The sequence below is a fragment of the Sus scrofa genome, chromosome 12 (genome assembly GCF_054392235.1).
Source record: "Sus scrofa isolate SSC_HxYL_T2T_F1_AM1 chromosome 12, Sscrofa_HxYL_maternal_Yorkshire_Landrace_v2.0, whole genome shotgun sequence".
NCBI lineage: Eukaryota > Metazoa > Chordata > Mammalia > Artiodactyla > Suidae > Sus > Sus scrofa.
Window position 1 is genome coordinate 24,001,325 of NC_139394.1, and position 70,577 is coordinate 24,071,901.

At 48.6% G+C, this 70,577-nt stretch overlaps 2 protein-coding genes across 2 annotated transcripts; one reads left to right on the forward strand and one right to left on the reverse strand.

Moving 5' to 3' along the window:
- The first annotated feature begins 6,038 nt into the window (after positions 1 to 6,038).
- On the forward strand, positions 6,039 to 24,684 carry GPR179 (G protein-coupled receptor 179). The gene is made up of 11 exons (XM_021067078.2): positions 6,039 to 6,937; positions 8,571 to 8,679; positions 10,793 to 10,880; positions 11,312 to 11,547; positions 12,636 to 12,704; positions 13,087 to 13,196; positions 13,498 to 13,736; positions 13,931 to 14,069; positions 15,238 to 15,343; positions 16,132 to 16,278; positions 17,253 to 24,684. The coding sequence occupies exons 1-11, from the start codon at positions 6,144 to 6,146 to the stop codon at positions 22,380 to 22,382; spliced, it is 7,167 nt and encodes a 2,388-aa protein (XP_020922737.2). The 5' UTR covers positions 6,039 to 6,143; the 3' UTR covers positions 22,383 to 24,684.
- Positions 24,685 to 26,998: 2,314 nt separating this feature from the next.
- Positions 26,999 to 41,248, reverse strand: MRPL45 (mitochondrial ribosomal protein L45). Its single transcript, XM_021067079.2, has 8 exons — positions 41,172 to 41,248; positions 40,160 to 40,337; positions 39,328 to 39,445; positions 37,241 to 37,339; positions 29,879 to 29,927; positions 28,501 to 28,650; positions 27,676 to 27,849; positions 26,999 to 27,491 (listed from the first exon to the last, which is right to left on the reverse strand). Exons 1-8 carry the CDS (start codon positions 41,235 to 41,237, stop codon positions 27,405 to 27,407), a joined length of 921 nt encoding a protein of 306 aa, XP_020922738.1. The 5' UTR covers positions 41,238 to 41,248; the 3' UTR covers positions 26,999 to 27,404.
- Positions 41,249 to 70,577: the final 29,329 nt, after the last annotated feature.

Sequence of the window (70,577 nt, forward strand, 5' to 3'; positions counted from 1 at the left end):
CCAAGCCTGTATGAGGCAGCTCCACAGTACCATTAGACCTCAGTTTTCTCATCTGCAAAATAGAGATAAGGATTACTCCTTTGCTTCCTTGTGGGCATGCTCTGCAGATCAAATAAGATTAAGATCGTGTAGAGGAAGTATGACTGGAAACAGGGAGACCAGTCTGGAAACCATTGCAATGGTCCCCAAGAGATGTTGAAGGATGCAATGGTTAAGGAGGAAGGATCACAGCAGTCCCACTCCTGGGCATATATCTGACAAAACTACAATTCAAAAAAATGCATGCACCCGTATGTTCATAGCAGCACTATTCACAATAGTGAATTCACAAGACATGGAAACCACCTAAATGTCCATCGACAGATGAATGGATTAAGAAGATGTGGTTTCAAAAGAAAAAGACATGGTTCATATATACAGTGGAATACTACTCAGCTGTAAAAAAGAACGAAATCATGTCATTTGCAGCAACGTGGATGCAACTAGAGATTCTCATACTAAGTGAAGTACTTCAGAAAGAGACAAATGCCATAGTATATCACTTATAGTGAATCTAAAATACGGCACAAATGAACCCATGTACAAAACAGAAACAGGATCACAGACATAGAGAAGAGATCTGTGGTTGCCAGGGGGGAAGGGGAAGGAGTGGGATGCACTGAGAGTTGGGGGTTAGTAGATGCAAACTATTATTTGGACTGGATAGGCAATGAGATACTACTGTATAGCTATTTCTCTTCTTTTCTCCAGAAACCTAAGTGACACCTAAGAGGTAGCTGAGGGAGAGAGGGTAGAAAATATAAACTTTGGAGTCTGAGCTGGTTTTGAATGCTACCGCACTTTTTAGAATTATGTGACCTTAGGTAAGTAACTCTGAGCTTCAGTTTCTTTATGAGCAGGGAAACTATATCCAGTCTCTTGGGACAGACCATGATGGAAGATAATATAAGAAAGGGAATGTATATATATGTATGACTGGGTCCCTTTGCTGTGCAGCAGGAACTGGCATAACATTGTAAATCAACTATACTTTAATAAAAAGAAAAAAAAAGGAGGGAGGATCAGCCAGCAAAATTTAGCAACTTTAGTATCTGAAGGTGCACTGAGGGGAAGATGATCAAGGATCTGCTATGAATTTTACAGCCAGAGAGACCTTTTTATTTTTATTTTATTTTGCTTTTTAGGGCCACACCTGTGGCATATGGAGGGTCCCAGGCAAGGGGTCGAATTGGAGCCGCAGCTGCAGGCCTACACCACAGCGGCTGGCAATGCCAGATCCTTAATCCACTAATGGAGGCCAGGGATGGACCCTGAATCCTCAGGGATACTAGTCAGGTTCATTACCACTGAGCCACAGTGAACTTTTTAAAACAAATATTCGCCAAGAGCCTGTGAATTGTAAGTCTTCATGGTTTCTCATTGTTCTTAGGCTAAAGACAAAATTCCTAAGGAGGCCTAGACCCCTAGCCTGGGAACTTCCATATGCCATGGGTATGCTAACCAGGCATAAAAATTCATCTCATTCTGTACAACAGAATTAATAACTGTCTTTGCTCATAAAGAAACTGAAGCTCAGAGTTACTTACCTAAGGTCACATAATTCTAAAAAGTGCGGTAGCATTCAAAACCAGCTCAGACTCCAAAGTTTATATTTTCTACCTTCTCTCCCTCAGCTACCTCTTAGGTGTCACTTAGGTTTCTGGAGAAAAGAAGAGAAATCGCTACAGGATCATTGAACACTGGAGCCCTAAGAAGACCACCAAGATCCCTGGCTGCCTCTGGAAAACTGGCTCCAGAGCAAAATTACCCCATGAACGCGAGGTCTGTAGCTCCATGGCGCCCTCTGCTGTCCAGATACTTTCTTGGCCCCAGAGGGAGGCTGACTAGCTCCACCACTTCGGGTACCTCCACCTGTGCAGAGCGCACAGAGACACAAACACGCTCTTTCTAAGGCTGGGCAAGGACTGCTGCCTGTCTCCATTTCCTTACACGTCTAGGCCTTTAGCCCAGTTCCTGGGAGAAAATATTGAAAATTAAGCTCTGAGCAAAGGAAGTATATTATGTGAGTTGGGTTTGCATGCACACGCGTGTGTATGTGTGTGTGTGTGTGTGTGTGTGTGTGTGTGTGTGTGTGTGTGTGTTGGGTGGGTTTTGTGTCTAAACCTACCTCTTGGGAGTTCCTGTCATGGTACAGCAGAAGCAAATCCAACTAGGAACCATGAGGTTGCGGGTTCAATCCCTGGCCTCACTCAGTGGGTCGTGGATCCTGCATTGCTGTGGCTGTGGCATAGGCCAGCAGCTGTAGCTCTGATTGGACCCCTAGCCTGGGAACTTCAATATGCCATGGGTGTGGCCCTAAAAAGCAAAAAAATAAAAATAAACCTACCTCTTTCCTGAGGGCTATATAAGTGGTCCCTGCAGTGGTAGGACCCTAGTTTAAAAGATTAGCAAAGACAGAGTTCCCGTTGTGGCTCAGGGGAAACAAATCTGACTAGTATCCATGAGGATGCAGGTTCAATTCCTGGCCTCACCCAGTGGGTTAAGGATCCAGCATTGCCGTGAGCTGTGGTATAGATCACAGACATGGCTTGGTTCTGGCATTGCTGTGGCTGTGGTATAGGCCGTCAGCAACAGCTCTGATTTGACCCCCAGCCTGGGAACCTCCATATGCCACAGGTGTGGCCCTAAAAAGACCAAAAAACAAAAAAGATTAGCAAAGAACAACTCAGAGAATCTAAACCAGTCCTGAGTTCACCTAGTCATTCAGCAATGGGCTGTGCTTCAGGGGTGCAGTGACAAGTGAGACAGGCACGGTCTCTGGCCTCTGGAGTTTGCCATCTAGTTTGTCCTCATCATGCCATTTCCTGGACGTGTTGCCAAGAGCAAATATTTAAACATCTTCGAACTGTGTTTCATTTGCAAAAATAGGTCAATAATAATCCCCCCCCTTGGTGGGACTCTTGTAGGGATTAAATGAAAACTACAGCACTACACAAACATTAGTTATTATTATGAAAATCTTCTTGGGGGAAAAAACAACTTACTATTACGTCTTCATCCAAGGTGTTCTGTTCGCCCTCAACTAGTGGTAACCAGTAATACGCAGAAAGTAGAATGGGGTGCATGCTCCCTCCCCATCTGTCTCTCTGTTAACCCAGGGAATCAGAGGCAGAGGAGGGAGCTATGGATGTGTGATACAGGTCTGACCCCAGTGACCATTCACTGGCTTGGTGGCCTTCAGGAGGTCACTTAGCTGACATTCAATTTTTATTTTCATTTCCTTCTCTATTAGAGTGAGGTCTAGGCTGTAGACCCTTTTATTATTATTTTTTTTTCCTTTTTAGGGCCACACCTGCGGCATATGGAAGTTCCCCGGCTAGAGGTCGAATGGGAGCTATATCTACGCCACACAGCAACGCCGGATCTGAGCTGCATCTTTGACCTATGCCACTGCTTGCGGCAATGCCAGATCCTTAGCCCACTGAGTGAGGCCAGGCATCGAACCCGCATCTTCATGGACACTGTGGTGGGTGTTTAACCCTCTGAGCCACAATGGAAACTCCACAGAGACGCTTTTAGTTCTGACATCCTAGGGATGCTGTGGGGGTTTGTCCTCTAGCCCCCTTCTCTTCCTCCACGCCTTACATTCCTCTTGCGGGTTTCAAGGCAGAATTGCTGTTTGTAGAGGCCACCTGTAAAGCAAGGGGATCACCACCCAGCCCTTCCTACATAGATACTGGGATCGGGGACATCAAAGGTTTAGAGGGGGTGGGGCCAGAGTGAGAAAGGGAAAAAAACAGCAGATTGCAGGTGCCCCTGGGTGAGCGGGGAGCACTTCAGTGATGGGAAGGCGGTGGAAGAGAGAAGCAGAGGAAGGCAGGGCTTTGCTCTGTGGCTGACTTCAAGAATCCACACCCCTGGAGTTACCATCATGGCTCAGTGTTTAACAAATCTGACTAACCATCAGGACGTGGGTTCCATCCCTGGCCTCACTCAGCAGGTTAAGGATCCAGCATTGCTGTGAGCTGTGGTGTAGGTTGCAGATGAGGCTCGGATCCTGCATTGCTGTTGCTGTGGCATAGACCAGAAGCTATAGCTCTGATTTGACCCCTAGACTAGAAACTTCCATATGCCGCAGGTACAGACCTAAAAAAAAAAAAAAAAAAAAAAAAAAAAAAAGACAAGAAAAAGAAAAAAAGAAAATAAAAGAATCCACACCCTTGGAGTTCCCATTGTGGCTCAGCAGTAACTAACTCAACTAGTACCATGATGACATGAGTTCAATCCCTGGCCTCACTCAGTGAGTTAAGGATCTGAGCTGTGGCGAAGACGTGGCATGGATCTGGCATTGCTGTGGTTGCGGCGTAGGCCAGCAGCTGCAGATCCGATTCATCCCCTAGGTCCCTCCAATTCAAATTCCATACTTCCATATGCCGCAGGTGCAGCCCTAAAAAGCAAAAAGAAATCCACACCCTTGTGGATCCAGGGGGCTGCCTCAGACAGTGCTAAGTCTGGGCTCCCCATTAACTGTGTCCAACAGAGGGAAGGATGGGAGGGGTAAGAAGACCAGGAAAAACCAGAGGGGTTACCATGGTTTCCATGAAGAAACGAAGAGGACAGGGCTTAGGATAACAAAATGAAGGTGGAAGAAGCAGAGGCAAAACTGTCTTCTTTTCTTTTTTTGGCTGCGCCTGCAGCATGCAGAAATTCCAGGGCCAAGGATCAAACCCAAGGCATAGCAGCAACCTGAGCCACAGCAGTGACAACGCCAAATGCTTAACCCACTGTTCCACAAGAGAACTCCAAAGAAATACTGTTTCTTCTCTTCTCCTCAGCCCCTCCCATTACCCTTACCTCTGGCTCTGGTTGTTAATTCTGTGGGGCAGGAAAAACAAGACTGCCCTTCGGGGGGTGGGGAAGGGGAGACCTGATGGAGGCTCCTGCTCTGTCACAAGCAACAGTGTGGTCCTAGGAAGTCCCTTGAGCTCTCTGGGACTGGCTTTACCCCTCTATAATGAGACTTTCTTGAGCTCTTTAAGGATGAATAATAGGGTGATTGATGGGGCAGTGTAGGGGAAGCAGAACTCTGGAATTTTTGTTGTTGTTGTTGTTTGTCTTTTTAGGGCCACACCCACGGCACATGGAGGTTCCCAGGCGAGGGGTCGAATCGGAGCTGTAGCTGCCGACCTACACCACAGACACAGCAACGCCGGATCCGAGCCTCGTCTGCGACCTACAGCACAGCTCACAGAAACGCTGGATCCTTAACCCACTGAGCGAGGGCAGGGATTGAACCCACGTCCTCATGGACACTAGTCAGGTTTGTTAACAGCTGAGCCACAATGGGCACTCAAGAGCTCTGGGTTTGAGTCTCAAAGGGAGCTGCCATGTGATCTTGGGTCCGAGTCTCAGAGCCTCACTGTCTGCATCTGTGAAATGGGGATGCGAATATTCAGCACAGGTCACTGTGGGGAAGATTTATTCAGATAACGCACATGAAAAACACTTTGAAAAACTGCCGCAGTCTGTACAGATATCAGTTATGGTTCTGCTGGGCCCTCTTGCCCACCCCTCGCCAGCCCCAATCTCAAGTTCCGGTTCCGCAGCATGGTGTCAGGGGGGTAGAGACAGCTCGAGCAGATTGCCAGGAGCTGCAGCTTGGCCCTTTATCATACCCGTCGAAATTGCTGCCAGGAGGCTGAGTGGAGCAGAGGGGTGGAGAGAGGGGCACAGGCTCATCTGCGGTTGCTATGGCGCCCCGTCCTGGATTTGCCCATCTCTCCTAATGGAGCAAAGGGCAGCGGGAGGGAGGGAGGAAGAGAGAGAGCGACGGGTCCCGTCCCCTCCCCTCCCCTCTATTCCTCTCTGGAGCAGATGTGGGGTAGGGAGTTGGGGGGAGGGAAGAGTGGTGTGCCAGGATTAAGAGGGTTTGCGATGGGGTGCCACACAGAGAGAGGAGGGAGCACAACCCTCATGCCTACGTCCAGAAGCCAGCTGATGACGTTAGAAGAAAAAAACAGGCAAGACAGCCTGAGCATGAGAGGGAGAGAGGAAGAGAGAAGAAGAGGGTAGGAGGCGTGGAAGCAGGCAGCCCCAGACTGCGGCCAGCCTCTGCTCGGGATCTCCTGAGAGCTGCCCTGAGGATGGGCACCTGGGCAGCAGTCATGCCTCTTCCTATGTGGGGGTTGCTGGGCTGCTCTTTCCTCTTTGGCTGGGCTCTGGGGGGTCCGAGGCCCCTCCGCTCCCTGCCTGCTCTGTCCTCCCAAGTCAAGCCAGGATCTGTACCCGTGCGGGTCCCCCCGGAGGGGGCTGAGGCAGCCCTGGCTTTCCTCTACTCTGGAGATGCCCAACAGCTGTCGGGGGCTAATTGCAGTGAGCGCTATGAAGCCCACGGGGCAGGAGCCAGACCACAGCTCCCCCCGATCCTTTGGAGGGCAGCGGGCACCGTTAGCCAGGCTGCCAATTTCCTCAACATGCTGCTACAAGCCAATGACATCCGGGAGTCCAGCGTGGAGGAGGACGTGGAGTGGTACCAGGCTCTGGTCCGCAGCGTGGCTGAGGGGGACCCAAGAGCATACCGGGCTTTGCTGACCTTTAACCCTCCACCAGGGGCCAGTCACCTGCAGCTGGCCCTACAGGCCACCCGGATGGGGGAGGAGACCATCCTTCAGGACCTGTCCGGAAACAGGGTGCAGGAGGAAAGCCCCACCGGGGCCCTGGACACCGCTGACCTGCGGAAGCGGCTGCTGACCAATGACCTAGGGAGCCTTGGCAGCCCCAAGTGGCCACAGGGGGATGGCTATGTGGGGGACACGCAGCACGTGAGGCTGTCTCCTCCCTTCCTGGAATGCCAGGAGGGTCGGCTCCGTCCTGGCTGGCTCATCACACTCTCAGCCACCTTCTATGGACTCAAGCCCGACCTCAGCCCAGAGGTCAGGTAAGTGGGTTTGTGCAAGATGTGACGCTATTGTGGATTTGTGGGGGCAGGGAGGGGGCCCAAGTCCAGTCAGCTCTGCATAGGCCCCTGGGCATGCCCCTGCGTGTCGGGGGGTGGGGTGCAAATGTGCATTCAGCCGTGTGTGTTTACAGTTGACTCTGGGAATCTCTAACTATGTGTTAACCTATACGGGTGTGTGTCTGCCCTGTATCAATCCATTTACACGTAGGTATATTCATGTGTGCACAGATGTGTGCACGTAGCTGGGCCTAGGTCTTGGCCCCCAGGTCTGAGTAGTGGGTACAAGGCAGGAGAGGGCTTGTGTGGATGACACGTTACATGTGACAAGTGACAGCCATGACAGTGATCATCCATGCACCGGCTGCTCGGAGGAGTCAGGGGGGCTCTCCAGGCGTGAAACCCACCGCTCTCTAGCCATCTAGAACTATAAAAGGAGGCTTCTGCGGGGGAAGGAAGACACTTGGTGCGGGGGAGCAGGGGGGAGCTTGGAACCATTGCCCTTTTTGTCCTGGCGTTGGCCGGACACCCAGGGTCACTCCTAATGGCTCTGTTCTCACTTCAAGTCCTGACCCAGAAGCTTATAATTCTCCTCAAATAACTGACCTCCTCCCTCAGCCAAGTGAAAAGGTGATGGGCAGCCCTGATGGGAAGGAGGGTGCAAATGGGTACTGTACTGCCAGGCATTCAACCAGCAACGTTGTTTTCCCAGCTCTGTGTTCCCCATTCATTGTCCCCAGCAGAGTTCCTCTCCCGGCCACAGGCAGCCTGGCTCCTTGCCAGCTGTCTCCCCACTCAGCCCAGAGCAGCTCTGACTCTGGGCTCCTCTGTTTTGTTTTATTTTATTTTATTTTATTTTATTTTTTTGCTTTTTAGAGCCGCACCTCTGGCATATGGAGGTTCCCAGGGCCCAGGGTAGGGGGCAAATCAGAGCTGCAGTTGCTGGCTTACACCACAGCCACAGCAACATGGGGTCCATGTCTCGTCTGTGACCTACACCACAGCTCACGGCAACACCGGATCCTTGACCCCCTGATCGAAGTCGGGGATTGAACCTACATCCTTATGGATACCAGTCAGGTTCATGACCACTGAACCATGATGGGAACTCCTGGGCTCCTCTATTTTATATCTGCTTTGCTGTGATCAATTCAGACCTGGCTTGGGCAAAGAGAGGGGGTGGTTAATAGCTGAGCTTTATGTGTGTGCGTGCGTGCATGCGTGCACATGTGTGTGTGCGTGTGTGTGTGTGTGTGTATGCCAGTGGGTAAGTGTGAAAATGCTTTTCAGAGAGATCATCAGAGCCACAGCACCCACATGTCTTGCCCCCTCCCTTCACCCATTGATAGAAATCGGGAAATGCTAGGATGTTGAAAAGTTGAGGGGGGGCTGGCGGGGCAGGGAGAACCTAGCGGGAGGATTGTTACAGAGGAGACGGTGTGGGTTAACAGCATGAGAAGATGGAACGCCTGTGTGCCCTCTCTCCTGGCATACTGCAGCCACTGTGCTAAATAAAGTTTGTACAGCTTGCATTGCCCCGTGATTTGCGGTCCAGGGACACAAGGCTGCCTTAGCATCCTTCACTATACCCCTAACTGCCAATTCACTGCCCTAGGGGGCAGGTGCAGATGGACGTAGATCTTCAGAGTGTGGACATCAACCAGTGTGCCAGCGGCCCAGGCTGGTACTCCAACACACACCTCTGTGATCTCAACAGCACTCAGGTAAGGATAAAGAGGGTGGAGGTGCTGGGGTCCTGCCTCCCCACCCCATCCCCCCACACACTTCCCCATCACTGCTGTCACTCAGCTCTCAGGAGAAACCGACAGAGGCACACCAGCCTCCCAGGGCTACAGGGGAGTCCCTGTTGATGAGATTAATAGAGATGGGCTTTTAAAAAGTAAGGACAGGGAGTTCCCGTCGTGGCACAGTGGTTAACAAATCCAACTAGGAACCATGAGGTTGCGGGTTCGGTCCCTGCCCTTGCTCAGTGGGTTAACGATCCGGTGTTGCCGTGAACTGTGGTGTAGGTTGCAGACTCGGCTCGGATCCCGAGTTGCTGTGGCTCTGGCATAGACCGGCGGCTACAGCTCCGATTCGACCCCTAGCCTGGGAACCTCCATATGCTGTGGGAGTGGCCCAAGAAATAGCAAAAAGACAAAAAAAAAAAAAAAAAAAAGTAAGGACAGGAGTTCCTGTTGTGGCTCAGCGGTACTGAACCTGACTAGTATCCATCAAGATGTGGGCTTGATCCCTGGCCTCACTTAGTGGGTTAAGGATCCAGCATTGCCTGGAGCTGCAGCTCAGATCCTGAGTTGCTCTGGCTGTGGCATAGGCTCAGCTCCGATTCGACCCCTAGTCTGGAAACTTCCATATGCCTTCGGTGTGGCCCTTAAAAGCAAAAAAAAAAAAAAAAAAAAAAAAAAAGTGAGGACACTTACAGCTTAGCCCCATCCCCCACCCAAGACAGCCACCTTCGTTCCTTTGAAATGACAGCGTGCCTCCCTGTCTGCTCTCCCACTGGTACTGGGGCCCCAGGATCACTTCCCAGGACCACCTTCTCATCCCCTTTCCTTCTCCTGGACCACATCCTCCATGTCAACAGAGCTCTGGGCTCCTTCTGGCCCGCAAAGGATGCTCTGTTGGGTGTTTGTTGAAATAAGTGGCATTACTGGTTGGGGTGTAGGAGACTAACCAAAGAAGGAGCTTGAAGAGCTCTGGGACTGGGAGGGATGATGGAATCCAGGCCAGATGCTGGCAAAAAGCAAAGCCATGGATGCAGGAGAATCTGGATAATGGAAAGCAATGGTTGGTAATCCTGCAAGCCCCACTGGGAAACTGGGAGGCCCATGAACTAATCCGCACTGACTAAATTCCTGAGCCGAAGCAAAGCCAAGGCGAGCCCTGCAGCTTGGTGGGAGGTGGGGTGGGTTTGGGCATCTGTTTCTCTTCAGGCCCAGGGGTTTGGAGCTACAAGTCCAGGAATGGAAAAGGACTCCCATTGTCCAGTGTACTTTTAAACCCATTCATATCTCTGGAGATGCATTTGTCTGATTATACAGACGGTGGCAGGAACAGGGAGCTTTCCAGTGTTCTGAGCAGGAGAGGAAGTGGGGCCATGATTGCAGAAGCACCTTATGGGTGAGGTCAGGGGCGGGCTATGGAAGTTCCCTTCCTTTGCCCCTCGGCTGTCTGTTCCCAAGGACTCCCTATAGTAGATCTGACCTCATCCATGTGCTCCTCCTCCCTGCCTGGCTCTGAGGTCGGCTCTGTCCCCTGCTGGGAGAACATCAATAGGCAGAGGTGGAATAAAGAGCTGGCCTTGGCATCCCACCAGCCTGGCATTAGGGCTGGGGAGAGCGGTCCTGCGCCAAAGCCAGACAGCCCTGGGGAAGGAAGCTGCTCATCCGTGGGGGCCTTTTCAACCCACCTGTCTGCCCAAGAGGGAGCCGATGGGGACCCTCTGAAGTAGGATGTAAACACACAGGTGCGGTTGAGTTCAGAGTTCTCCTTGCTTCCACCTCCCCAGCACCTCGCTCTAGCAACTGCTGGGCGCTGGGAAACGGGATCTGTGAGGCTCCTGTCATGGGCAGTCTGAATCAAAGGGCCATCCATCTCCCTACCCTTTGCTTAGAGGTCTCTTGGAGAAGAGAGGCACTGGTAAGGGGCCGAACAAGGTTTCCAGGGAGGGGAGGCATCCCCAGGACTGGGGAAACTTTCTGGTGGATTCTCTAGTGTAGCCCCCAGTGCTGCCGATAAGAAGGTAGAGGGATCCTCTATTTCTTCCCAGAAGGGAAAGCCTCATACGAATCCCTATGGCATTTGTCATCCCCACAGTGCATCCCCCTGGAGAGTCAGGGCTTTGTCCTTGGCCACTATCTCTGCCGCTGCCGACCTGGCTTCTACGGGGCAAGCAGCTCCGGGGGTATGTAACGATGGTGAGGGCCCAGGCAGGTGTGTTACAGGCTGAGCTGATGGGGGTAGGGGTGGGCACCTGGGGAAGAAAAGCAGGTTGGGTGAGATACCGGGAGAAAACTTGTAGGGTAAGGTCAGAAAGTCAAGAGAAGCAGGGGAGGCAGGCTGGGTTGAATTTCGGGGTGTCTGTGCCTTCTGAGAATGAGCCTATAATGTGCCAATGTGATGTAAGCTGACCTTGCAATGGGTCCTAGCCTGGCATCACCTCTGTAACAATGCCTTCCCCTGAAAATACCCACTTCCTATTCCTACCCCTCCTGACCCTATCCCAGGGGCCATGGACCATAGGAGAGGAGGGAGAGAGAGCTGCAGGGACCGCTGGGAGAAAAGGCTGGGGTCTCAGCCATGCCCCTCTCCCCACATCTGTCTTGTTCTTCATAGGCTCAGAGGAGAGTGCTGTCCGGTCTACAGGGCAATTCGGGTCCAATCAGGGCAGCTCCGGGAGGCTGCTGCGGTGCCAACCGTGTGCTGAGGGCTGCACCAGCTGCCTGGATGCCACGCCATGCCTGGCAGAGGAAGCCCCAGTGCTGCGGGCAGCGGTGCTGTCCTGTCAGACCTGCTGCATGCTGGCCGTCTTCCTAAGCATGCTGGCCTCCTACCGCTGCCGCCAGAGCAAGGCAAGGAAGGCCCCACATCTCTCTTCTGCACACGTGTCCTACCCGTCTTGGGTCTCTGGCATCACCAGAGACCAGAGACTACCTAGGACCAGAACTTGGGAGAAAATGGTCTGGTCCTGATTCTTTTTTTTTTTTTTTTTGTCTTTTTGTCCTTTTAGGGCCATGCTCATGGCATATGGAGGTTCCCAGGCTAGGGGTCTAATCAGAGCTGAAGCTGCCGGCCTACGCCAGAGCCACAGCAACGCCAGATCTGAGACACCACAGCTCATGGCAACGCCAGATCCTTAACCCACTGAGCGAAGCCAGGGATTGAACCCACAACCTCATGGTTCCTAGTCGGATTCATTAACCACTGAGCCACAACGGGAACTCCTGGTCCTGATTCTTCATCTAACTTGCTATGTGACATCAGGCAGGTGATGTCATCACCTTAGGTCTGTTTCCTTACCTGTAAAATGAAGGCATCGGACTTGATTCGGAACACCATGGGGGCCCCAGGGGAAATGATCTGAACCCTCACGGAGCTCCTGGTTGAATGGAAGGAGCAGACATGTAAATAAAATGACAGCACAGCAACACGAGGGCCAGGGTGGAGATGTCAGTTGCTATGGCAACTGGGAGGGGAGGACCAATCATCCTGTTTGAGATGGCAGGGGAAGGCTTTCTGGAGAATGGGACATGTGAGCCAAGGTCAACTGACAGAGGATGGAGTTTCTAGAGAAGGAAGCAGTCTGACCCAAAGTTGGAGGAAAGCCTGAGATCCCTTCTCGCTCCAGGAACCTCTGATTCTAGCCCAGGTCTGTAGCAAGGCCCAGGCTGGGACTGGGAGGGGCACGGGGCTGGGGTGGCAGGGGCTGTGTGAACCCTGGGCCTTAGGCTTAGTGCCAGTGGAGCTAAGAGCCTGTGGTAGGAGAGGCTGTGTGGATGGAGAGGGCAGGGCTAATGTTACAGGGCGAAGCTTTTAGCCCAGGGCCACTGAGTGACAACCCCCCCACCGCAAAGCAGGCCCGAGACCCTCCAGCACCACCATCCAGTCTCTGTCCTCTTGCCGCCCTGCTTACATGCCTCTCTCTTTCCTGGGTTTGCAGAGGATCCGGGCATCTGGAGTGGTACTGCTGGAAACCATTCTTTTTGGATCCCTGCTGCTCTACTTCCCTGTGAGTTTGTAGCTAGCGGCGGACCCCATCTCCCCTACAGGATCCCCCACAGTCCTAACCTGGCACCCACCAAACCCCAGAATCCTTCCTTTCTGCCCTGTTGGGGGGAATTCAGAGACCTCGAAATCCCCCTATTCATATCCACAAATGTTAGACTGGCCTAGTGAGCGCTGGAGCCAAAGAGTCCAGGTTTAAAAGAGCTCCATGACCTGCTCTGTGACCTAGGACAAGTTAGCTAACCTCTCTGATAACAAAACTGCTCCTTGGCAGAAAGGAGGCGATGGTGCCTCTATGACAAAGGCCCAGCAATGTGCTTAGCTTGGGCCTGACGCATTAGCGGACGCACAGTGGACAGCAGCTATTTTTGTCCCCTCCCCGCCAGGTCTTCATCCTCTACTTCAAGCCCAGTGTATTCCGCTGCATCGCCCTCCGCTGGGTCCGGCTGCTGGGTTTTGCCATTGTCTACGGCACCATTATACTCAAGCTTTACAGGTAGGGTCTCGGGCAGACCTTGCTCTCTCGCTGCTCATGCCAGGCCACCCCAGCTCATCTAGGGAATGAGCTCTTCACAGCCAGACCCCTAGCAGCTCTGCTCCTCTGTGCCCCCAAGGCCCGCTCCCATCATTATAGCCCTCCCACCCATGCAACCTTTTTGGGGGGGAGGGGGTGGTGGTAAGAGGAGGCAGTGAACCATGGAAGGGATGGGAGGACAGGTCTGAGTGAACAGGAGGGAAGCAATGCACAGAGGCCTCTCCCCTCCCTGCATCCACAACCCACACTCTAACCCTGGCAGAGTGCTCCAGCTCTTTCTGTCTCGATCGGCCCAGCGGGGCCCCCACCTGAGCAGCGGGCGGCTGCTGCGGCGTCTGGGGCTGCTCCTGCTGCTCGTGCTGGGCTTCCTGGCTGTATGGACGGCGGGGGTCCTAGAGCGAGGCATTCAGCACACATCCCTGGTGATTCGAGGCCACACTCCCACAGGCCGCCACTTCTACCTCTGCCACCACGACCGCTGGGACTACATCATGGTTGTGGGTGAGCTGCTTCCACTGAGCCCCGCCTCACTCTGATCCCTGGCTGTGTACCTGTGGGGGTCCCGCTTTGTACCCAGACCCCTGGTCCAGGCTCCACCCCACCCCACACCACCCCAGCACGGCCCTCAGAGAAAAGGGTGGTGTGGCTGCTGGGTGAGGTGGTACGTGGCTCTGTCCCTTCTGATTCCCCCACAGCTGAGATGCTGCTCCTGTGCTGGGGCAGCTTCCTCTGCTACGCCACCCGGGCTGTCCCCTCGGCTTTCCACGAGCCTCGGTACCTGGGCATCGCCCTGCATAATGAACTGCTGCTTTCTGCCGCCTTCCATGCAGCCAGGTGAGGACGGACCCTCCCACCTACCGCTCTTCCCACTCTCTCCCAGGTGAGGGTCCCACCATCCCAGCCCTCCTTGCATCACCTGCTATGCCTCAGCAAGGTGGGGAAGGCCCCCCACCTGCAGCTCTCTCCCTGCCCCACAGGTACCTTTCCTGTACCCCGTGTCACAACCAATACCCAAGAAGAGGAAGCATGCCACACTCCTTCTTTTTTTGGGGGGGGGTGGCCCGAACCTGCAGCATATGGAGGTTCCCAGGCTAGGGGTTGAATTGGAACTGCAGCTGCCGGCCTACACCACAGCCACAGCAACGCGGGATCCAAGACTCGCCTGCGACCTATATACACCACGGCTCATGGCAACGCTGGATCCTTAACCCACTGAGTGAGGTCAGGGATCGAACCTGCATCCTGGATGCTAGTCAGATTCGTTTCCACTGAGTCACAACGGGAACTCCGAGGAAGCATGCCACACTTCTAATTCCTCTCCCATTCCACCCCCACCACTTTCCTCCCAAGACAGACTCCATTCTCCCTGCCTTCCTCCCCTTCACGTCTCAGCCGTCCCAGTAGCAGGCCTGCCATGAGGGTCCACAGGGACCTGGCCCTGTGGTGAAGGCAGAAGCCACCCGCAGGGCTGTCCGTAACCTGTGGTCCTTAGACTGTCAGAGGAAGCCAGCTGGGGAGCTCCCGTCATGGCACAGCAGAAATGAATCCGACTAGTATCCATGAGGATGCGGGTTCATTCCCTGCCCTCGCTCAGTGGGTCAGGGATCCGACGTTGCCTTGAGTGTGGTGTGGGTCACAGCAGAGGCAGCTCGGATCTGGCATTGCCGCGGCAGTGCTGTAGGCCAGCAGCTTTAGCTCTGATCTGCCCCCTAGCCTGGGAACCTCCATGTGCCATGGATGTGGCCTTAAAAAGGAAAGAGAGAGGGAAGGTGAGCTGGAGTAGTCTAGGAGAGCTTCTCGGAAGTGGGGATTAATGTGAGACCTGATGTGGGCCCTATATCCTAGAGAGGGTAGGAAGAAGAGTGCCCTTCTCACTCCACTGAGCACCTCTAGGAGATCAGGGCTGGGACAGAGGGGCAGAGCCTGTGAGATGGGTGAGGGGGTAAGAGGCTGCTCCCACCGGCCTCTGCAACTAACCATCCCTCTCCCGCCTAACCCTCAGGTTTGTGCTGGTTCCCTCCCTGCACCCGGACTGGACGCTCCTCCTCTTCTTCTTTCACACCCACAGCACGGTTACTGCCACACTGGCTCTGATCTTCACCCCTAAGGTGAGGTCTTCCCCCTGTGAGGCCAACCCCAGCCCTTTTGCCAGGGGCACTGTGGCTCTGCTGTAGCGGCAGCGCCCTCTCCAGCTCAGAGTGAGAACGACACCCTGGGGGTGAGTGGGCCCTGCTGGACTTGGACCTAAGCAAGGAGTCCACCTTGGAGTCGGGGAAGAAAGCTCTGTCTCCAATTCCTGAGCAAGGGAAATAAGAGCTAGAGCTGGAGGGGCCCTTGAAACACAACTGGGAAGTTGGTGACCTCTGAAAATCAACTGGAAGCAGGTACACATTTCCTTACGGAGAGACAGGTGAGGAGGCTGAAGGACATGGCTAGGAATTGCAGGAGTGGGGAGTTGAGACCCCAATCTCTGAGCTGGGGAAAATCAACAAAACTCCTTGACTGGAGTTTCCATCATTGCTCAGCAGTAACAAACCCGACTAGTATCCATGGGGACGCAGGTTTGATCCCTGGCCTCCCTCAGTGGGTCAAGGATCCGGCGTTGCCGTGAGCTGTGGTGTAGGTCAAAGATGCGACTTGGATCTGGCGTTTCTGTGGCTGTGGTGTAGGCCAGTGGCTACAGCTCTGATTCGACCCCTAGCCTGGGAATTTCCATATGCCTCGGGTGTGGCCCTAAAAAGACAAAACAAAAACCAAAAACCAAAACCAACTCCTTGACTCCCCAGAATTCCAAATTAGAGAGGGGGGTAAAGATTTATGGAGGAAGTAATTCCACTTATTTATGAGGCAGGGAGCCAGGTGAGTCTTTTTTCTCAATCATGCCCGCCCCCGCCAGTTCCGGAAGCCTGGAGCTCCCCCCCGAGAGGAGATCTTGGACGAAGTGTACGAGGACGAACTGAACCTGCAGCGCTCGGGCTCCTACCTCAACAGCAGCATTGCCTCGGCCTGGAGCGATCGCAGCCTGGACCCTGGAGACATTCGGGTAGGTACCAGTCTCCCCGCCTCCTCTTGATGCTTAGCTTAGGAACGGGACAGCGGGCACTGCTGCCCTGCCCCTTGGGCTGTGTGCTCCTGCGGGTCCTCTCCGCTCCCCCAGCTCTTCCTCTCTCTTAAGATCTGCCTGTCTTCTCCACCCTTGCCCTAAGCTGCTTCCCCTGACTCTCCTCGAAGGAGGCCACACAAGTGGAAAGACCCCCAAACAGCAGAAGCCAGATTCCTGAGGCCCACCTGGCAAGGCAGAGGCAGAACCATGAGTGGAGCTGGAATCGCTCATGTCCTCCACTCCCACTCAGCAGGGCCATCGTGAGAGGCAGACTAAGGAGTCTCTCAGTCTCCAACAGACCAGGGCAGTTAGCGACCTTAGGGCCATTGGGGCTGGGGAGTTGAGGCAGCTAGTGGCCATCAGGGATTCCACACGAGGATCCCCTTTCCCTAGACTGTCAGTCTTCGAGAAAGAAAGTTCTTCCTGAGTCTTACATCAGGAGAGAATCCTTACCTTATTTTTCTGCTTAAGGCTATTTGTATAGTCATGGGAACCCTACGTAGAGGCTAAGACCTGGTGGGGAGTTCCTGCTGCGGCTCAGCGGGTTAAGAACCGTACTAGTCTCTGTGAGGATGCAGCCTCCATCCCTGGCCTGGCTCAGTGGGTTAAGGATACAGAGTTGCCCTGAGCCCTGGTGTGGGTGGGAAGATGAGGCTCCGATCTGGGCGTTGCTGTGGCTGTGGCGTTGGCCAGCAGCTGCAGCTCCGATTCCACCCCTAGCCTGGGAACCTCCATCTGACCTGGGGTCCCACAACGAAAAAGGAAAACCGGCAGGGAAAGGACACAGCTGGTGAGAAAGAGACCCCCCCAGAGAATGATGGTCTCAGCAAGGGCCGAGGGGCAGAGGAGCCAGCAGGTGGAGAGGCTTAGCCCTCAAGGTCAGCTCTGCTCTCCGGGTCCCTCCCTGCCCCCAGGACGAGCTGAAGAAGCTCTACGCGCAGCTCGAGGTCCACAAGACGAAGGAAATGGCCGCGAACAACCCGCACCTGCCCAAGAAGCGGGGCAGCTGGCGCCAGGGCCTGGGCCGCTCCTTCATGAGGTACCTGGCCGAGTTCCCCGAGGCCCTGGCCCGCCAGCACTCCCGGGACGCGGGCTCCCCGGGCCGCAGCAGCCTGCCCGGCTCCTCCCGCCGCCGGCTGCTCAGCGCCAGCCTCCGGGAGCCCGCCGCGCCGCCGGGCCTGCGCAAGTCCCGCAGCTCCTGCGAGCCGGCGCGCGAGCCGCGCGCCGAGCCGGCCCCGCCTCTGCTCGACTCGCTGCTGAGGCGGAAGCTGGCCAGGAAGGGCCCGCGGACCGAGAGCCACGAGTCGGTGGCGGCGGCGGCGGCGGCGGCGGCGGGGCCGCCCGCGCTGGGCTTCAGGTCGGCCAGCGCCCACAACCTGACCGTGGGCGAGCGGCTCCCGCGGGCCCGGGCCGCCTCGCTGCACAAGTCGCTCAGCGTGGTGGCGGGCTCCAGGGAGAAGGCCCTGCTCCTGGCCAGCCAGGCCTACCTGGAGGAGACCTACCGGCTGGCCAAGGAGCGCGAGGAGAGAAGGAAGGCGGAGGCGGCCGCGGCAAGCCCCGCGCGGCGGCCGTCAACCAGGCGGCTGGAGCGAGCCCGAGGCGCCCCGTTGTCCGCGCCCCCTTCCCCGGCCAAGAGCAGCAGCGTGGACAGCTCGCACGCCTCCGGAAAGCTGCACGAGGCTGCGAGGAGGCTGCCCCACCCGCCCATCCGGCACCAGGTCTCCACCCCCGTCATGGTCACGTCTGGGGCCGGACTGGGGGAGCCGGGGATGCTGTCTCCCACGGCCACCTTGGCCCCAGCGCTGATGCCAGCTCCCGCCCCCGCCCCTGTCCCGGCACCTGTCCCAGTTCCCCCCCAAAGCCCCAGCCTGCTCAGCTACATCTGCCCCTGGGAGAATGCAGAACTGCCAGCGAAGAAAGAAAAGGTGGCTCAAGAAGGCCCCTCTGGACCGGAGCGGGACACCCACTCGCCCGCCCCAGCTCGGGCCAGGCTCTGGAGGGCCCTCTCTGTGGCAGTAGAGAGAAGGGGGGCTGGGGAGAACGGGATGGATACAGATGCGGGGCGCCTGCCAGGGGAGGCTGCTGATGGGGGTGAGGACAAGCCCAAGACTGTCTCTAAATCCCACAGCCTCAAGGCCCCTGTTCAGCAGGGTTCCATGCGCAGCCTGGGACTGGCTATAAGAGTTCTGACTCGTTCTCGGAGCACGTACAGAGAGAAGGAGAGCAGGGAAGAGAGTCCTGAGGAGGAGAAGGGCCGAGCTTCGGGTGAGGGTGTGGGGGCGTGCCCCAGGTCTCCCCGGCCAGGCCGGCCTGAGGTGGTGGGTAGGCAGGCTGCGCTTGCCCCCTGTGATAATGAGGAGTCCCTGCAGAACCAGCAGAACGCTCACACCAGCAGGCTGCTCCAGGTCTGTCACCAGGAGGGCAGCAGGGAACAGGAAGACAGAGGCAGGAAGACCTCCCTAGGGCAGGGGAAAGTTGAGAGCGGGGGTAAAACAGGGACTGCTCCACTGAAGCAGGTCAGGCAGGGCACAGTTGGGGACCAAATGGCTAAGCAAGCAAAAGGGGCCCCAGTGGGGTGTGGAGAACCACCCAAAGTTGGCCTCCAGCCCCTGGGCAGGGCTGAGCACAGGGTGACAGAAGTATGTCCCTGGGAAGTCACCGAATCAGAAACGTGTCAGCCTGGCAGTAGCAGCAAGGCTGAAATTTGCCCCTGGGAGGTGAGTGAAGGAGCCCCTGAGGAGGGGGCTCTGAGGCAAGATCCAGATGCCTCCCAAGACGAGAGGGGAAAAGCCTCAGAAAAATCAAAGCCCAAAGAGATGTTTGCCGCTGCTCGGAAAAAGCCAGAGAGGCTGGTCAGGGGGCAGGAGGCAGTGTGTCCCTGGGAGGGTGCCGATCCCGGGAGTCTGTACCCTGGATCAGCCCCTCAGGACTCTGAGAGAACCGAGGGCAGGTCCGAGGCAGTGGGCAGTAGGGACCCTGGAGAGGTGGAGACGCATCGTTGGGAAGCTACTGGGCCCAGACCTCAGACACCTGCCATCGGCCAGACAGAGCTCTGTCCCTGGGAGGCAGGTCAAGGAGGTGAGAATGAGAAACCGTCCCAGGAGGGAGTAGAGAAGCTTCCCCAGGAAAAGCAGAAGAGCCCCAAGAAAGCAGTCTTCTGGAAAGAACAGAAACCAGGTGAAGGCTTGGAGTCTCTTTGTCAGTGGGAGAGGACAGATTTCCGCGGCCCTTCAGCAGTCTCTGCACAGGTGCCAGGAACCCCTGGATGCTTGGAGCGTTTGGGCAGCAGCCTTTCTGAGGTGCACCCGTGGGAGGCAGGAGATCCTTTTGCTCACGGGAATGCAGAGATCTGTCCCTGGGAGCTTGGTGACAAAGCAATGGGGAAGGAAACACGGCATCAGGAGCCAAGTAGAGAATCTTTCCAGGAAAAGGGGGAAACCTCCAGCAAAGGGAGCTCCGGAGAGATGGGGGAGCAAACTGGGAAAGCAGTGCCAAAATTTAGCCCACAGCAGGAGTCGGTGTGTCCTTGGGAGAGCACAGCCCCTGGGCACTCCGGCCCCCATCTCGACAATTCTTCATCCAAAACCAGTGGCCAGCTCCTCAGCAGCAGAGGAAGCAGCGTGGATCGGACATGTCCACGGGAGGATCTCAGGTCAGAGGTAAAGGAAGCAACACCTGCCAAGGCAGAAATCTGTCCCTGGGAGGTGGATGAAAGGACAACAGAGGACAGGATGTCGGGACAGGCACCAAAAGGAGGAGAATCGCAAAAGGACAAGGAGATGATGCCTGGAACATCAGCGAGCAAAGATAGCACAACTTGGGAAAAGCCTGAGGGGCAGATCCAAAAGCAGGCAGCAGTCTGCCCCTGGGAGAGCATGAACCCTGGCAGCTTCTCCCTACCGCCAGGTCCTCAAGACACAGATCAGCTCAAAGCCAGTTTCCAGGTGTCAGGCAGTGTGGGAAGCAAAACTGATGAGGTCTGTCCGTGGGATGCAGAGGAACCGCTTCCTGCTGAGAAAGCAGAGATCTGTCCCTGGGAGGTGGGTGATGGAGCAGGGGAGGAAAGGGCTTTGGGAGTTGAGGCCATTAGGCAACTTCCAAACAATACAGGAAAGGCCTCTGCAGACTCCGGACCTGGCAAGATAGCTGCTACTGCTCCAGAAAAGCCAGAGAAGCCGCCGCCTGGAGAGCGAGAGGTGGCCTGTCCTTGGGAGAGCTTGGATCCGGGGGGCTTCTATCAGCCTTCAGACCCTCTGGGCACTGACAAGCCCAAAGTGGGGCTCCAGGAACTGGACCGTGGTGGGTGCAAGACAGCGGAGGTGTGTCCTTGGGAAGCAGAGGGAGTGCCTATCAGTGAAAAAGCCAAGATCTGTCCCTGGGAGGTGAACGAAGGAGCCACTGGGAAGGGCCTGGAACAAGAGGTGGGGACTGATTCAGTGGGGCAGAGGGAGACAACTCTAGAAAAGGAAATACCTGCCTCCCTGGGAGAAGACATACCAAAATGGGAGACAAAACTGAGTCCAGAGCAGGAAGCTACATGTCCTTGGGAGAAGGACTCGAGGGCACCCTCTGCGCAGGCCCCTGAGGGCTCAGACCTGTCCAGCAGCAGGAGGGGCAGGGGGGCAGAGGGGCATTCCTTGCAAGCGAGTGAGGAGGCAGCAGAGAAAGGGGACCTGACACAAGACCTAAAGATGGACTCCTTCCTGGAACACGTAACCCCAGAAAAAGCTCTATCTTCAAAAGCAGGAGAATTTGCCGCTGAAGATGGGGGCAAAGCGAACGATGAGCCACAACCTATCTATCTACTGGAGAGCATGGCCCCAGCAGGCACTTTCTCCCACCCTGGCAGCCAGTGCCCTGCCCAACCTAAGGTCGGCTCTCAGCTGCCCCTCGGTATTGGGGGCAGACTCACTGAGGTCTGCCCGTGGGATGCTCACACTGTGGATGCTCACAAACCCGACAGCAGTGCCAAGATCTGTCCCTGGGAGGTGACTGGAAGAATCCCTGAAGAAGGGGTGTCAAGACAGGATGGAGAAGGGGAGCCTCAAGAGGACAAGGAGAAAGCTCCAGGAAAACCAGAGCACAAAGTTGTGGTTGTTCAGGAAAAGTCAGAGAGGGCGGATGGAAAGCGGGAGGCTGTGTGTCCCTGGGACAGTCAAGATCTGTTTCCACAACCAGCCCCACAAGCTTCTGACAGAAGCAATGGCAGTTCTGAGGCGGCGGGCAGGGCCAGGGCCAGGGTAGCAGAAGTATGTCCATGGGAAGCAGAAGAGGCTCCTTCTGATAAGAAAACAGAAATCTGCCCTTGGGAGGTGAGCCAGGGAGCAGCAGAGGAAGAGGGACTGGAACAAGAGGTGGATAGAGAGTTCCAAGGGCAAGGAGAGATGTTCCAGCAAAAGGCAGGAGCCGGCGTGATGGAAGAACACTTTTCAGAAGAAGTAGCGAAAGTCAGTGGCGAGCAGGAGACTGTCTGCCCCCGGGAAGGTGCAAGATCAGGGGGGCTCCCCCCACAGTCAGAGGCTCCAGATGTTGACCAACCCGAAGTCAGTCCCCACGGGGCAAGTGGTGTGGGGAGCAGGATGGCAGAGCTGTGTCAATGGGAAGTCACAGATCCTGAAGGAAATAAAATAAGGGGGACCATGGCAGACATCGACATCCATCTCTGGGAGGGAACTGGAGCCCCATCTGAGGGATCTGGCCTCCCAGCTTTAAGAACAACTCAGACAGAAATACTTTCCCCCATGGCCCCTGAGAACCCACCATGCCTTCTAGTCCACAGACCTCTGGGTGGCCTCCTTCCAGAAAGCAAAAGCCCCCGCCCCAAAGGGAGCAAGCCAGCCAGTGCTTTTACTCTGGAAGGCGTCAGAGAACTCCAAGTACCTTCAGAACCTGGGCCAAGAATCAGCTTAATCCCAGAGCTAACACTCCAAGAAACTGAGGCTCAGAAGTCTTCCTCCTTAACCGAAGACCAAGGGGAAGTAGCTTCTATAGCTCAACAGGAAGAACTCAGCCCTCCCAGTGTCTATCCTTGGGACAGGGAGTAGCAACTCCCTTGGGTGAGGTCAAACATGGGGTGGCTAGCCTACCAAAGCCAAGGTCCTTTCCAAGGGCCAGGTGTTTCCAAAAACAACTGAATCAAACACACTTCGCCACTTTCCCTCTCCAAGAAGGCCAGACGTCATCTCGTTCCAAAGACAAATTGTACAAGAAGAGTGAAGCTCAGAAATCCCATCCTCTCTTTACCTCCAACTCTCCTTCTTGCTCCAGGGAATAAAGGCTGGACCTTCTACTTCTAATAACACCTCCCATCCAGCTAGAGTTCTCAACACAGGCCACCCGTGACAGGACACTCATTTGTAAAGCCAATAGTGATAAAAGGAAGTCAGTGGTCTGTGTCCAGCCCACATTTTCTCAAAGGAAGACCCATCCCTCTTGGAATTCTACAAAGGACATTTTTTGAAAAGAAACTAAACCACATAAGGTATCGGCAACATAGAGGCTGAAGATTACAGAAGGTTATAAAGGTCACCATAGGGGATGCCCTGGTGGCCTAGTGAATTAGTGGATCATTGTCACTGATGTGGCTTGAATCATTGCTGTGGCATGGGTTCACTCCTTGGTCCAGGAACTTCCGCATGCTACAGGTGTGGCCAAAAAAAGTCACCATAGGAAGTTTAGAAATGATTTAATTCAAGGAGTTCCCATCCTGACGCAGCAGAAACGAATCCCACTAGGAACCATCAGGTTGTGGGTTCCATCCCTGGCCTTGCTTGGTGGATTAAGGATCCAGCATTGCCATGAGCTGTGGTGTAGTTTGCAGATGCAGCTCAGATCTAGCATTGCTGTGGTTCCCCTAGCATGGGAACCTCCATATGCTGCTGGTACAGCCCTAAAAAAAAAAAAAAAAAGAGAGAGAGAGATGATTTAATTCAAGATGAATTGGGTGGGGGGGGAGCACTTAAATGGCTCAAAAGAGGAGCCTGAAATGCCTTAAAGACCTTGTCATTTTGTCTTTGGATCTCCAGTTTCTGCTTTATTGGTCCTCATAACTGTCCTGCTTGACTGCTAAAGTAGAGCAACTAAGCACTCACATCCATAGGAACCGTATCTTCAATAACTGGCATTCGAAGCAACCTGAGTCAGACAGCTTAAAGGGAGAGGCAGGCCCAGGGAGAGCTCTCCCTTCCAGAAGCCCGCTCATGGTTTAAGAAGCATGCCTCTTGCTGGCTTTTTTAGACCATCTTCCCTTCTGCCTGCCCGTCTTTTGCCAGTCTGCAGAGTTCATCCCACTGGCTCATTCTCTTTCTCTTCCTAGCCTTTCAGTGCTGTCATCAAAGGAAACTCTGTTTGTCATCTCTGTTGTCAAATGCAACCAGAAGCAGGGGGAGTTTCTGGTTCTGATGCAAGAACCGCTCCGATTCACTTGCTTGGTAACAAGAGGCCCACATTAGTCTCTTTCCCTAGAAGCCAAAAGAAAGGAGGTCCTGTTTACAGCCAGCACTTTAACTGCCCTCAGAAAGAGTGCTGCGGGGCAGGTTAGGGGCCTGGAGGCCAGGGGAAGGGTAACTACAAAGCCTCCTTTCTTAGGGAGCGCTTTCTTCTTAGATCAGCTCCATTCTCTCAAGTCAGTTCAGGCTACCTTTAAATCGGTCCCAGATAAGAGTGCTAGAATTAGGTGACACTACCCGAGGGAAATGAGGAAGGAGAAAAAACACTGTGTCACAGATGTCCCAGGATTGGCAGGGTGGTAACAGGCAGACCAAACATGGCAGGAACCCACACTCTAATGGGACAGATACAGATGTCATTCAGGAAAAGAAAAGCAAGGGGGACCAGGAGTTCCTCTGTGCTGCAGCAGGTTAAGGATCCAGTGTTGCCACAGCTGCGGCTCCGATTCCAACCCTGGCCTGGAAACCTTCATATGCCTCGGGTGTGGCCAAGCAGGTGGGGTGGGGTGGGGATCAAACACTCAAAGGGAAAAAGATGAGGCTGCATGTAAATACTCTGGGCAGCTATAGGACTTGACAGGAAAAGCAGCAAAGTGGTCCATTTCCAAAAAGGAGAAAGAGGAATGGAGTAACCCATTTCCAGGGGCCAGATGGCCTTGTTCCGGTATCTAGGCCCTCCTCCTTCCTAGGTCTCTTCCCCTTGGCTTTCAGAGCAGTAACGGAAGTGTGTTGTTGCTCTGGGCTCTGCGTTAGCCTCACAGCTTCTGAACCAATGCAAACTCTGCACCTCAGAACAATCTCATTGGGTCTGGACTAGTTAGGAATAGAAAAGTTGGCCCTCTACCCACGGTTGTGAAATAAACCACAAGTTAAAAATAAAGAGTGCTGGAGTTCCCGTCGTGGCGCAGTGGTTAATGAATCCAACTAGGAACCATGAGGTTGCGGGTTCGATCCCTGGCCTTGCTCAGTGGGTTAAAGATCCGGCGTTGCCATGAGCTGTGGTGTAGGTTGCAGATGTGGCTCGGATCCTGTGTTGCTGTGGCTGTGGCGAAGGCCAGTGGCTATAGCTCTGACTGGACCCATAGCCTGGGAACCTCCATATGCCACAGGAGTGGCCCTAGAAAAGGCAAAAAGTCAAAAAAAATAGAGTGCTTTTTTCTTGACTGTGGCAGTTATTTCTAATTTATTCATGATGGTAACTTTCTTTTCTCAATGTTTCTAAACATTAATTGTAGGTTAAGAAAGGAAAGAACAAGGCCTGTTCTAAAGCCACACTGCAGTGAGTTCCCATCCTGGCTCAGTGGAAATGAATCTGACTAGCATCCCTGAGCACGCAGGTCTGATCCCTGGCCGTGCTCAGTGGGTGAAGGATCCAGCGTTGCCATGAGCTGCGGTGTAGGTTGCAGACGCGGCTCAGATCTGGCATTGCTGTGGCTGTGGTGTAGGCCAGCAGCTACAAAGACTAAATAAATAAAGCCACGCTGTGGCCTTCAGGACCGTGGGATGGTCTGGCCAATTCTGCCAGTGCCCAGCTACATGGCGGGCAGTCAATGGTCTCTGCCAGGCCCGTCAAGCCAATCCTGTACATCTGGGCCATTTGCTCAGCTGGATTTGATTCCAAGGGGAAATGAAAACTGCACTTATCCTCTGGCTCCCTGGTGGAAGCTATTGCTTAGCTGCTATTTGGGATTATCTAGAGACCCCTGAGACAGACCGGGGGAATGGGGTGAAACGGCTTATTCAAAACATTGTTTTTTCACATACCCAGAGAAATGAAGGTGTTGTGTCGTCATTAAGTGTGCTTTTCTTATTTCTCTGCTTCCCCACCCTCCCAAGATTCCCTCCCCTTGTTCCATATTCCCCTTTGATCCTACTCAAAGCACTTCCCTTCTCATTTTGCCTTAATCCACAGCTCAGGCAAATAGGATATGAACAAACCTCACTTGGGCAGCAGTGCTGGAAACTGATGTACATTTTAAGCAAAAAGGGTTGCGACTAAGTAGCACGATGAGTGGCTGCTTTGGATTTACCCACCAGCACCGCCCTGCCTCTAAGAACACACACCTTGCTTCCATGGTCAGCACTCGGCAGCTGTTACGAAAACATCAGTTTCCCCCAGTGAGGCCTGGTCTGTTTGCTGCTTTGCTGAGATGGTAGCTTTACAGAGACTGAGGAGTCAGGTTATTCTCAGCCTGATTCTAGTTCCTTGGCCTCTCCTCTTAAGTCAAGGTCAGAACAGATTAATCCTTAACCGAAGTGATAAGTTCCTTAAAAAAAAATTCTAGACTTGAAAAACAGAAACACGAGAATTTAGGTCCTGATTTTTACAGGGAGCCCTCATGGGTGGATCAAAATAACAGTACTGTAAGCCAAGCTTGCTGCAGGGCAGAGTGATTTCCCTGGTCATACCTCCGATGACCCATGAGCATGGAAGGGCCCACATCCTCCTCCCGACAGCCCAGCTGGAGCTAAGGAACAAGGAGGGTAGCTGCACTGTTTGACACTACACAGGTCCATAGTCCGGTACCTTTGCTTCCAGTGCAGTCTGGAAAAATAGCCACCATCTCCAAAAGGTGCTAGAAATCAGGAAACCAAGTCTCACTGATGGATCTTCCAAATGCATCAACACTTCCCTGATCCCTGCCTCCCCCAATGTTTCCTGGGATCACACCAGAATGGAGCTGATAATTAAGAAAAAAATACAGAGTTCCTGTCGTGGCGCAGGAGAAACGAATCCTACCAGGAACCATGAGGTTGCGGGTTTGATATCTGGCCTCGCTCAGTGGGTTAAGGATCTGGCGTTGCTGTGAGCTGTGGTGTAGGTCGCAGACGCAGCTTGGATCCTGCATTGCTGTGGCTGTGGAGTAGGCTGCCAGCTGCAGCTCCGATTTGACCACTAGCCTGGGAACCTCCATATGCTGCAGGTGCAGCCATAAAAAGCAAAAAAATAAAAAAAAAAAAAAATACAAAGGCTGAGGGAGAAATGATTTTTTTTGGATTTACACTCATTTGTGAAATACAAATGCTGATTCAGTCAGTATATGAGAAAAGACCCTCTTAAATGATACCATTTTTATAAACACTAATTTTTCCCAAGTCTGGATTTCCTAAAAGTCTCATCACTCACAATTAAGATAACTTCCATTTCTGCCATTTTGAAGGCTAGTCTACTTCCAGCCTGAACTAGGAGAAATGCACAGGACTTATCACAATTTGTCCAACACCTGACAGTGTTTTATTTCAAACTCTGATCCCTGCCCTGTAATGAGAAATGAAAGTTAGCCAGTTTGCTCCTGACAGTTCTTGCTGTGGGAAAAGCTGATAATCAGATGCTCTCTGAACCACATTGTTTCTCATCCAGAGTCAGAAGCTGGATATAAGATTTAAAGAAGAAGAGGGTCCATGGCTGTGCACAGGACCCACCTACCAGGGCCCAGCCATCAGCAGTGGTTACTGACAACAAGACTGCCCAGAAGAGCCACGCAGAGCAAGAGAGAGCAAAGGTAGTTCTTTCTACGGCAGGAAGAAGACAGATGACTTCACAGCTCCCAGGTTCTTAGACTTCACAGCTTCCAGCCATCTCATCACCCAGGCTTCACCTCAGGAGTCATTTCGCCGTCACGCAGGCTGAGGCTTATGGACCTCTCCTTGTGGCTCTTCAAACTCTTCCCAGGGTTTCAGCTGGGGGCCAGGTATCATCACCGTCTGAAAGAGCAGGAAGCTGAGTTATGTACCATCTAAGTCCATGGCTTACCCAGGAGAGATTCAGGCCCACTCCCAACAGGAGGATTCCTCTTCCCTGACCCTGCATCACCCCCTCTCTCCACTAGGCAGAGCCCAGCATGGGTGGCTTAGGATGCCGTGTTGTAAACCACACAATGTACTTTACCTTAAGGATGGGCTGCTTAGGGGGTGCCCATGGGGGAATGATCTTGCCATGCATTCGCCAGCTCCCATAAGGGTCCACCAGGTGCTTTTCAAAGACAACATACTCCAGGACATCCCTGGGCACATCTTCCTGTCCATACATCAACCGGCCAAACCGGTCATAGATGGCCAGAGTCTGCAAGAGTGAAAGTAAACCTAGTCTGTTAGTTCTCAGAGCTTTTTTTTTTTTTCCTCTTTGCCACACAACTATTTTTGAAACAACCAGAACAAAAAAATTTAATGGACAGAAACAAGTGTTTTCAGATTTCTGAATCTAGACTGACGGATCAACCACTGACACTTTACTCTTAGATGGTTTCTGATTGGGGTGAAAGGGTTGGAAGTAGGTGGGAGGGAGTCAGGAAGGGTGGGTTAGAAAAGCCTCACACTGTTGTTGCAAAGCTAACATCTAGCGGCGGGAAGGCGCAGAGAGAGGGCAAGCAAGACCATGGTGAACCTCGGAGTTCCCGTCGTGGCTCAGAGGAAACGAATCCAACTAGGAACCAGGTTTCAGGTTCAATCCCTGGCCTCACTCAATGGGTTAAGGATCCAGCATTGCTATGGCTGTGGCGTAGGCTGGCAGCTACAGCTCCGACTGGGCCCCTAGCCTGGGAACCTCCATATGCTGCGGGTGTGGCCCTCAAAATTAAAAAAAAAAAAAAAAAAAGGCCATGGTGAACCTTTCCTTAAAACTCACGGTCCCGGGCAGCTGTATCCAGGACTCGGAGGCAGGTGCCCAAACCAAGAGTGAAGAAAAGCGGGGAGGAAAGCAGACTGGTGCCTCTACCTGCCGAGTGTGCATGCGGACGGTGACCTGGCCATAGATGTTGCCCTGGTTCATCAGACTCGAACAGCGAACCTGCACCACCTGGGGTGGCTCTAAAGATTCTACGAAGCTCCACCGGACAGTCTTGTATCTGATGTCCCAGACCATATCCTGAGGGCAGAGGAGAAGAGTTCAACTGGATTTTTCCTCCCTGCTAGGAAGACGCTGCTGATTTCCACACTTGCTCTCATTTCTTGCAATATTACAGTCCACATGCAACACTTCCTCCCAAATGCTTTCTGGGGCTTGTTTTCTCTCTCACCTTTCCAAGTTGCACTGAAGCTACTACTCAAGTTCACCTCACAACAACTTTTTTTCATTTCTCTTCTTTTTTTTTGTTTTCTTTTTAGGGCTGCAAAACCATCAGATTCAAGCCGCATCTGCAGCCTAAGCCACAGCTCGATGCCAACACCAGATCCTTAATCCATGGAGCAAGGCCAGGGATCAAACCTGCATCCTCACGGGTACTAGCTGGGTACATAATCAGGTAGGCCACAACGGGAACTCCTCTCTTTTCATTTCTAAGTCACAACTCAAGACCCTTCTCCAAATCAATGAAAAGCACACTCCAAACTACCAGCTTACCTACTATGCCATTACCCCTTCATAACCTGCTCATTACTGCATGCATTTCTGTTGACTGCTCAGGTTTGGGGTTTTGATTCTTTCACCTTTTGGCAGTGAAAGATGGGATTTTATAGGAATATAAAGGCTAACCTGCTAAGACACCGTAAGCTATACTTGTCCCTGGGGAGGTGAGGCAGAACTGACAGAAACTGAGGTTCTTATTCTTAAACCTCTAACTGAACCGTAAAGTCCTCATTCTTGGGGGGGGGTCTCCTAAAGCACCTGGCACCCCGTTATTCTTCTGTTTGTTTTTTGTTAGCCACGCCAGCGACATGCAGAGGTTCCTGGGCCAGGGATCGAACCTGCGCCACAGCAGCATCCCGAGCCACAGCAGGGACAACACCAGATATGCTGAGCCATCAGGGAACTCCCCTGGCACTCCTGTTATCACACAATGTAGGCCTCATAAATATCTGTCAAATCCTTTCTGGCTGAAAAGACATGGGCGGGGCTGGCCTAATGTGGCCCTGTACCCTGATCCCAGGACCTGGAGCCTCAGGACTGTCTGCTGAGGGACTTCCGCTTCCTTCATTTGCATGGCCCTTACAAGACTCCATTTCAAGTCTTTATCATGCAGCCAAAAATAATCAAACTTCAACTTTTTGCTTTAAACTTCCTGCACTTTCAAAACCGATCTTTAAGAAAACCAGAGGTGATATCTAGACAATGTCTGCTCAGGCATCCCACAGTTTTAAGAAGCATGAGAACCTACCGGAAAGCAGTTTTCGGTTACCAAGGTATGAAGCCGGTCATGGTCTGAGCTAAAAAGGAAAAAGATATATATCACTGACTCTTGCTCTTTTTTTTTTTTGGTCTTTTTAGGGCTGCACACACCCTAAAATTTTTAAGGGAGTTCCTGTTGTGGCTCAGCAGGTTAAGAATCCAACTAGTAGAGCTCCCATCGTGGCTCAGCAGTAACAATCCCTGGCTAGTATCCGTGAGGACGCAGGTTCCAACCCTGGCCTCGCTCAGTAGGTTAAGGATCTGGCATTGCTGTGAGCTGTGGTGTAGGTCGAAAATGTGGTCGGATCTGGCATTGCTGTGGTGTAGACCAGCAGCTATAGCTCCCATTTGACCCCTAGCCTGGGAATTTCCATATGCTGCAGATACAGCCCTTAAAAAAAAAAAAAAAAAAAAGACAGAAAGGCTGGAGAGAAAACACGTGCACACACACATTTTAAAATCTCCAGATGCCAGAAAGGAAGTGGGAAATAAAAGCAGAAGGGAAAAAACACAACCTGATACCACAGCAGCATAAGAGACGCTTAAGGGATCCAGAAATAGGATCTGCTGGCTAAAGTTTGACTTTTCCTGAAACCTTGGACACTGGAAGGACAGAGAGTTGGAACTGAGATCCCTGAATGACCTCCAAAAGAGTCCTGTACTGGTGTTCCCATCATGGCTCAATGGTTAACAAATCCAACTAGGAACCATGAGGTTGTGGGTTCGATCCCTGACCTCGATCAGGGGGTTAAGGATCCAGCGTTGCTGTGAGGTGTGATATAGGTCAAAGACACGGCTCAGATCCTCCATTGCTGTGGCTGTGGTGTAGGCTGGCAGCCGTAGCTCTGATTAGACCCCTAGCCTGGGAACCTCTATATGCCACGGGTGCAGCCCTAAAAAAAAGACAAAAAGCCAAGAAAAAAAAAAAAAAAAAAAGGAGTCTTGCACCTATGAGAAAGGGAACCTAGAAAAATAGTCTACCAACCTAGAGAGAAAGCTTCCCTCTGTCTAGAGATCTTGAGGAGTCGGGGAGTGGGGGGGATCTAAAAACAACCCCCCCAAAATTAAAAAACTAAAGCCCTAAACCCACATTATCCACAGATATGGACACAGAATTTATCTGTGGTGCAAGAATTCGTAAGCCAAGGAGTTTCCCAGTGGCTTAGCAGTTAAGGATCCGTCATTGTTACTGCTGTGGCATGGATTTAATCCCTGGCTTGGGATTTTTGTATGCTTTGGGCACAGCCAAAAAAAAAAAAGAATACCTAAGCTAAGAAATTAACTGATACCTGGGAATGATATCCCTTGAGTATCTGACAGAAACAAAACCTCTCTAGAAGCATACTCCCATCTTAAGTTGTTTGGAAATCCCTCAGAAGAAACACTCTCCACTAAACCAAAGTTTACAATGAAACATTACAAAGTGTTCTGGACTCGATCTAGCAAAACCAAAGACAGAGACATTAAGCAAAACGACAGAGCAGGAAGCACTGAGGGTAGATCCCTCCACGGAAACAACTGATCAATTAGAAAAAAATGATCAAAACCACAATTTCAGGACTCTGGATGTTGACTAGATATTTATGAACAACTAGGGCAGTGCTTGAAGGGAGAAACCAGTGACCCTGGATTTAAGGACATGTGCAAACCTGTCCTTCTCCTTCCCTCGGCCCTGCCATGTTCCTGGAGTGGATGGCTGGTGCTAGGGCAGGTACTGGGGGCCTTGCCCTCCAAAATTCTGAGCTGCACATTTTGGTCAGTCTAGTTGGATCACAAAGAGACCAGAGCAAATGCTGCCCTGGTTTCAGCCCTGCTGGCTACAGCAGCTTTTCCCCCTGACATCAAGCAGAAGATTTAAAGGGATAAAGGGACAAGAACACCTGTTTTGTTTTTATTCAGCCAGACAATTTAGGAAATTTTTGTCAGGTCACTGGGCTGACTGCAGAGATAATAGGACAGAAACTTCAATGACTACCCCCAACAAAGAATGCATACTTAGCAATGTTAGTTTAGAAAAGTCACAAATGGATGGCAGCGGCACTAATGAGCAAAGTCAGCAATTCCTGAGGAGAGGAGGAATCTGACTTCCAGAGTTACTTCATGATATTACTCAGAATGTCTAGCTCTCAAAAGAATTTTACAAAGTAAATAAAGATACAACTCAACAGCAAGAAAACCAACAATCCAATGGAAAAATGGGCAAAAGACCTGAATAGACATTTCTCCAAAGAAGATATAAAGATATCTGGCCAACGAGCACATGAAAAAATGCTCAACATCACTGATTATTAGAGAAATGCAAATCAAAAGTACTATGAGATACCACCTCACACCAGTTACAATGACCATCATTACCAAGTCCACAACAAATGCTGCAAAGGATGTGGAGAAGAGGGAACCCTCCTACACTATAAACTGGTACAACCACTATGGAAAACAGTATGGAGGTGCCTTAGAAAAGTAAATATAGAACTATCGTATGACCAGCAATCCCACTCTTGGGCATACATCCAGACAAAACTTTCATAGAAAAAGACACATGCACCTGTATGTTCACTGCAGCACTATTCACAATACCAAGACATGGAAACAACCTAAATGTCCATGACAGATGATTGGATTAAGAAGACGTAGTATATATACACAATAGAATACTACTTGGTCATAAAAAAGAACAAAATAATGCCATTTGCAGCAACGTGGATGGAACTACAGACTCTCATACTAAGTGAAGAAAGTCAGAAAGAGAAAGGCAGGAGTTCCTGTCGTGGCACAGTGGTTGACGAGTCCGACTGGGAACCATGAGGTTGCAGGTTTGGTCCCTGCCCTTGCTCAGTGGGTTGAACCGGTGTTGCTGTGAGCTGTGGTGTGGGTTGCATTCGCAGCTCGGATCCTGCATTGCTGTGGCTCTGGCGTGGGCTGGTGGCTACAGCTCCGGTTCAATCCCTAGCCTGGGAACCTCCATATGCCGCAGGAGCGGCCCAAGAAATGTCAAAAAGTAAAAAGAAAAAAAAGGAAGAGAAAGGCAAATACCATATGACATCACAAATGTGGAATCTAATATGTGGCACAAATGACCCTACCCAGAAAAGAAACTGATGTGACTTGGAGAACAGACTTGTGGTTGCCAAGGGGGAGGGGGAAGGAGTGGGATGGACTGGGAATCTGGGGTTAATAGATGCAAACAATTGCATTTGGAATGGATAAGCAATGAGATCCTGCTATATAGCACTGGGAACTATATCTAGTCACTTATGATGGAGCACGATGGCGAATAATGTCAGAAAAAGAATATATATATATGTGTGTGTGTGAGACTGGATCATTTTGCTGTACAGCAGAAAACTGACAACACTGTAAACCAACTACAACAGAAAAAATAAAAATCATATTAAAAAAACAAAGTAAAAAAAGAAACACGAAGGCATGACCTATCCACAGAAAAAAAATATTTGACAGAAACCATACCTGAGGAAGCCCAGACACTGGAATTATTAGTCAAAGATGTTAAATCAGAAGTTCATGGCTCAGTGGTTAACAAACCCTACTAGCATCCAGGAGGACATGGGTTCGATCCCTGGCCTCGCTCAGTGGGTTAAGGATCTGGCGTTGCCATGAGCTGTGGTGTAGGTCGCAGATGCAGCTCAGATCCCACGTTGCTGTGGCCGTGGTGTAGGCCAGAGGCTACAGCTCCGATTCGACTTCTAACCTGGGAACCTCCATACACCACTGGTGCAGCCCTAAAAAGACAAAAAAAAAAAAAAAAAAAAAAAAAGGTGTTAAATCAACTATCCTACTTATACTCATTGAGATAAATGAATAAACGAAACTATAAACAAAGAACTAAAGAAAATCAGAAAACAATGTACAAAATAAGAATATCAATAAAGAGATAGAAATTATGAGAAAGAACCAAATTCTAGACTTAAAAGTATAGTAAATGAAATTAAAAATTTACTACAGGGAGAGTTCCTACCATGGCTCAGAAGTAATGAACTCAACTAATATCCATGAGAACACAGGTTTGTTCCCTGGCCTCACTCAGTGGGTTAAGGATCTGGAGTTGCCGTGAGCTGTGGTGTAGGTCGCAGATATGGTTCAGATCTGGCATTGCTGTCACTGTGGCTGGCAGCTACAGCCCCAACTGGACCCCAAGCCTGGGAACCTGCACATGGCGTGGGTATGCTCTTTTAGACCAAAAAAAAAAAAAACCCAAAAACCTATAGGCCAAAATCCCTTATGAGGATAAATCAACAAAATACTAGCAAACCAAATTTCAACATCACACTAAAAGGATTACTCATCACGACCAAGTAGGAGTTATCTCTAGAATGCAAGGGTGGTTTAACATAAGAAAATCAATGTAATACACCACATAATAAAATGAAAGGAGAAAACCAACATGACTATCTCAGCTGAAGATGAAAAGCATTTGACAAAATCCAACACATTTTCATGATAAAAACATTCAATGAACTAGGACTAGAAGTTACCTTTCTCAGAGTTCCCGCTGTGGTGCAGCGGAAACGAATCCAACTAGGAACCATGAGGGTGCGGGTTCGATCCCTGGCCTTGCTCAATAGGTTAAAGATGTGGCGTTACCGTTAGCTGTGGTGTAGGTCACAGACACGGCTTGGATCTGGCATTGCTGTGGCTCTGGTGTAGGCCGGCAACAACAGCACCAATTGGACCCCTAGCCTGGGAACCTCAATATGCCGCAGGTGCGTCCTTATAAAGACAAGACACACACATACAGAAAAAAAGAAATTACCTTTCTCAACATGATAAAGCCCTTTTAAGAAAAATCCCGGAGTTCCATCTTGGCTCAGTGGAAACAAACCTGACCAGTATCCATGAGGATGCAGGTTCAATCCCTGGCCCCACTCAGTGGGTTAAGGATCCAGCGTTGCTAGGAGCTGTGGTGTAGGTCACAGATGCGGCTTGGATCCAGTGTGGCTGTGGCTGTGGCAGAGGATGGCAGCTGCAGCTCCAATCACACCCCTAGCCTGGGAACTTCCATATGCTGTGGGTGAGGCCCTAAAAAAAAGCAAAAAACAAAAACATACAGCCTTCATATAAATTTTTGCAATACATTAAACAATGCTGTACGTTGTTTATTCATATGTATACATGATGAAAGTATAAAAATGTTCATGGGAGGAGCTCCTGTCATGGCGCAGTGGTTAATGAATCTGACTAGGAACCATGAGGTTGCGGGTTCGGTCCCTGGCCTTGCTCTGTGGATTAAGGATCTGGCGTTGCTGTGAGCTGTGGTGTAGGCTGCAGATGGGGCTCGGATCCCACGTTGCTGTGGCTCTGACCTAGGCCAGTGGCTACAACTCCAATTAGACCCCCAGCCTGGGAACCTCCATATGCCGCAGGAGCAGCCCAAGAAACGGCAAAAAGACAAAAAAAAAAAAAAACCAAAAAAAACTTCATGGGAATGATAGGATAGTGGTTCTCCCTAGGAAGGAAAAGAATGGGGAGGCTGGGCCTTTAGCTATAAAGCTTTATCCTTGTCCCCTCCCCTAATCAGGCATTCAGATATGGCAAAATGAGCCTGCTGTATAGCATAGGGAACTATATCTAATCACTTGTCATGAAACATAACAGAGGATAATGTGAGAAAGAGAATATATGTATGACTGGGTCACTTTGTGGTACAGTGGAAATTGACGGAATACTGTAAATCAAATAGTGAAAAAAATTAAAATCTTAAAAAAAGAAAAAAAAAGATATGGCAAAATGTAAACATCTAGTACCTCGAATGGCACTTTTTTATATGTACCCAATATTTCACATTTCTTTTGTTTGTTTTTGTTTTTTAGGGCCACATCTGCAGCATGGAAGATTCCAGTCTAGGGGTCGAATTGAAGCTTCAGCTGCCAGCCTTCATCACAGCCACAGCAACGCAGGATCTAAGCCACGTCTACGACCTACACCCCAGCTCATGACAACACTGGACCCTTAACCCACTGAATAAAGCCAAGGATGGAACCTGCATCCTCACGGATGCTAGTCAGATTCGTTTTGGCTGAGCCATGACAGGAACTCCCAAAATTTCACAATTTAAAACGTTTTTTAAAAGAAAAGCAAAAAGGTAGTGCCTGTAATGGCTCATGGAAATGAACCTGACTAGCATCCATAAGGATGCAGGTTCGAATCCTGGCCTCACTCAGTGGGTTAAGGATCCGGCATTGCCGTGAGCTGTGGTGTAGGCTGCAGATGCAGCTCAGATCCTGAGTTGCTGTGGCTGTGGTATAGGCCTGCACCTACTGCTCCAATTCTACCCCAGCCTACGAACCTCCATATGCTGCAGGTGTGGCCCTAAAAAGCAGGAAAAAAAAAAAAAAAAGATTATTTCAGGCCCCTCGTGTTGATTTTCCAACTCTCTAGCAGCCTTGACTTCTCTCCTGGTTAGATCAAGAAAAAGTCGGAAATTTTTTTTTTTTTGGTCTTTTTGCCATTTCTTTGGGCCGCTTCCAAGGCATGTGGAGGTTCCCAGGCTAGGGGTCCAATCGGAGCTGTAGCCACTGGTCTACACCACAGCCACAGCAACTCGGGGATCTGAGGCACGTCTGCAACCTACACCACGGCTCACGACAACACCGGATCCTTAACCCACTGAGCAAGGCCAGGGATCGAACCCAAAACCTCACGGTTCCCAGTCGGATTTGTTAACCACTGAGCCACGACGGGATCTCCAAGTTGGGAATTTTATTTTATTTTATTTTATTTTTTGTCTTTTGTCTTTTTTGTTGTTGTTGTTGCTATTTCTTGGGCCGCTCCAGCGGCATATGGAGGTTCCCAGGCTAGGGGTCTAATCGGAGCTGTAGCCACCGGCCTACACCAGAGCCACAGCAACTCGGGATCCGAGCCACGTCTGCAACCTACACCACAGCTCACGGCAACACCGGATCATTAACCCACTGAGCAAGGGCAGGGATCGAACCCGCAACCTCATGGTTCCTAGTCGGATTCGTTAACCACTGCACCACGATGGGAACTCCAGGGAATTTTAAAAGAAGTGTATTCAAAATAATTAAGCAAAGGAAATGTACATTTACACAAGGTATGAACACAAAAAAGGTCAAGATGAATTAGGAATTAGATGGGATGAAAATAGTAGCAGTTCAGCCGAGTCCCAACACCTGCTGGTGAAGCTAAGCCAGACCGAATGGTAAAAACTCCCAGAAGCCATGAGAGGAGTCAAGGATAGCTCCAGGCTCCAATTATTTCCCACAGAGGAAGTGCTCCCACTCTAGAACTCTTATCTGAAGGAAAGAAAACTCTGTGCCCAGAGCAACAGCTGCTCAGAACATAACCGGTATAAAACAGGGAGTTCACGTACTTGTTTAGACACAGGTGCGCTTCAATGAAGATATCCTTGGCTTTTTCAGGGAAGTCCTTAATTTTAAAATTAGGATCACTTTCTCTTATCTTGCGGATTCTGTAAAATTAAACATGAGAATTTATTCTAAAGAAGACAATGCCAGCCTACACCACAGCTCATGGCAACACTGGACCCTTAACCCACTGAGGGAGGCCAGGGATCAAACCTGCGACCTCATGGTTCCTAGTCGGATTCATTTCCGCTGTGCCATGACGAGAACTCTCTATCAGATACATTTTTTTAAAATCAATAGCTTAGATGGTTATGTAGTTGGGAAAGATAATTATTAGAATGGATGATAGAAGGAAGATTTAAAAGAATCTTACAGAAAGGCAAATATTCTAAGATATCACTTATATGTGAAATTAAAAAAAATGATATAAATGCACTTATTCGGAGTTCCCACTGTGGCGCAACGGAAACGAACTTGACCAGGATCCATGAGGTTGCGGGTTCAACCCCTGGCCTTGCTCAGTGGCTTAAGGATCCAGCATTGCCATGAGCTGTGGTGTAGGTCACAGACACGGCTTGATCTGGTGTTGCTATGACTGTGGTGTAGGCTGGCAGCTGCAGTTCCGACTTGACCCCCTAGCCTGGGAACCTCCATTATGCCACGGGTGCAGCCCTAAAAAAAACAGAAAAAGAAGTAGTAAGAATATGTGTACAGTTACAATTATAACAAAGGCAGACGCAAAAAGACCCCAGGAAGTCTTTTTGAGAACTTTAAGAGAAAAAGACATTTTCAGGCAAAAAAAGGATATGCCAAGACACAGACACAGCACAATTGCCAAGGAACTGGCAATTAGTTTTTTTTTTTTTTTCCCTCATTATAGTTGATGACAATTAGTTGGGAAATGCTGAAGATTAGTTTGAGAAAAAGAAAATAAGGAGAGAGATGATGATTTTGGAGAGGAAGGTAAGAGACAAATTATGAAAAGCCCTGAATATTACTAACGAAATCTGGATTTGGGCGTTCCCCTTGTGGAAACGAATCCGATTAATATCCATGAGAAGACAGGTTCGAACCCTGGCCTCGCTCAGTGGGTTAAGGATCCGGCGTTGCCGTGGGCTGTGGTGTAGGTCACAGACGTTGCTGTGGCGTAGGCCAGCAGCTGTAGCTCCAATTGGACCCCTAGCCTGGGAACCTCCATATGCTGCAGGTGCAGCCCTAAAAAGCAAAAAAAAAAAAAAAAAAGAAATCTAGATTTTATTCTTCAGGTTAACAGGGAACCACAAAGGAGTGTGAGGCAAAAGAGTTGATGAAATAAGATCTGTATTTAGAGAAATATGCTATGGCCACATGAATAATTAACACTGACTCAATATACTTGTGCACAGAAATCTACATATGACCCTAAAGAACCTATAATTTAAATACTGTCAGGGGCATTCCCGTTGTGGCACAATTGAAATGAATCTGACTAGGAACCATGAGGTTGTGGGTTCAATCCCTGGCCTCGCTCAGTGGGTTAAGGATCCAGCGTTGCCGTGAGCTACGGTGTACGTTGCAGATGTGGCTCGGATCTGGTGTTGCTGTGGCTATGGTGTAGGCCAGCAGCTGTAGCTCCAATTCAACCCCTAGCCTGGGAACCTCCATATGTGGGTGCTTTTTAGGCCTGCACCCCTGTGCGTGCAGGCCTAAAAAGCACAAAAAAAAAAAAAAAAAAAAAGGAAAAGAAAGGAAGAAAATATTGCCCAGTTATAGCCAACCCAGTTAGCCCAAGATGGCCTCTCCGGAATAAAATGATGATTAAGAAATTTTTTTTTTTGTCTTTTGCCTTTTAAGGGCCGCACCTGAGGCGTATGGAGGTTCCCAGGCTAGGGGTCCAATCCTATGCCACAGCCACAGCAATGCCACATCCGAGCCGAATCTGCAACCGACACCACAGCTCATAACAATGCCGGATCCTCAACCCACTGAGCCAGGCCAGGGATCGAACCCGCAACCTCATGGTTCCTAGCCAGATTCGTTTCTGCTGCACCACGGTGGGAATGCCAAGAAATTTTTATTCTAATAGTGACCCCCAGCTATCTCAGACACTTACGACAATTGTGAGGCCACATTCTTCTTCAGTCGCTCAGCTCTCTGTGCCAGTCCTTCCTTAGAAAGAGATGATATCCGGGCATCACCCTCAGGAGGAACATAGGCATCAAAGATACCAGCTGTAAAGAGAGGAGAAAACTAAGAAAGCATTGAAAGATTGAGAAAAAGTCATCTTGAGGTCATAAAAAAAATTGGGAGCCCTTCTGGATACAAAACAGACTAATGAAATAGACTTCCCGTGTAGAAGGTTTTATGCTGCATTAGAAAAAGTAGAATAAGGTAATTTTAGTCTTCTCTCAGAGCTTCTTCTTATACAAAATGGAGAAGTTTTACCCGCCAGGTAAAAGGCCACTTCAATGAATAATTTAAAAGCACAGTCAAAGATAACCTCATAAAATGTAGTGTATGTTAATTATTGAAGCTGAACTTAATCTGTGGTTAATTAAATGCTCTCAATCATAGCCCAAATAAGGAGTTCCCGTCATGGCTCAGTGGCTGACGAATCTGACTAGGAACCATGAGATTGTGGGTTCGATCCCTGGCCTCACTCAGTGGGTTAAGGATCTGGCATTTCTGTGAGCTGTGGTGTAGGTCGAAGACATGGTTCAGATCCCGAGTTGTTGTGGCCCTGGTGTAGGCTGGTGGCTACAGCTCTGATTCCACCCTAAGCCTGGGAACCTCCATGTACTGCAGGAGTGGCCCAAGAAATTGCCAAAAGACAAAAAGCCAAAAAAAACAAAAAACAAAAAATCATAGGCCAAATCATTCTACTCTCCAAGAAAATCTCTGACAAAAGGGGACTGGGTCTGGGTCTCAGAAATACCATGTCTCACCTGTACAGGCTAGATGTATGGGGCGCTCCAAACGTTCATGAGGTATGACCAGTCCTGCTTTCCGGGCATGTTCTACAAACTCCTTCTCTGATTTGTACTTGGGTTGATAGGTAGGGGGTGTGAAACGTTTTTTAGTTCTCACTGGAACTACTGCTGTGGACTGAGTCACCAAGACTGGCTGGAGGATAGCAGAAAAAGGTTAGATAATCAATCTTGCACAAATTCTAAGCAGAGATAGAAAGGGCACATCCAAAAAATGACTTAGGAACAATTATAAAGCCACATGTCACAAGGGGAAATGCACTACTATCTTAACAATTATGGCTGTCTCTTACTAAAAGGCAGTAAGTAACTTTACTAACACAACCCAATGTTTACGCATGGCTTTCCTTTAGTACTTTCCATGGCACAGGACTATGCCAAACCCCTGGGATGCAGAGTTGATGAAAGCAAGGCTTTTGCTTTCAAAGAACATTCAGTCTGATGGGGAACTTAAACACCAACTCTTTGGTATCTCCTCTACATTTACTCAGATTACATTCTATTGAAAGCCTCACTGTAAACTTTACTCTGTCGCTCTAGCTCCTAAGTGATCAATAACCCTTTCAAAGGCCAGGTTTCTTCTCTCTGATCATGAGGTTTCTTCAGGCAGGTACGAGACTCTCTCCTGTACAGCCACTGTGCAATTGAAATATTTATAAAAATAAAAGGGAAGCGAGCCCACCTTCCAAACCATTCTCTCCCCTTTAACACCTTCACGCTCGTCTGACCCAGACTTAACGGGAGAAACCTTAATCCTCGAGAAACTGCTCGCTCTCATGGCCATACCGAGGCTCTCACCACTCAGCCACACAGCTCAGTAGCTGTGTCCCGTTTACCTCAACTCTTCCCTAGCCTAGGTACGACTCATATCATCCAAACTCACGAAGGACAACTGCAAAGCGAGTATTTCTCTCTACTCTCTCCTACTCCTCCAGCCCCAAGAGTCCTATCCACCCCCGTCCCTACCCACCTGCCGAGACCACCATCCTAAAACCCTGGGTAAGCAAGACAAGCCCCGTGTTACGGGGGCTGCCATTTTGCTCGCGCAAAGGCAGCTGGGATGGAGACTGAAAGTGATGCGCCTGGGGCAGGAAAGAAGGCGCAAAGGGTGGAGCTAGCGCGGCCGTGGAATTTTCCAGGGCGCGCGCCCTCCTCCAAAGTGCGAGAGGCGCGAACGCGCACGTGCACGTCTGGGAGGGGGGCGGGGTGGGGGAGTGGAGTAGGGCTGCGCCTGCGTGGTAAGACGGCGTTGGGGGCAGGGGGAAGCACGGTTGTCACGCGCCAAGCGGAGGGCGCGGAGCCAGAGCTGCGCTTGCGCACCAGGCGTTCTGGCGGCCGGGAGTTACTCCCTTCCTGTAAAATTGGCACGTTGCTGCACCTTGCTTCTAGTCCGTGAAGAATGAGAAGCTGTTTCTCTTCTGAGACAAGTGTTTTTCTTCAGTGCCTACTTGGATCTTAGGAATGGCAAAAATGACTGGGTTCTGGGTCTGGGTCCGTCCTCGGACAACCTTAAGGCGGAGTTAACAATATAGTATTTATATGGAATAATATAGTTTTCCCAATCTGTACCGTGTGAAGGATAATAGTCTTTCTTACCATCAAATTAAGGTAGTTAATGACTATTGTGTTTATTGAAACAAAAGACGCATGGACTGATAAAAACATCTGTCTTTTTGGGACGGAGGTACAGAGGTACCTGTAGCACTTGCTTAGGCATTGCCAGGCAATTCGCTAAGCATTTTACATTTATTTACTCAATCATCAACGTAGGAGTAATACTCGTTTACATATGAACTTGGGCTGCACAGAAATTATGTAATTTTTCTAAGGTCACACAGCTAAGAACTAGAAGAATTGGGATTCACGTTCAAGCAGTCTAATTCTAGAACCCATTCACTGACTGCTACCTTGTACTGCTTCAGTAATCATTGCCGAAAGGCAAACACTTTCTATACTTAACTTTACGGTTTTATCTCATTTTGCCAATTAATTTTTTTTTTTTTTTGTCTTTTTTGTTGTTGTTGTTGTTGTTGCTATTTCTTGGGCCGCTCCCGCGTCCCGCGGCATATGGAGGTTCCCAGGCTAGGGGTTGAATCGGAGCTGTAGCCACCGGCCTACGCTGGAGCCACAGCAACGCGGGATCCGAGCCGCGTCTGCAACCTACACCACAGCTCACGGCAATACCGGATCGTTAACCCACTGAGCAAGGGCAGGGACCGAACCCTCAACCTCATAGTTCCTAGTCGGATTCGTTAACCACTGCGCCACAACGGGAACTCCTTTTTTTTTTTTTTTTTTTTTTGGTCTTTTTAGGGCTGCACCTGCAGCATATGGAAGGTCCCCCGCTAGGGGTCGAATTGGAATTGGAGCTGTAGCCCCTGGCCTATACCGCAGCCACAGCAACACCAGATCCAAGCTGCGTCTGCAAACTACACCACAGCTCAGGGCAACGCCAGATCCTTAACCCACTGAGTGAGGCCAGGGATCGAACCTGAAATCTCATGATTCCTAGTTGGATTCATTTCTGCTGAGCCATAATGGGAACTCCAAACATGAACTTTTTTCTCCACTGGTTTTCCTGACAAAGCGAAGAAATTCTACTCCGTGACGAATGGTTATTAATATGGAACACTGATATAGTCTATCTGGGATTATCTGCTTCACTGTTGAGTTTTATGTTTGATTTACATGGTAGCCAACACATCCCATATCATCTTTGCCTGCCCTCTAATCAATTTTTCAGGGAATGAAGACTTGTTCCATATCAACCTGAATGAAATAAGGGGAGTCAATCTCGGTTAATTCATTCTGAGATGAATTACAAGTGGGCTTTATTAGCTGCTCTTTTGGAAAATTCATATTATCTTCCCATCTCATTAACTCCATGGACAACTGGGAGCTGTCTGCTGGGGACGTGACACTAAAAGAATATTTCTTGGAGTTCCTGTCATGGTTCAGTGGTTAACGAATCTGACTAGGAACCATGAGGTTGCAGGTTTGATCCCTGGTCTCGCTCAGTGGGTTAAGGATCTTACTTTGTTGTGGCTGTGGTGTAGGTTGGCAGCTACAGCTCCGATTGGACCCCTAGCCTGTGAACTTCCATATGCTGTGGGTGTGGCCCCAGAAAAGCCAAAAAAAAAAAAAAAAAAAGAATATTTCTTAATCCTACAACCCCAGTAGCTCACTTTCAGGAGAAGCAAGGTAAGAGCAAGAAAAGGAAACCCACTGTGTCATTAGAGGAAGGAATAAGGTGGTTAGGGCTCAGCCTTGCAAAGAACAGTCTTGCACGTAGTAAATAGTCAAATATTTATTCAATAAATAGATCACTAGAATCCCAGATAAAATATGGTTAGGCAGAAGGCAAAGTTGATTTCCTGTTTCTCTAAATACAGGGAGTTCCTGGAATCTTTTTGTCTTATTGAAATTAAAGTGGATCCAAAGAAAATAGGATAGCCCATGAGCAGTGAGATATGTGCAATATTTGCACTCTCCCCCCACCTGCCCTGTGGCAGATAGGATATCAAAAATTAGAAACTCTGAAATTCTGCCTAGTAATTGACATTCTAGGAGAGGCACAGTTCATTTGTTTATTTATTTTTGCTTTTTTTTTTTTTTTTTTGTCTTTTTGCCTTTTCCAGGGCCGAACCATTGGCATATGGAGGTTCCCAGGCTAGAGGTCTAATCGGAGCTGTAGCCACCGGCCTACACCACAGCCACAGCAACTAAGATCCAAGCTGTGTCTGCGACCTACACCACAGCTCACAGCCACGCCGGATCCTTAACCCACTGAGCAACGCCAGGGATCAAACCCGCATCCTCATGGTTCTTAGTTGGATTCATTAGTCACTGAGCCACGACGGGAACTCCTTATTTTTGCTTTTTAGGGCCGTACCCTTGGTGTATGGAGGTTCCCAGGCTAGGGGTCCAATCAGAGCTACAGCTGCTGGCCTACATCACAGCCATAGCAACGCGGAATCCTTAACCCATTGAGTGAGGCCAGGGAGCGAACCCACCATCTCGTGGTTCCTAGTCGGATTTGTTTCCGCTGAGCCAAGATAGGAACTCTGAGGCACAGTTGATTTAAACAAGGAAAATCCTTCTGGAGAATTGGAAGAATCTGATAACAATATGTTTATTGATTACAATAAACAGTACGAGGAGCTTTCTGGTGGCCTAGCATTTAGGGATTCAGTGCTGCCATGCTGTGGCTCAGGTTTGATCCCTGGCCCAAAAACTTTTGCATGTCGAGGGCAGCGCCAAAAAAAAAAAATCCCCCAAACAATGCAGCGACAGTATGATACTTGGATTGAAGCAAATAATAGGCTTGCCATATGTTTATATTGTAGTTCCCTCCCTTGAGTGAGAGCATGAAGAGGAAAAGAAGTGAATTGTCCGAGATAAGGTGACATAGAAGAAACCAAGAATTTTGACTTTCTAAGAAATATCCTCAACTGATCTTTAGCTAACAATGTTAGCAGAGCTTCTTTGCCCCTAGGAGAGTTGACTCTCTACGGCTCTCTCCTAGTGGTTAAGAATGTTATGGTGCATGGGAGTTACCGTGGTTGCTCAGCAGTTAATGAACCCAACTAGGATCCATGAGGATGCTGGTTGGATCCCTGGCCACGCTCAGTGGGTTGAGGATCTGGTGTTGCTGTGGGCTGTGGTGTAGGTCACAGATGCGGCTCAGATCTGGCGTTGCTGTGGCTGTGATGTAGGCCGGTACCTGTAGCTCCGATTGGACCCCTAGCCTGGGAATCTCTATATGCTGTGAGTGCGGCCCTAAAAAGCAAAAACAAACAAACAAAAAAGAATGTTATAGTGCATGAATTTACGTCTTAGCTCCACCTCTTTTCTTCACTAGAGAAAAGGAGTAATTGGGAGTTCCCATTGTGGTTCAGTAATGAACCCAGCTGGTATGCATGAGGATGCCAGTTTTGCCCCTGTCCTCATTCAGTGTGTTAAGGATCTGGGGTTTCCATGAGCTGTGGTGTAGGTAGCAAACTCGGGTCGGATCTGGCGTTGTTGTGGCTGTGGCATAGGCCAGACGCTTCAGCTCCTATTCGACCCCTAGCCTGAGAACCGCAGGTGAGGCCCTAAAAAAAGAAAAAAAAAAGGAGTAATTAAACACAGGGAACAATATCTGATCAGTTGTGATACATGATGGAGGATAATGTGAAAAAAAGAATGTATATGGATGTATGGCTGGGTCACTTTGCTGGGCAGCAGAAATTGACAGAACATTGTAAATCAACTACAATTAAAAAATACTAAAGAAAAGAAAAGGAGTAATTAAGTACCTAATTCATAGACTTGTTATTAACTCATTAAGGGAGTTACCACATGTTCCCATTCTGGTTAGTCATGGTAACTGCTTTCAAGCCTCATGATAGCCCTGGAAGGAATATATGTGGAGCCTAGCAGAGTCCTAGTAACTGTTCTTTGTGCTGGACACAGATAACATCCATGACCCCGGAGTCCACCCTAGTGCGGTATCCTTGCAGCAAAGAACCGAAAATCCTCAGGAAGCCCTGTGTGTTAGCTCTCTTCCCCTAGGGAGCCATTCTCACCTCTGTTGAAGCTAAAACCATCGAAATGCAGGCTCTTTCCATGCCCCAAAGTATTCCTTATTTCTGGGCTGTATGACTTTCTTCTAGTTGCCCTTCCGTCTCATCCATCCTTTCATTCATCCCTGCTGCTGAAGACGAAGACTTTTTCCTTTATCTTTGGCTGCCTGCCTCAGACTCTTTATTTGTAAAGGTATGTTTAGGAAGAGATATTGTTCATCCTGGCTCAGCCAGAAAAGAAGCCCATGCATCCCACTGTTCAAGCGAGGTCTGCAATTAATGCCTCCCCTCTTCTTGCTCTACTTTCGCCCCAGCTGGCTAAATCGAGAGATAATCCTAAAAGGGAATTTCAGGCTATTTGTGACTCCTCTCCCCCCCTCCCCCCGCCCCGTGCCACATTCAGGGAGGAGAGAGCAAAGCCCTTGGATCAGAGTAATCTGTTTCTAACCCACTTCCATTGCCAGGGATTACCTCTGCAGGAGGAGGGAAACAGAAATAAATCTGACATCTGGGCACTGGGAACTTGGGGAAGAAACTCCAGGAGTGCCTGCGGGGCTGTAGGCATGGGGTTCAGGAGACTGGGAGCTTGTTCTCATAGGCTGGGATACCCAGGAAAAGGGTCTCCGAACTTGAAAAGCAAAGCCTAGAGTCGTGTTTGGTGATCAGAGGCATTCTATTCATGTGTTGAACAAAAGAATGAAAAGTGTATAGACTGTGGGCAGATGAATGCAAAAACAATTCCTTGGAGCAGGTTTGCTTGTGGCACAGAGGGTTAAAGATTCAGCGTTGCCACACCTTCGGTGTAGTGTGTAGTTTGCAACTGCAGTACACATTTGATTCCCTGACCCAGGGAACTTCCACATGCCACAGGCACAGCCAAAAAAAAAAAAACCAAAAACCGAAAAACAATTTCTGGAGTTCCCGTCGTGGCTCAGTGGTTTAACAAATCCGACTAGGAACCATGAGGTTGCAGGTTTGATCCCTGGCCTTGCTCAGTGGGTTAAGGATCTGGCGTTGCCATGGACTGTGGTGTAGGTCGCAGACGCGGCTTGGGACCCACGTTGCTGTGGCTGTAGCATAGGTCAGTGGCTGTAGCTCCAATTCCTAGCCTGGGAATCTCCATATGCTATGGATGTGCCCCCCCCAAAAAAAAAAATTCCTTAAAAAAAAAAAAATCACTCTCTAGTGCCTCCAAAACCCACAGTGCCATGTGATATGTATTGAGCTCGTACTAATAATGCACAGGAGCTCCCTTGTAGCTCAGCGGGTTAAGGTCACTACAGTGGCCTGGATTGCTTCAGTGGCGAGGGTTCAGTCCCTGGCCTAGGAACTTCCACATGCCACAGGCGCAGCCAAAAAAAAAGCACAAAAGCCGACCAGGACTTCCTTGGGGGATCCTTGTGAGCCACATGCTCCCCTCTGGTCTGTATTCTTCCTCTACCTGCCTGACATAAGAAAAGGTATCTTCTAGTTGACCTTCCTTTGGGGTTGCTCTCCAATGGCTGGGCGAGGACTTCCTTTCTAGCTCTTTGGGGTGGAAGCCAGGGAACCTTTGTGAATGCAGGAAACTTCCACTAGAGGGTACCCAGGTTGCACTGGGATCTCAGATTGCAGGGAGGCCTATGCAAACCCAACGATTCCAGGGTTTTTAAATAGCTATTATATATATTCAGCGATTTAGAGATCTCCATTCATTTTTCCTTACCTGGACCGCTCCTGGAAGGCTTATGAAGCCTCTACTATTTTAATTCGAATGAATTAGTCTCTAATTATTTTGATTTGAATGGACTTCAAATCAAAAGCAGCTTAGTATAGGGGCAACTAATGGAGCTCTGGCCAGGTCCAGTGTTTCTAAACTCTATGGGCAGGAGTTCCCGTCATGGCTCAATGGTTAAGGAACCCCACTAGTATCCATGAGGACGTGGATTTGATCCCTGGCCTTGCTCAGTGCGTTAAGGATCCAGTGTTGCTGTGAGCCGTAGTGTTGCCATGAGCTGTGGTATATGTCACAGATGCGGCTTGGATCTGGTGGTGGTGTGGCTGTGGTGTAGGCTGGCAGCTGCAGCTCCAATTGGACCCCTTGCCTGGGAACTTCCCTATGCCACAGATGTGGCCCTAAAAAGCAAAAAATAAATAAATAAAAATAAAGAATAAATGAATGCTCTGGGGTCTACAAATGTTTATCTTCTGAGTTCCAGGGTACCCATCTGTGAATCAGGGATGATAAAACTTACCTGTAGGGCTGTTGGGAGCACTAAGTGAAATCCTATTTGAAAACACGGGACTGGAATGTGGTAGGTGCTTAAAATTGTTTTTTCACCAGAGGAGCATTCTCACAACCATCCCAAACTGGGAATGGTGTTAAGGAAAGAGAGGTGGGTTTGTAAGAGCTGGATACCTCTAAACAAGAACTGTGATTTTTGCCATTTTGCCTTTGAGCCGTACAGGTTTCCAGCCTAGTTCTGCTTGGCCCAGCTCAGCCTTGGCCCCCCCTCTTCTTTCTATTCTCTGGGTCAGCCCCGCCATGGCCCTCTTCCGCCCTTTTCTTATCCTGGTTTCCTGGAGGTGAGTTTAGGTTCTACTTCCTCCTCACCTCCTGGACAAAAAGCTCCTTGTATTTGGTCGTGCATTTTCTGGAGAGCCACCTCTCCACCTGGTTCTGTGCTTCCCTTCTCCTCTCATCTCTCCTTCTGGGGTGGAATGTGCCATCTGTTTCTGAGATGGAGCAGAAAAGTTTGGGAAAGGGGGAGGGAGAGCGTGTCAGGGCTTGCGTGTCAGCAGACACGTTACAGCTGCAGGGCAAACCAGGGTGAAACCACAAGCCAGAGGCCCCAGGGCAAGCAGGCCGGGAGGCCCGCCCCTCGGCTCCTCTCTCATCTCTGTCTCAACCCAGAGGTTTCCTGGCAGGAGTGGGAGAGGTTAGTGTGGAGTCCTTGAGCCCTGACTCATTCCCTGACCTAGTTGGGTGTTACCCAGTTATCTTTCCAAATCTTTCTCCAGAGGCCTTTGGCCTCCCAGAAGACAGCAGACCACCTATTTATTCCATCCCTATCTGAGGATCCCAACAACAAATAAGAATTTGACATTGTCCTTATACCGCCCGGGAGGTGACTTAGAGGGGTGATCAAATGAACAAAATTGTCTCCCGATGCCACACAAAGAGATGAGCTCTTTTCCCGGTTGCTTAGTAGGAACAATCACGCTTGCCTTTCTCAAGACGCCACATTGTCATTTTATTTCACTCGGGCAGGGGAAGGGGCTGGAGAGAGGGTGGATGGGGCCCTGGAACCCTGAGCCGGGAAGCGACCCAGCCGTTATCATTATCACATAGTGAGTCAGGGGCCTATCTACTGATTCACTCAGGCTCCTTAACCCCACCCCAGATTCCATTGTCTTGGCCTCAGTCTAGAAGAAATATTCTGGGCCTTCTGGACCGCACAAAATCCTTAAAATCTCCAGATTCCTGACGGCTCAATAGGAAATCAATTGTGCTAAGCTTCTGGGCTTCCTTCTCGTCCCTTTCATTATATGTCCTGTGGAAATGTGTGATGTGTGCCTGTTGCCTCCTCGACAGATTGCCGCAAACACTTTCGAGTTATTTAAGATTCAGAGAGGACCGGTGTAGTAGTCTGCGTGAGCTTAGATCTTAGACACAAGAGATTCCATTTTTAAATCAATGTGCATGTGCTCATCCTACTATCCTCACGCGTCACTGTACCAGTGGATGCTGCAAATTATTTCCTTACCTCCCCGTTACGCAAAGGTCCCAGTCTCTTCCTAACTAGGGTCATGCTTCCTAAAGATGTTAGCTGGTTTCCAAGAAAGCAGATTTCAGCTTTATCCCTTGGCAGAGAGAACGGAGCCATTGCACACAGGCCAGAACATTCTTTCTGCCAGAGCTTCCCATCTGGAAGAAAAGAGAAAAAGAGTCTCAGAGTTTCCATAAGGGCTGCCTAAAAAAGGGGAGGAAGGAAGAGTGAGCCATAGAGAGGAAAGAAGAAAGCTACAGGGCTGGAACCCCAAGCTACGTTATCAGAAAGAATACCGGATTCAGCAGGCCTAAAATCCTGCCCTCTGCTCCCCACCTTCCTCCTAACCCTTAGCCAGGATTTACTTTGCCCCTCATTCCTTTACCTTTTTTTTTTTTTCGGCCTTTTGTCTTTTGAGGGCTGCACCCAAGGCATATGGAGGTTCGAATCTTAGCTGTAGCTGCCGGCCTACGTCACAGCCACAGCAACTCGGGATCCGAGCTGCATCTGCAATCTGCACCACAGCTCATGGCAATGCCGGATCCTTAACCCACTGAGCAAAGCCAGCGATCGAACCCTCAACCTCATGGTTGCTAGTCAGGTTCGTTAACCACTGAGCCACGATGGGAACTCCTCATTCCTTTACCTTTGACACAAGGGTGTTTTTTTGTTTTGTTTTGTTTTGTTTTGTCTTTTTAGGGCCACACCCACAGCATATGGAGGTTCCCAGGCTAGGGGTCGAATAGGAGCTGTAGCCACTGGCCTATACCACAGCCACAGCAGCACCAAATCTGAGCTACATCTGCGATCTACACCACAGCTCATGGCAACACCAGATCCTTAACCCACTGAGCGAGGCCAGGGATTGAACCCTCAGCCTCATGGTTCCTAGTCAGATTCATTTCTGCTGTGCCACAACAGGAACTCCTGACACGAATATTAATCTACTCTGCCTATCCCATCTCAGAATGTTCCCTCTTTTCTTTGCTCTTTATGTACCTCCCTTCCAAATTGCGCTTTCGCTTTGGACCACTCTGAGATATTCCTAGACTACTTCTTAATGCATCTTACAAAAATAGGATTGCAGAATTAGAAGGAACTTTCTCATCCCCTATGAGGTACAGAAGGGCTTTAGTGAGTCTGGGGAAACTCTGAAGTTAAATGTCAATTTAGGGCTTAGATGCATCTTTCTGGCAAGAAGGCCTATGGTTTCCATCAAGTTTTCATGCCTTCCATTCAAATCTCTGCTCTTGATCCTGCAGTTCAGTGTGTTTCAGTGAACGGCTGGGAACCCAAGCTGATTTTGGAAGCTAGATCATGACTTCCATTTTTGTTTTTGTTTTCTGGCAGCACCCACAGCATGCAGAAGTTTCAGGGCCAGGGGATGGGACCTAGGCCACAGTAGTAACAACACCAGATCCTTAACCTGCTGAGCCACAAGGGAACTCCTTAATGAATATTTATTGGGCGTCTATAGCTATTCCTCTAGTCACTGGGAATAGGGAAGATGAAAGAGACATGTTTCTGGCCCACAAGCAGCTCATATTTCATAGGAAAGAGAGAAGTACGCACAAAAAAAGTTGTGAAAGAACAGTAAGCCCCACTGCAGAAGTAAACACAAGGTACAGGGTATCAAAGAGAGTATGACAGGCCATTTAGGGAGTTCAGGTGGGGCCACTCTTGAGTTGTGTTTGGAGAGATGAGTAGGAATTTGCATTGTGGCAATTAGTCCATAAATAATAATAAAAAAAAACTTTGCCTGTTTGCATAGTAAGGAGACATGAAATTCTAGGCAAGGGGGCTGACATGCACAAAGACAGCAATATGAGACAACACAGAACTTCCCGTTGCGGCTCAATTGGGTGTCTATAACGAACCCAATTGGTATCCGTGGGTTCCATCCCTGGCCTCCATCAGTGGATTAAGGATGCAGTGATTTCGTGAGCTGTAGCATAGGGCGCAGACACAGCTGGGATCCCAAGTTGCTGTGGCTGTGGTATAGGCTGGCTGCTACAGTTCCAATTTGACATCTAGCCTGGGAACTTCCATATGCCACAGGGGAAACTCTAGGGAAAAAAAAAAAAGATAACAGAGGGCATTCCCGTCTTGGCTCAGAGGCAACGAATCTGACTAGTATCTATGAGGACACAGGTTCGATCCCTGGCCTTGCTCAGTGGGTTAAGGATCCAGTGTTGCCCAGAGCTATGGTGTAGGTCGCAGACGCACCTCGGATCTGGCATTGCTATGGCTGTGGCGTAAGCCAGCGGCTACAGCTCCAATTTGACCCCTAGCCTGGGAACCTCCATGTGCCATGGGTGTGGCCCCAAAAAGACAAAATAAAATAAAATAAAAAAGACAGCACAAGATGGCTTGGGTGACCATAACTCTGGTCTTGTGTGTTGCCTCTGTATTCTAGAGAGTTTGGATACTGAGGCCAGAGCATACACAGTCTTCCACTGAAGGCCAAAAATTCTAAATACCCCTAACAGACTGTCACCAAGCTCTGTCTGGGCTCTCTCAATGAGAGGGGACCTAGAACTTATAGGCAGTTCATTCTGTTCTCTTTTTTTTTTTTTTTTTTTTTTTTTGTCTTTTTGCCATCTCTTGGTCCACTCCCGCGGCACTTGGAAGTTCCCAGGCCAGAGATCTAATCGGAGCTGTAGCCGCCGGCCTACACCACAGCCACAGCAACGTGGGATCTGAGCCGCATCTGCAACCTACACCACAGCTCACGGCAACGCCGGATCCTGAACCCACTGAGCAAGGCCAGGAATCAAACCTGCAACCTTATGGTTCCTAGTCAGATTTGTTTCCGCTGCGCCACAACGGGAACTCCTCATTCTGTTCTTGAGCATCTCCTTGTAACAAATTCCTTCCTCTGTTGATATAGTACCTGCTTCCCTCTTTCAACCAATGATTCTCATTTGTCCTCCAATGAATCTGTAACCTCTTCTCTTAGGTTAAACCAAATGAAATTGCATTTTTACAGGTCAAAATACTTAGGTATTGGCAATTTTGTGTTGTTATTCTGTACTTGAAAAAAAAGAGCTATTTGAGGACAGCTATTATTTATCCACCTTAGTCTTTTTTAATATTGTTAAACTCCCATCAAATTCTTCTTCACCTGGTAAATTACTAGAGCCTTTTCCAGCCTGATCTCTCACTGGGCCTGCACTAGTTCATCAATATCTTTTTAAATATGAAGTCTCCAGAACAGGTCAGTTTAAAATACAGTTTAAAAAACATTGTCTCTTTTGATTTGGCATTGTGTCTTTTCATGAAACTGACTGCATTGGGTTTGGTGAGTCCTAAACCTTCTCTGCATAAAATGCTGTCAAGCCAGTCCCACTCCTTCCCATACAAGCAATGTTTTTTTTTTTTTTTTTTTTTTTTTGGCTGTGCCTGTGGCATGTGGAGGTTCCCTGGGCTAGGGACTGAAGCTATGCCACAGCAGCAACCCAAGGCACTGCGGTGACAACACCAGGTCCTTAACCCACTGCACCACAAGAGAACTCCTTTTTTTTTTAACCTAAATATGGGTCTTCACTTTATCCCTGTCAAATTTCATCTTGTTAATTTTGGTACTTTGTTCTAATCTGTCACAATGATTTTTTTCTTTTCTTTTTTTTTTTATTACTCAATGAATTTATCACATCTGTAGTCATACAAGGATCATCACAATCCAGTCAAAATGATTTTTTTTTTATTTTATGGCCCTGCCTGTGGCATATAGATGTTCCCAGGCCAGGGACTGAATCTGAGCCATGGCTGCAACCTACACAGAAGCTGCAGCAATGTGGGATCCTTTTAACTCACTGCATCAGGCGGGGGACTGAACCCTTACCTCTGCAGCAACCCAAGCCTCTGCAGCAAGATTCCTAGCCCACTGTGCCACAGCGGAAACCCCAAAGGGATTTTATTTTTAATTTATTTTTATTGAAATACAGTTGATTTATAGAAATTCCCTTGTGGAATAGCTGGCTAAGGATGTGGTGTTGCCACAGCTGTCACACAGGCCGAGAGTGCATGGCAGCAGGCTCAATCTCTCACCCAGGAACTTCCACATGCCATGGCTTCCACCAAAATAAAAGTTTAGTCAATTTACAATGTTTCATATATGACAATAAAGTGATTCAGGAGTTCCCATCATGGTTCGGCGGGTTACGAACCTGACTAATATTCATGAGGACGCAGGTTCCATCCCTGGCCTTGCTCAGTGGGTTAAGGATCTGGGGTTGCTGTGGCTGTGGTGTAGGCCAGCAGCTACAGCTCCAATTTGTCCTCTAGCCTGGGAACTTCCATATACCACAAGTGCGGCCCTAAAAAAAAAGTGATTCAGTTTTATGTATATATAATATACATATATATTTCAGATTCTTTATCATTATAAGTTATTACAAGATATTGAATATTGTGCTATACAGTAGGCCCTTGTTGTTTATTATTTTATGCATTAGTGTGTATCTGTTAATCCCAAATTCCCAATTTAGCCCTCCCCCACACTTTCCCCTTTGGTAACCATAAATTTGTTTTTTTCTATGTCTGTGAGTCTATTTCTGTTTTGTGAATAAGGGCATTTTTTTTTTTTTTTTGAGGGCACACTTGTGGCATATGGGGGTTCCCAGGCCAGGGGTCGAATTGGAGCTGTAGCTGCTGGCCTACAGCACAGCCACAGCAACGTGGGATCCGATCCTCGTCTGCGACCTACACCACAGCTCACGACAACACCATATCCTTAACCCACTGAGCAAGGCCAGGGATCAAACCTGCAACCTCATAGTTCCTAGTCAGATTCATTTCTGCTGTGCCACAATGGGAACTCCGAATAAGTGCATTTATATCATTTTTTAAAATTTCACATATAAGTGATATCATAGAATATTTGCCTTTCTCTAAGATGCTTTTGTGTGTGTGTGTGTGTCTTTTTGCCATTTCTTGGGCTGCTCCCTTGGCATATGGAGGTTCCTAGGCTAGGGGTCGAATCAGAGCTGTAGCCGCCGGCCTACACCAGAGCCACAGCAACATACCACAACTCACGGCAACACCGGATCCTTAACCCACTGAGCAAGGCCAGGGATCGAACCCACAACCTCATGGTTCCTAGTCGGATTCACTAACCACTGAGCCGTGACGGGAACTCCTGGAAAGCAGCTTTTAAAATCAATATCCCTTGAGGTCAAATGAAAAGCTAGTTTAAAAAAATCTATATAGGAGTTCCCATCATGGCTCAGGGGGAACAAATCTGACTAGCATCCATGATGATGCAGGTCAATCCCTGGCCTCAGTCAGTGGGTTAAGGATCCGAAGTTGCTGTGAACTGTGGTGTAGTTCACAGACTCAGCTCAGATCTGATGTTGCTGCGGCTGTGTTAGGCCATCGGCTGCAGCTCCGATTCGACCCCTAGCCTGGGAAACTCCATGTACTGTGGGTGCATCCCTTAAAAAAAAAAAAAATAGAACAACTATATAACTGTGATTATCCATCTACAACTTCCCAGCCTCATTTTTTAGCCCCATCTTCCTGTGCCCATCTTCCTGTGCCTTTACTACTTTCTTTTTCTTTTTTTTTTTTTTTTGCCTTTTAGGGCTGCACTCAGGGCACATGGACGTTCCCAGGCTAGGGGTTGAATTGGAGCTGCTGCTGCCTGCCTACTCCATAGCCACAGGAAATCGGGATCTGAGCCACATCTGTGACCTACACCACAGCTCACAACATTGCTGGATCCCTAACCCACCCAACGAGGCCAGGGATCAAACCCTCATCCTCATGGATAGTAGTCACATTTGCTTCCGCTGCACCGCAGTGGGAATTCCCTGCTCCTTTACTACTTTGCTCTGATCTGTCCCTTGTTAAGCAAACCAAGATTCAGGCACCGCGCAACTACAGATTTCTGTAAGGGACCTACCAACACCTGCTGTTTTCAAAGGCGTCATCAAGGACCTTTCCACTTACTAATTCTCCACCTTCTCTCATGGTGATCTTCCCTCCATGCAACTCTGAGGAGGATCTGTGATTCCCAACCCATCACCCCCACCAGCCACTCTATATATGATGACTCTCTATTCTGCTAGGATATAGACTCCAGTGTGGACTTTGGCATGGCTCCTCCAATTGGCTCTTGTTGTTCACCTTCTGCCTACAATAGAACTCTCTTTTTTTGGCTTGGCTATTATTCCATAAATAGTATGTATAACTTTGCCTCAATCTTTTTTGGGGGCAGTGCCGTGCCCATGGCATGCAGAAGTTCCCAGGCCAGGGAGCGAACCCAAGCCACAGCAGTGACCCAAGCTCCTGCAGTGACAACTCCAGATTCTTAACCTGCTGCTCCACAAGGGAACTCCCATCTCAATCTTTTTAATGGCTACATAGTATTCCATTGCACAGATTATACTACTAGTTAGGTGGTTCCCCAAATTTTGGCATTACGAAGAGGCCATGAGTCTGTTTGCAAGTACCAAGGTAGGATAAATTCATGGAAATAGAATTGAAGGATCAAAAGATATGTATTTTTTTATTTCAATAGGCTCAAACTGCTCTCCAAGTAGTGGTACCATTTTATTTTAGTGGTGCTTTAGAGCTTAGCAACATAAATGATTTCAAATTAAATACACTTATCCTTAACTATTGGAAATTTTACTATTACACTATTGGAATTTTTTTTTTTTGTCTTCTGTCTTTCATCTTTTGTCTTTTTAGGGCCACACCCATGGCATATGGAGGTTCCCAGGCTAGGAGTCTAATCAGAGCTGTTGCTGCCAGCCTACGCCAGAGCCACAGCAACACCAGATCAGAGCTGAGTCTGTGACCTATACCACAGCTCTCAGCAACGCCCCAGATCCTCAACCCACTGAGAGAGGCCAGGGATCGAACCCACAATCTCATGGTTCCTAGTTGGATCCTTTCCACTGAGCCAAGACGGGAACTCCTACACTAGTGGAAATTTGATTTGCTTTTAATTTTTCCCTTCTCCCTCATTTCTCTTCCTTACTCTTTCCTCTGATTGCTCCCGCACCCTGAACTCTCAATTCTTCTCACTTATTTGTACAAAGTAATTCAGACCCTAATTAGTAACTCTACTCCAGCCCTGCATTTGCACATACAAACCTCAGCCTAGTCAACTTGCTGCTATCCAAAGCCATTCTCTCTAGTATTAACAATATTGAACACTAACAGGTATTAACTGAGTTAATCCTTTCAACCACTTTGTGACGCAGGCACCTTTATTATCCCAACTTCATGGGTGAGGAAATTGATACAGAGAGGTTAAGCACCTTGTCCAAGGTCATGCAGTTTCAAAACTGCACAGGGAGTGTTCCCATTGTGGCTCAGTGGAAATAAATCTGACTCATATCCATGAGGATGCAGGTTCAATCCCTGGCCTCACTCAGTGGGTTAAGGATCTGACGTGGCCGTGAGCTGTGGTTAGGTCACAGATGCGGCTCAGATCTAGTGTTGCTGTGGCTGCATAGACCGGTAGCTGTAGTTCTGATTTGACCCCTAGCCTAGGAACCTCCACATGCTGTGGGTGTGGCCCTAAAAAGAGAAAAAAAAAAAAAATTGCACAGGGGAGGTCCTGTGGTGGCACAGTGGAAGTGAATCCAACTAGTATTCAGGAGGATGTGGGTTCAATCCCTGGCCTCCCTCAGTGGGTTAAGGATCCCGTGTTGCTATGGCTGTGGTGCAGGTCAACGGCTACAGCTCAAAATGGGCCCCTAGCTTGGAAACCTCCGTATTCCGTGGGTGTGGCCCTAAAAAGACAAAAAAAAAAAAAAAAAAAAAAGGCACAAATACTATTTGAACCTAGATAGCAGGTCCCTAGAGATCACACACCTAACCCCTACAGACAGCTCTCTTGAGAGATCAGTCCACTTAGATTCCCATCAAATTCTAACCTTTCTTTTTTTTTTTTTTGTCTTTTTAGGGCCGCACCCGTGGCATATGGAGTTTCCCAGGCTAGGGGTCAAATTGGAGCTGTAGCCGCCCGCCTACACCAGAGCCACAGCAACTCGGGATCTGAGCCCCGCCTGCGACCTACACCACAGCTCATGGCAACGCCGGATCCTTAACCCACTGAGCGAGGTCAGGGATCAAACCCGCCACCCCTTGGTTCCTAGTCGGATTTGTTTCCGCTGCACCCCGATGGGAACTCCCTAACCTAACTTTCTTAGTGATTCCTATGATCTAATTCAGGCTCTGATCTCTACCCTGATCGCTATCTAGCACATAATATGTTCTATTTGCAGCTCTGTCCTTCTGTCTGGAAAAAAACAAGTTTCAGGACAACCTCATTTTGCCTGAGACAGAGGAACAAGTGTGGGGTGGGATCGCAGGCAGAGGGGGACCTCGGTCAAGCCCCCGCCCTCTGCAGAGGTGCGGCCTCCCTGTTCTGATCTCTGGGTGGGTCTCCCCAGACAGGAAGGGAGCAGTTGGCTTAGTCAGTCTAATTTACCCGGGAACTCAGTGCACTGTGAAATTCAGGAGGTGCCTGAGGCCAATTTAGGCAAATTCTATTCAACCAACATTCACTGAGTCCCCACAATGGGCCAGGCACACTGCTGTGTAACAGTGCCACATAAATAAGTCACATGCTCCCGAAGAATGCTCCTGTGAAGATAAGCACTTCTATTACTAGTTCCTACAGTGTGATAAGTGTCTCAATAGTTAGAACCTTGAGTGCATTGTTTGGAGTCGGGGAGGGGAAGAGGAGAAAAGGAAAAGGGAAAGTATAATAAATTGCATGTCCCTGGGGGTTTGAATTTTAAGGAAATAATCCAGATTAGGGAAAGAAATCATAACTCAGGCTCAGTAAACCTGTTTGGCACCAGAGAGGCGCCTTCACAACACCGAGGTCTTCCCGTGCAGGTGAGGTCAAATACCTTGCCTGTTTATCTGGACTGGTGTGGGAAGGACGGTATGAGAGCAAAGGGCAGCCAGGAAAAGTTCCAAGATCCATAATAGTGGGGGGAGGGGTTCTATGAAACATTAATTCCTACTTTTTCTTGGCAGCTTTTCTGGAAATTGTGATGAGAGCTGGTGGTGGGGAAAAAAAATCACTGAAATCACCAGCCGTTTTCCTGTGTCTCGGTGGCTGGCTATCACCTAAGCCATTCCAGATGGATTGGAATTCTTTCTTTCTTTCTTTCTTTCTTTCTTTCTTTCTTTCTTTCTTTCTTTCTTTCGGTAGGAGGAAGAAAGAGAGAAATTCACTTTTCTTTCTTTTTTTTCTTTTTTTTTGTCTTTTTGCCATTTCTTGGGCCCCTCCCTCAGCATATGGAGGTTCCCAGGCTGGGGGTCTAATTGGAGCTGCAGCCGCTGGCCTACACCAGAGCCACAGCAATGCCGGATCTGAGCCGCTTCTGCAACCTACACCACGGCTCACGACAACACCGGATCCTTAACCCACTGAGCAAGGCCAGGGATTGAACCCCCAACCTCATGGTTCCTACTCGGATTTGTTAACCACTGAGCCACGATGGGAACTCCAGAAATTCATTTTTCAAGAGCAATGAATACGGAAGCCGAATGTTCTACATTAACTAGATAACTTTTTTTGGGGGGGGTCTTTTTAGGGCGGCACCCATGGCATATGGAGGTTCCCAGGCTAGGGGTCCAATCGGAGCTATAGCTGCTGGCCTACAGCCACAGCCACAGGAATGCCAGAACGGAGCCATGTCTTCGACCTACACCACAGCTCACCGCAACGCTGGATGCTTAGCCCACTGAGCAAGGCCAGGGATCAAACCTGTGTCCTCATGCATGCTAGTCAGATTCTTTTCCTCTGAGCCTTGACAGGAACTCCCTAGACAACCTCTTGTAGAATAAAAAGTCCTGGCCAAGAGACTCGGTCAGCAAAGAGACCCAGTTTTTAGTTTTAGCTCTGGTCCAACTTACTGTGAACTTTGGAATTTCACAGTGTATCTGTGCATGAATTTCTCACTTGTGCTATGGGAATAGTAAATTCTTGTCTCTCAATGATATTGCAAAAAAGGCAAGAAAGGAATAATAAACATTTAAAGGCCTCAGGAAATAGTACTCAATAGAGACGCATTTTACTGTTTTTCATAATTTCTTCAATTGTTTCAGTAAAGTAAAAAGACCGTGGTTGATATGCCATTTTATTAAATGGGTGCTGAGTGTTGCTAAGGAGCCTCTCTTGAGTAACTTCCTCTACTTAATTGGGACAGAAATTCTGGCTGTTGACAGAAACATAGCAGGGCCAAAATAGAACTCAACTGTTCTACAACTTCTGGTTCTCAATAGACTCCATTTAAGCATTTGGTTCTATTTCAAAGCCAAGTTCTTAAAACATGGGCCAGTTCTGATGAAGAGCATACTTATGAAGAAATACGGATAACACAGAGAAAGAAAAGGCAAGGAAAAAATACCCACTGATGAACTACAAGTGACCGTAAAAATCTGGAAACATCGGTGAATACAAATAATAAAAGTTTTACAGATATTATAATATAATACATGCTATGCTCAATAACATTACATAATATATTCCTCATTAGGGACGCTCAGTTCAGTACTATGGGGCCAACCCATAGTGCAGGCAGGGCTAATGCAGAATTTCTACCATTCCTTGCAAACGAGCCTGTGATGCCTTGTTTCATAAAATATATCTCTGATTTTCATTTTCCTGTAATAAACATACCTATCCCAGATGAAATCATCGAGGTGTTTGGTTTGTACAAATATAAGCTGTTAGCTATGTTTCCGGACTTTATGGCTATCTTGTAGTTTCTGTAGAGATGAACATAGAAAATGGATACAAAGAGAATGGTAAAGTGTCTAGAGAAAGATAGAAGTTAAAAGTAGTAACACAGAGGATGACCATGGAAACAAAACTGGGGGCAAATATCCGCAACCAGGGAACAGAGATAGAGAGACACAGACAGAGATCCATGGGAAAATAATGCAACATATCAAGGGGACAGGACAGTGGGAAGGAGAGAAAGGCAAGTCAGAAAGGAAAAAGCATTCTTTTTTTTTTTTTTTTTTTTTTTTTTTTTGGTCTTTTTGCCATTTTTTGGGCCACTCCTGTGGCATATGGAAGTTCCCAGGCTAGGGGTTGAATTGGAGCTGCAGCCGCTGGCCTACACCAGAGCCACAGCAATGCGGGATCTGAGCAGTGTCTTTGACCTACACCACAGCTCACGGCAACGCTGGATCCTTAACCCACTGAGCAAGGGCAGGGATCGAACCCGCAACCTCATGGTTCCTAGTTGATTTGTTAACCACTGAGCTACGACAGGAACTCCGAAAAAAGCATTCTTAAGGGGAATTTCTTACACTTCACAAACTGTCTTCCTTAGCCACAGCTGATGGATGTGAGCATATTCTTTCCATAGAATACTAGTAGAAAAATATAATTTAAGAGCTAGAAGGACTCGGCTGGGATCCCGCGTTGCTGTGGCTGTGCTGTAAGCCAGCAACTACAGCTCTGATTAGACCCCTAGCCTGGGAATCTCCATGTGCCTTGGGTGTGGCCCTAAAAAGACAGAAAAAAAAAAAGAAAAAAAAAAAAGCTAGAAAGAACTTCAAAGGTTATCTAGTCTAATACATAATTTTACAAATGAAGAAATTAAGGCACTGACAGTTACTAAATGCAGATAAAGGATTTGGGTGGGAGTTCCCGTCGTGGCGCAGTGGTTAACGAATCCGACTAGGAACCATAAGGTTGCGGGTTCAGTCCCTGCCCTTGCTCAGTGGGTTAAGGATCTGGCGTTGCCGTGAGCTGTGGTGTAGGTTGCAGACGCGGCTCGGATCCCGTGTTGCTGTGGCTCTGGTGTAGGCCGGTGGCTATGGCTCCAATTAGACCCCTAGCCTGGGAACCTCCATATGCCGCGAGAGCGGCCGAAGAAATAGCAAAAAGACAAAAAAAAAAAAAAAAAAAAAAAAGGATTTGGGTGGTCCTGTTGGAAAGGCAGAAGAGTCTGAAAACCATCAAGAGAAAATGATGTCTTTTCACAGTGCTCAATATTTATTTATTTATTTAGCTTTTTAGGGCTGCACCTGCCACATACATAGGTTACCAGGCTAGGGGTCAAATCAGAGCTGCAGCTACTGGCGTCCACCACAACCACAGCAATGCAGGATCTGAGCAGCATCTGCGACCTACACCGCAGCTCATAGCAACTCCAGATCCTTAACCCACTGAACAAGGCCAGAGATCGAACCCCAGTCCTCACAGGTACTAGTTGAGATGTTTTCTCTGAGCCACAACAGGACCTCCCACAGTTCTCAATTAATATTTAAATGACACAGGTGAGGGAAACTAGTCTGCTCTTGAGTGGACCAAGTATGCACCATGTGTTGAGAAGAACTAAATGCTCAAGTTCTAGAACTTGGCATGTTCCAGCCGTTCTTTGGGTCAAACGCCATCAGCCCTGCAGTTTACAGATCATGGGGAGACTGAGCTTTGAGGAGGAAAGGGTGCCTCTTCTGTGTCAGGTTGACCTGGGTTCTTGCACTGGCTCTGCGTTCCTAGCCACTGAGATCCCAGGCAAGTCAATTCATTGATGCATTTGTCAGTTTTCCAAAATGAGAATAATACCATCAGCTTCATGTGGTACTTGGTGGGGGGTGGGGCGGGGGGTGGGGTGAAAGAAGAGTGAACCACTGCATAGTATAAAGTGCATAGCAGTTCACTAAAGCACTAAAAATGGCCAATGTTAAAAAAGAAAGGGAAAAAAATGTTCTTCTTAACCAGGAATCAAAGAAATGCAAATAAAGTGCAAGGGGATCCACTTTCACCTACCAAACTGACAAGAGTAAAAGAAAACAAAGCTAATGTCATAATGCTGGAGGGGATGGAAGCAGATTTTCTCATATTTTGCTCAAAGGAATGTAAATTGGTACATTTCTGGAGTCACTTTGGCAACCACGTGTTAAGAGCTTTAAAAATGTTCATGCTCTTTGATCCAGCATTTTACTTCTATATATCGAGCCTCAGGGAACAATCACATGTAAGGGAAGAAAGATAGCTACCTATCTTAATCTGTGTATCTATATACGTTTTTTCTGTTTTTTGTTTTTGTCTTTTTAGGGCCGCACCCAAGGCATATGGAAGTTCCCAGGCTAGGGGTCCAATCAGAGCGGCAGCCACTGGCCTACAACCACAGCCACGGCATCTGTGACCTACCGGATCCCTAACCCAATGAGAGAGGCCAGGGATTGAACCCACATCCTCATGGATACTCGTTGAGTTAGAACTCGCTGAGCCACAACAGGAACATCCATAAAGGTTCTTTATATGATAGAAAAAAATATGATGATTATGAATTTTCATAACCTTCCTCTCTCCCACAAGGCAAAAAGAATGTTTTGCTGTGGAGTTCCTGTTGTGGCTCAGTGGTACCGAACCCGACTAGTGTCCATGAGAATGCAGGTTTGATCCCTGGCCCTGCTTAGTGAGCTAAGGATCCTGAGTTGCTGTGAGCTGTGATGTAGGCCAGCAGCTGCGACTCCAATTAGAACCCTTGCCTGGGAGCTGCCAATGCCATGGGTGCAGCCCCCCCAAAAATATAGAGAGAATGTTTTGCTATGAAAATTGGTTAAATGAGGGTACTGGGAGTGTCCATGTGGTGCACTGGGTTAAGAATCCAGCATGGTTACTGCTGTGGCTCAGGTCAGAGCTGTAGTGGGGGTTTGATCCCTGGACTGGGAACTTCCACATGTCAAGGGTGCGGCCAGAAAAAAGAAGAAAAAAATGAGGGTACTGGTTCTGGTAGAAAACAAAAACAGGGAGTTCCCCTCGTGGCTCATTGGAGACAAACCCAACTAGTATCCATGAGGACATGAGTTCGATCCCTGGCCTTGCTCAGTGGGTTAAGGACCTGGTGTTGCTCTTAGCTGTGGTTAGGTCGCAGATGCAGCCCAGATCCTGCCACATTGCTGTGGCTGTGGTGTAGGCCAGTAGCTGCAGCTTGGATTCAACCCCTAGCCTGGGAACTTCCATATGCCGCAGGTGCAGCCCGAAAGAAAGAAAGAAAGAAAGAAAGAAAGAAAGAAAGAAAGCAAGCAAGCAAGCTTCAATTTAATTTACATTTAAAAGGCAGATATTTACAGAAAAATGAGAATAATTTTATCAGAATGTTTGGGGTGGGGGGGACAAAGGGATAATGGGAAAAGGAAGGAAGGGGAGGGAGGGACTGGAGGAACCAGCAAAAGACCGGCTAGCTGGGAAAAAAGTTTCAAAGCGCTGTCCTCTGTTAAGTACCAGGAGAAAGGAGAAGAAAAGACTGGGAAGCTTTGCTATGTCTCAGTGGAATCTCCTTTTGGTTTTATCTTGAGTAAGCAGAGATTTACTGTTCCGTTTCTTTCTTTTCTTTTCTTTTTTTTGGTCTTTTTTTTTTTTTTTTTTTTTTTTTTGCCATTTCTTGGGCCGCTCCCATGGCACATGAAGGTTCCCAGGCTAGGGGTCAAATCAGATCTGTAGCCATTGGCCTACACCAGAGCCATAGCCACACCAGATCTGAGCCACGTCTTCGACCTACACCACAGCTCATAGCAACGCCAGATCCTTAACCCACGGAGCAAGGCCAGGGATTGAACCCACATCCTCATGGACACTAGTTGGATTCATTTCCGCTGTGCCACAATGGGAACTCCTATTTATCTTTTCTAAATTAGGAGTTCCTGGAGTTCTGGTCATGGCTCAGCAGTGACAAACCATGAGGTTGCAGGTTCAACCCCTGGCCCTGCTCAGTGGGTTAAGGATCCAGCACTGCCGTGAGCTGTGGTGTAAGGCTCAGATCCCACGTTGCTGTGGCTGTGGGGTAGGCTGGCAGCTACAGTTCCCATTCGACCCCTAGCCTGGGAATTTCCATATGCCACAGATGTGGCCCTAAAAGGACACAACAAATAAATAAATAAAAATAAAAATTAGGAGTTCCTGTTGTGGCTCATAAGTAATGAAACCGACTAGCATCTAAGAGGAATCTGGGTCAATTCCTGGCCCAGTTCAGTGGATTAAGGATCTAGCATTGCTGTGAGTTGTGGTTTAGTTCACAGACTTGGCTGGATACTGCATCGCTGTGACTGTGGCATAGGCCAGCAGCTGAAGCTCCAGTTCTGCTCCTATCCTGGAACTTCCATATGCTGTTGGTGAGGGCCTAAAAAGATAAATAAATATATATATATATATATATTTTTTTATGGCCGCACCTGCAGCATAAAAGTTCCCAGGCCAGGGACCAAATCCTAGCTGCAGCTATGAGCTACACCACAACTGTAGCAACGCTGCATACTTTAATCTACTGCTCTAGGCCAGGAATTGAATCAGCACCTTGACCCAAGCCATTGCAGTCAGCTTCTTTACCCACTGTGCTACAGTGGGAACTCCAATAAACCTGATTTTTATTTTTATTTATTTATTTGTCTTTTGTCTTTTTAGGGCCACACCCATGGCTTATGGAAGTTCCCAGGCTAGGGGTTGAATCAGAGCTGCAGCTACCAGCCTACATTACAGCCACAGCAACTTGAGATCCAAGCCCTATCTGTGACCTACACCACAGCTCACAGCCATGTTAGATCCTTAGCCCACTGAGCAAGGCCAGGGATCAAACCTGCAACCTCATGTTTCCTAGTCAGATTCGTTTCAGATGCACCACAACAGGAAATCCAATAAACCTTATTTTTAAAAGTGAGTAGCAGTTCCCATTGTGGCTCAGGGGGTTAAGGACACAGCATAGTGTCTGTGAGGATTCCAGTTTGATCCCTGGCCTGGCTTACGTGGTTAAGGCTATGACTTTGCCGCAAGCTGCATTATAGGTTGCAGGTGCAGCTCCGATTCAACCCGTAGCCTGGGAACTTCCATATGCCAAAGATGTGGCCCTAAAAAGAAAAAAATAAAATGAGTAGTGCAAGAACCATACAGCTTCTAGAAAAAAATATGGAAGAATATCTCTGTGACATTGAAGAAGGAAAAGATTTCTTAGTAGGACACAAAAAGCACTAGCCATAAAAGAAAAAAATTGAAAAACTGGGCTTCATCCAAATTTTAAAAATCTACTAAAACATCACTAAGAAAATAAATTAGACAAAAGACAGACTGGGAAAACAGTGTTCATAATATGTGTACTTGACCAAGGATTCATATCCAGATAATTTAAGGAGTGCCTGTAAATTAACAAAAAATGAGCTACCCAATTTAAAAAAATGGGCAAAGGACTTAACAGATACCTCACAAAAAAAGAGGCATAAATGGCCAATGAGACGTGAAAAGTGCTTGTACTAAATGCTATGATGGGCCACTCTGATTCTCCTTTTTTTGTTTGTTTATTTGTTTTTTGTCTTTTTGCCTTTTCTAGGGCCGCTCCCTCAGCTCATGGAAGTTCCCAGGCTAGGGGTCTAATCGGAGCTGTAGCCACTGGCCTACACCAGAGCCACAGCAACACGGGATCTGAGCCGCGTCTGTGACCTACACCACAGCCCACGGCCATGCTGGATCCTTAACCCACTGAGCAAGGCCAGAGGTCGAACCGACAACCTCAAGGTTCCTAGTCAGATTCATTAACCACTGAGCCACGATGGGAACTCCCTGGTTCTCCTTTTGAAATGAAGGCCTTATTCCTCAAAAACTGGAAGAGCTGCCCGCAGGCAGCCCTCAACTGTCAGTCCACTTGAGTGATTGCCTCGCTGAAGACCACTGACTTGCCCAAGGTCATTCTCTCTTCTCCCAGTGGCCTGCATTCAATGACTAATTAACATGGGAGAACGAAGGCCCAGCTGCTTTCAGAACATTTTCGAAGGGTCATCCTAGTTTCAGTGCTCTTTGTAAGGTCAGCTGAGGCCTCTGACACTACACAGTAGCTCAGTTTTTTCCTTTGTCCAGTCGTGCTTCTGACTCTTCCCTTCCACAGATGATAAGCCCAAGTGCATGGCCTACAAAACCCTCTTTCAACTAATTTCCCAATGAGTTTGCTCCTAAGGGAGTTCAATCTGTGACAATGATCAACATCAGAAGTCATTAGGAAAAGGCACATTAAAACCATAAGGAGATACCTTTCCACATATACTAGAAGGGTTAAAAAAAAGACTTACCACACCAGTTTCTCCACATCTTCACCAATTCCACTCCCTCCCTCTCCCCCTTGGCAACCACAAGTCTGTTCTCCAAGTCCATGAGTCTGTTTCTTTTCTGTAGATAGGTTCATGTGTGCCATATATTAGATTTAGGATATAAGTGATGTTATACGGTATTTGCCTTTCTCTTTCTGACTTGCTTCACTTAGTATAAGAGTTTCTAGGGATTTCCCATCGTGGCACAGTGGTTAACGAATCCAACTAGGAACCATGAGGTTGCGGGTTCGGTCCCTGCCCTTGCTCAGTGGGTTAACGATCTGGCATTGCCCTGAGCTGTGGTGTAGGTTGTAGACGCCGCTCGGATCCCGCGTTGCTGTGTCTCTGGCGTAGGCTGGTGGCTACGGCTCCAATTAGACTCCTAGCCTGGGAATCTCCATATGCCGTGGAAGCAGCCCAAGAAATAGCAAAAAAATAAATAAATAAAAATTAAAAAAAAAAAAAAAAAAGAGTTTCTAGCTCCGTCTACATTGCTGCAAATGGCATTATTTTGTTCATGGTGGTAGCTTTTTTTTTTTTTTTTGTCTTTTTGCCTTTTCTAAGGCTGCACCCACGGTGTATGGCGGTTCCCAGGCTAGGGGTCTAATCAGAGCTGCAGCTGCCAGCCAGAGCCATAGCCACAGCAATGTGGGATCCGAGCCACATCTGTGACCTACACCATAGCTCATGGCAATGCCAGATCCTTAACCCACTGAGCAAGGCCAGGGGTTGAACTTGGGTCCTCATGGATACTAGTCAGGTTCGTTGACCACTGAGCTGCCACAGGAACGCCTCCTTTTCTTTTTTGAACCCGTGCCCAGTTGCGGCCTGCACCACAACTAAAGCAACACTGGTTTCTTAACCTTCTGCACTATAAGGGAACTACCAAAATGGTTAAGTTTTGGTATCTACCAAAGTGGCAGAATCCAGTCTATAATGTCTGTCTGCATCATTTGCAGGTGAGTGGAAATGCTAAAAGGATATTAAGATAGAAACGGTGGTGAGAGAAAGAAATTAAAAAAACCATCATTGGTTTCCCAGTGTGGCAGATCAGCATTTGGCTGCTGTTCCATATCATCTTGCCAACATCGCTCTTAAAGTAATTTCTCTTATAAAATACGGCACAATCACCACTCTATTTTGAACATGGGTTTTTAATCACAGAAAAAGTATTTAAAGTATTTGAAATATTTGAAGAGAGAGACAAGCTGATTTTTATGGAGCTAGTTGATATCAGCCTATGCTTGTTTCCACTAAAGTTATTACATGGGGGTATATGAAAATTAGAAGAGCATCAGAATCCTTTTAGGGGGTTCATAGCCTAGAAAACTAAACGTGACAGAATGCCAATGACACTCGAGAGAAAGATTTTTGCAAACACACAAAGCTATTTTAAAATTCCCTTTAATAAAATCAAATAGTTCAAAAGCTACTGGCTGCCATCTAACATCTGAAAGCAGGCTACTGGTGGAGTTGCCAGATTTGGCAAATATAAATACAGAATGTTCAATTACATTTGAATTTCAGATAAACAATGAATAGTTTTTAGTGTAAATATTACCCCCAAATATTGCAGAATTTTCGTATGAGCATGTCCCATGAAATATTCGAAATTATTTATACTTAAAAAAAACCAATTTATTGGAGTTCCCTGTCGTGGCTCAGCAGTTAAGAAACCCAACCAGTATCCCTGAGGATGCGGATTCCATCCCTGGCCTCATTCAGAAGGTTAAAGATCCCCCGTTGCTGTGAGCTGCAGTGTAGGTCACAGACACGGCTTGGATCTGGTGTTGCTGTGGTTGTGGTGTAGGCTGGTAGCGACAGTTCCGATTTGACCCCTAGCCTGGGAAGCCCCATATGCCAGAGGTGGAGCCCTAAAAAAAAAAAAAGACAAAAAACAGAACAAAAAAACAATTTATTGTTTGTCTGAAAATCAAATTTAACTAGGCGTCCTGTACATTATCTGGCAACCCTAGTATTTGGCCTACTCTGTAGAACAAGAGGCCCCACCTGGCTAATGAGAATGTGCCTTTATGGAATTACAAGGTGAGCAGTGGCCATGGTAAAAGGAAAAGAACTGAAACTTTCTTCTGCTCTGTAGATTTCTTCCCTCTCTTTCATGTTGAAAAGCACCACGAAAAGCATTTAAATGTATTTCTAATTATCTAGAGTGGTAATGGATTTGCCGTACTGAATAACGCGTATGCTTCAGTTGGATCTCTAGGGTTCCTTTGTGCTGGGGCTAAGAGCCCAGGATTAACCACATGGATTTATGAACCCTTTTTTTTTTTTTTTTTTTTTTGTCTTTTTGCCATTTCTTGGGCTGCTCCCGTGGCACATGGAGGTTCCCAGGCTAGGGGTCCAATCGGAGCTGTAGCCGCCAGCCTACAACAGAGCCACAGCAATACCGGATCCGAGCCGCGTCTGCAACCTACACCACAGCTCACGGCACTGCGGGATCCTTAACCGACTGAGCAAGGCCAGGGTTGGAACCTGCAACCTCATGGGTCCTAGTCGGATTCGTTAACCACTGAACCACGACGGGAACTCCCGGATTTGTGAATCTTGAGAACTTGTTTGTCTTGCTAGGTTTGCTCTTCCTAGTAAGGAATGAACAGACCAGATTCTGTAAAGTAGTCGAAGGACTTTGAAAAATTGCTGCCTGAAAATATTTTTTTCTTACTGAAATTATTCCCCCCACCCCTTTCACTAAAGGATTATCCCCATTGCTTTGCTTTATAGGACATCACTAGGGCAGAGTTCCATATTTGTCAGATCTTATCTTTTTTTTTTTTTTTTTTTTTTTTTGGTGGTTTAAGGAGCAGATATATATTTCTTATAATTCTGTAAGGCTGTATATCCAAGATCAAGGTATCTGAAGATTCAGTGTTTGGTGAAGACTCTCTTCTTGATTCTTTTCTTTTTTTTTTTTTTTCTTTTTGGGGCTGCACCCGTGTCATATGGAAGTTCCCAGGCTATGGGTCAAATCGGAGCTGCAGCTACTGACCTATGCCATAGCCACAGCAATGCCAGATCCCAGCCGCATCTGCAAACTGCACCACAGCTCAAGGCAATGCTGGATCCTTAACCCACTGAGAGAGGCGAGGGATCAAACCCGCGTCCTTATAGATATTGGTTGGATTCATTTCCGCTGTGCCGCAATGGGAACTCCCCTCTTCCTGGTTCTTGGTAGATGGCAGTCTTCTGGCTGGGTCCTCACATGGTGGAAGGGTCCAGATCTCATCCTCTTTATTTTTTTTGACTTTTTGTCTTTTTAGGGCCGCACCCAAGGCATATGGAGGTTCCCAGGCTAGGGGTTGCTTCAGAGCTGTAGCTGCCAGCCTATGTCACAGCCACAGCAACGTGGGATCTGAGCTGCATCTGCGACCTACACCACAGCTCAGGGCAATGCCAGATCCTTAACTCACTGAGCAAGGCCAGGGATTGAACCCGAGTCCTCATGGATGCTATTCGGGTTCCTTAACCACTGAGCTACGACGGGAACTCCTGAGATCTTGTCCTCTTTAATGGAGGCTGGAGTACTTGTATTCCAGAGGGAGGTTGAAAACAGCAATGTTGTTTTGAATGTTTCAAATGCTTGTGGAAGGAACATTCTTTTTAGCATCAGCTGATGCTCTGCAACCCAGGATTCTATTACCCTCATTTGAGCTGCCTGGTTATTCTCACAATCAGATCTTTCTGTCGCCTTCCTGTTACCCAGCCTCGACATCAGCTATCATGTGCCCGCTTTGCCTTGACTCCCAGGCACACAGTTCTTCTTTCATTTTCTTTAAACTCAAGTTACAGAATATTGGAATTTCTGTGACATTTACATGGCTATGACAACAGTGAGAAGAATATGTGAAATCAGGACTGTCTGGCAAAATTAGGGCATGTAGCCTTCCTACTACTTCAAGCTCTGTCCTCTGCCACTTACCTATGACAGCATGGAATGGAAACAGGACTGAGAGTCAAAAATTCTTCTTTTTATAGCTT

Bases quoted from the DNA above. Each gene is read 5' to 3' on its own strand.
- GPR179 (XM_021067078.2), top strand. From the start codon at position 6,144: ATGGGCACCTGGGCAGCAGTCATGCCTCTTCCTATGTGGGGGTTGCTG. The intron at 10,881-11,311 runs GTATGTAACGAT...TGTTCTTCATAG, and splicing joins CGGGGCAAGCAGCTCCGGGG to GCTCAGAGGAGAGTGCTGTC. The intron at 14,070-15,237 runs GTGAGGACGGAC...CCTAACCCTCAG, and splicing joins GCCGCCTTCCATGCAGCCAG to GTTTGTGCTGGTTCCCTCCC.
- MRPL45 (XM_021067079.2), bottom strand. From the start codon at position 41,237: ATGGCAGCCCCCGTAACACGGGGCTTGTCTTGCTTACCCAGGGTTTTA. The intron at 40,338-41,171 runs GTGGGTAGGGAC...GCTATCCTCCAG, and splicing joins TAGGATGGTGGTCTCGGCAG to CCAGTCTTGGTGACTCAGTC. The intron at 27,492-27,675 runs GTAAAGTACATT...CTGCTCTTTCAG, and splicing joins CTAAGCAGCCCATCCTTAAG to ACGGTGATGATACCTGGCCC.